This window comes from Onthophagus taurus, chromosome 1 (assembly GCF_036711975.1).
Source record: "Onthophagus taurus isolate NC chromosome 1, IU_Otau_3.0, whole genome shotgun sequence".
NCBI lineage: Eukaryota > Metazoa > Arthropoda > Insecta > Coleoptera > Scarabaeidae > Onthophagus > Onthophagus taurus.
This window is the reverse complement of record NC_091966.1, coordinates 26,043,811-26,095,013: the sequence shown is the minus strand read 5'-3', so window position 1 is coordinate 26,095,013 and position 51,203 is coordinate 26,043,811. Positions and strand designations below refer to the sequence as shown.

The 51,203-nt window shown below is 32.1% G+C and overlaps 6 non-coding genes across 6 annotated transcripts; 3 read left to right on the top strand and 3 right to left on the bottom strand.

Moving 5' to 3' along the window:
• Nucleotides 1-8,088: 8,088 nt before the first annotated feature.
• On the top strand, nucleotides 8,089-8,212 carry LOC111425910 (U5 spliceosomal RNA). Its single transcript, XR_002707747.2, has one exon. It is a non-coding gene; the product is annotated as a U5 spliceosomal RNA (small nuclear RNA).
• A 3,075-nt stretch (nucleotides 8,213-11,287) lies between these two features.
• On the top strand, nucleotides 11,288-11,410 carry LOC111425895 (U5 spliceosomal RNA). Its single transcript, XR_002707745.1, has one exon. It is a non-coding gene; the product is annotated as a U5 spliceosomal RNA (small nuclear RNA).
• A 3,011-nt stretch (nucleotides 11,411-14,421) lies between these two features.
• Nucleotides 14,422-14,544, top strand: LOC111425933 (U5 spliceosomal RNA). The gene has a single exon (XR_002707755.1). It is a non-coding gene; the product is annotated as a U5 spliceosomal RNA (small nuclear RNA).
• Nucleotides 14,545-19,515: 4,971 nt separating this feature from the next.
• Nucleotides 19,516-19,638, bottom strand: LOC111425938 (U5 spliceosomal RNA). The gene has a single exon (XR_002707756.1). It is a non-coding gene; the product is annotated as a U5 spliceosomal RNA (small nuclear RNA).
• Nucleotides 19,639-20,707: 1,069 nt separating this feature from the next.
• LOC111425925 (U5 spliceosomal RNA) lies at nucleotides 20,708-20,830 on the bottom strand. The gene has a single exon (XR_002707751.2). It is a non-coding gene; the product is annotated as a U5 spliceosomal RNA (small nuclear RNA).
• Nucleotides 20,831-37,153: 16,323 nt separating this feature from the next.
• On the bottom strand, nucleotides 37,154-37,276 carry LOC111421961 (U5 spliceosomal RNA). The gene has a single exon (XR_002707264.1). It is a non-coding gene; the product is annotated as a U5 spliceosomal RNA (small nuclear RNA).
• Nucleotides 37,277-51,203: the final 13,927 nt, after the last annotated feature.

Genomic DNA, 51,203 nt, shown 5'->3' with positions numbered 1-51,203 from the left:
AATGAAGAATGTTACATCATTACAAAAGGCTTGCCAATGAGAATGCCATTGTCTGGAATACTAGCCGATATCTTTATAAATCACATTGAAATTTTTTGCGTGTGGGAGGGATGTAAAGAATTGCTTCATGAATTTTTGATCTATTTGATCAACATTCAACAAAATTTACACTTCTCATTGGAAATAGAAGAAGATAAATCTCTAAACTTGTTGGATTTAAAATTGAAATACAATGAAGAAAGAAACCTTGAATATGATCTTTATAGGAAGCCAACAATGATACCCACAATCATACCATACGATTCTGCACTTCCAATAAATCAAAAGCTTTCAAATTTTAGATTTTTAATAAATAGGGCAATAACATATCCTTTATCCGAAGAGAACAAGATAAAAGAGTTTAATTACATTAAAACACTAGCATGTCTAAATTGATTTCCATTCTATATTATTGGTAAGTTGATTAATAGAATGTTAAAAAAGGCAGATCCTTTATATAAAAAACCAGAAAAAGAGACAAAGATTTACAAACCCATTCCATACAACAACATTTCTTATAATGCTAAGCATATTTTTGATAAGTATAACATCCCACTCGCTTTCTCAAATAGAACAAACCTACTTAACATTTTTTCAAATTATCATGGAGAAAATAAAAAAGACATTTTGAAGGAGAATGAAGTTTACCAAACTGGATGTTCCGACTGTGATGGATGTTACATTGGTCAAACAGGGCGAAAACTTGAAACCCCAATTCATGAGCACAAAACTAAAAACAGCTCAAAACTTTTTAATCTTTTTATCCATGGGCTGGAAACAGGACATAGTATTAATTTTGAAGGTGCGACACTCTTACCATTAGTTCCTTTTTGAAGTAATGGGTTTTTAATAATAAGGTTTTTGTATAATGTTTTCTATGTTGTGCATATAGATTTGGCTGAAGATGGACATTTAGCCCGAAACTAGTCCCATATATATTAATAAGGAAGAAGTTTTTGTCGTTTTATTAATAAAAACTTTATTATTCAAATCATTCATTTTATGACATAATTTTTTGGTCCGCATACGAGGACTTCTTTGTGTGTGCATTCACACACACGTGTGCATGTCACTTAATCGCTGTTTTCAATAGCAAACGAGCAATCCGATTTGGAATCGCATTTAATCCTGGGCGAGTTGAACGAAGGCGGGCGTCAAATCGCATTACAACGTTAGGGATTGCACGCGCGAGCACCAAGTATAATTAATAATCTGGCTTAACGGGAGGATACGTCATTCCGTTTGTGCAAAATGACGCGACAGCCCGCGGCGGCGTGACGTGGAAACCCATAATCCCCATTTTATTAACTACAACCCGGTTTGATACCGTATAATTTTATCCATGTCTCAAATATTTATACCTTTTACAATCCAATCAAACCCCCTTTCAACTCAATAAACAAAAATTCTTATAATAGACTAATAAAAAATCTTATTTCACTGGTAATATATCACAAGCTTTATTTTTATTATTTATGCTGTCTGGTGATATTCGTCATCTCGGGGTCACGGTGTGGTTTCAAGAACTGAAGAAGAAAAGTATATATCGTTGGTTATTATTTATAAATGCGCGTGGATTACTACGCTTGCAACGCTGGCGTTGAAAGATTGAAATGAAAATTGATGGCGCAGCGGCGCATTTGCCTCGGCTATTTATTACTTGACGAAAGTGAGCCTGGGTCGCGTTCTATGCTAGCTGTTAGCTCCGGATCTCTAGCAAATCTCCAAGACGTCGGCGTCATGCATTATCTCGTTTTGCTTTCTTATCTACAATGCCAAGGTCAGGATATCCTCTTGATAAATGATACCCCTGTGTTAACAGATTCACTTTGTCATGCTAAAAATAAGTAAATTGAAAAAATTTCTATTGCTTCTTATTTTGTGTTGTATAATTAAGATGCTCTAATCATTTATTACATAATATGTTGTAAATAATTAGCATGATGTTTTCTTATATTGCAATTTATAAATATACAGTGAAATTCCCCTAACTCGAACTTCTGTATCTCGAATTATCCTCTAAGTCGAATAATTTTCGTAAGCTCAAGCGTTTGACTAGGTTTCAAATGTGTTTTTATCTCTCTAACAATAAGTCGAATTTCACTAACTCGAGTTTCTCTGTAACTCGAACTGAACTACTATGGAATTTCTTCAACTCTTACTTCTATAAGTCGAATTTACCAAAGAATCAGATGAGGGTGATGATAATCTTGAAAATGGAATACTTATCGCTGTGCCTACATTTGATGAAGCTTATTCCTCTCTTAGAAAGCTTGAAACCGTTGTATTATCACAGAGAGAATGTTCTAGATAATATTCATAATTCTTTACATTTAATAGAAGATTTTTTCGACAAAGGGCGGTTTGGCACTTTAAGCCAAAAGAAAATTACGGATTACTTTAAAAAACTTGATTAATTTTCTACTCACAATAGTATTAAGGTTTCTGTTTCAAATATACGTATTAGAAAAGTACATTTCTAATTTTTCTTTGGTGCTGAAATTCTACTAATTTTTCTCTGACTCGAATTCTCCATAACTCGAAGTTTTCTTCTGCTCCCTTAATGATTCGAGTTTTAGGGGAATTTCACTGTACATATTATATATATATTTATTATTCATACTATTATTTATATTATATACTCTTATTTATATACATATATATTGTAATGTTAAGACCGTATTCAAAAAAAAATTAAATTAGCCTTAATAAATAAATATAAAAATAATAAAACGGATTTTTTTTTAATCTGATGAAAAATTAAATAAAATTAAAACAGAAAGAAAAATAAATAATAGTGAATTAAGAAGAAAGAAAAAAAATTTTGTTGAACCTGCTCAATCCGAGATATTTCATTGTAAATTGTAAATATTTTTATTATATTTTATTGTAAATAATTCATTGTTAAAAATAAAAGTTAGATAATTAACGATCATCACAATATTTATCAATAATAACTTAATTTATTTAATTATTTGTTTAATAAAATAAACTTTGTAAAGAAATGGGTAAAATATAAAAATAAACAAAAATAAAATGTATTTTTGCCACATTAGTATTGCCTGAGGCTGTAGATTTCGATGACTTCACAAGATGTAAATATAATATAATGAGGTACTCAAGTCTGACCCTACCTCTTCCATCCAGAGGAAACAGAACAAGCTGTGCAAGGAACTACATACTTGATAAAGAATATATCTCCAAGCAAACATATAGGTCTTTGGTGTGTTATAATGGTATAGCTCCGAAATTTTATTGAGACCGATCATTTCCTTTGTCGGGTCTCCTACTTATCGGTTGTCTAGCTACCTTGCTACTATATTGTGATCAGCCCTCTCTAATAGAACCACCTACAACATCAGTGACTCCTTTGCTTTTGCTGACGAGATGAGACATGTGACTCTTTTCACCAACATCCCCTTACAACTGGTGATTGATAGGTTATCGGCGGAGTGGAACTTAATACAACCTCACACGGAGATCTTTCGTGATGTATTCTTTAAGATCATCAAGTTTTTATTCGATTCCTCGGTTTTTTCCTTTTGTTCTAAGTTCTACAAACAAAAGTTTGGCACACCCATGGGTAGTCCACTCAGTTCTATCCTGGCCACCATTGTCATGGACTGGATTTTGGATGGATGCATTCCCAAGCTGCCATTCCAACTACCTTCCATTTATAAATATGTCGATGACATTATCTGCTCTGTTCCGTACGACAGATTATTATTGGTTGTGCAAAGGGAGTTCAACTCTATCAACCCACACATCAAGTTTTTGGACTCACGTATCATTAGAAGGAGTGTTCAACGCGTTGTTTTAGATTGGTATAGAAAGCCCACATATTCTGGTTGCTTCATTAATTTATTCTGCTGCCATCCTATTCAGATAAGGATTAACACCATCAAAGGTATGAAGAATAGGGTTCTACGCATTTCAGAGCAGGTGTTTAGAGATCGCAACCTCAATATCCTGTCGGATATATTCTGTAACAACGGTTTTCCTCGTTCATTAATTAATAGAGTTCTCCATTCTCTGGATAGGCCAACCCATGACAGTCCTAGTCTGAATGCCACATCACAACTTGACTGGTCGATGATACATCCTCCTGATTACGATTTTGCTTCATCCCCGGTCTCACTGACAAATTTGTTAATATCTTCAGTGATTATCCGTTGAAGTTTGCAAAATACACCTGCAAACCTCTAAGAAGGTTGCTTTCGAGGTTAAAAGACCCTACTCCCCTTCTCCTCTAATCGAACTTGGTCCACAAGATCGATTGCAAGGGCTGTGAGATGTGCTATGTTGACACTACGTTGCAATACCTTAAATCAAGGGTGTCACAAGACACTAGAGACTGTGGTGCTCTGAAATCTGGTGATACCGTGCTTGTTGAACATCGTGTCTCTACGAGCCATAAATTTGACTTTATATTGACTCTATAATAGAAGCCTCTTCCTGGAGATGTTTCACATGTCAGCCTTGTCCAACACGGTCAACTTTAGAACTGACTCCCAGGGTCTTAGCGAGATCTACTGCCACCTGATTGAACTGACCAATAGGCCTTCCGTAGATTCCTTTAGATCTGATTCCTCCTTAGGTTCTTTACGGTTTTGATATGACCGCCCCATCCATTTTTTAGTGTTTTCATAATTTTCGGGTGTTGATAGCCTTCGGGCATTATAGTATTTTATAAAAAATTTAAAATTAACTGGTTTACCCAGACCTACAGCCTTTTTTGATCAAAAATTTACACCGGGCATGTTTCGACCATTTGTCTTGCCCTTTTAATTTTGTTTAGTACTTCTCTTTTCCCTGGTTGTGTTCCCTAGAATCAACATTTAACGTTTACATCGGCCTTCAGCCGTATGTTAATTTCGGCCTGGGGGTCTTTTATTCTAATAAATTTTTAATTAAATTTATTATTAGGGCTTAGTGCTACTTGTAGAGTCCGATTTGTAAGTTTCTGGTCCTTGACTTGTTCCTTTCCTTTCTTCCTTGTGTCTTGGATGTTTTCCAACAGCAGCGCCATCATCTCTCTCTGTCTAACGTCAACCTGGTGAGTGGTGACTTTTGATTCCTTAAGTTTTTCCACCAGAGACAGTTGCCGTCCCTTGTTTGATCGGTTTCGCGCCTTTTATTGACGGTTGAACGCGTTGGTGGTTAACCACGTCGTCGTTAAATTAGTTAGTGTTTTTTGGACTTTCCTCTCTATAGATGTCTTTTTGGGGATTTTCTATTCAACATCAATGTACTAATGTAACAGTTTTTACAGTTTTACCTCTAAATGTAAGTCTTGAAATGTTTTTAGAATTACGTGTAACGTTCCCTTTATCACTTTGTAGCGTATCCTGATGAGGATAAGAATATATTTATCGAAAGCTTGATCCAATTAAAGGAGGTTTTTTGATTCCTTCCCCGTTTTGGTTGATTTCCCAATAATTAAATCTAATATAATATTTGTAAAAGATACTTAACAAATGAAATAAGCTTTTTCATAATAAATAAATATATCGCTACCTGCAAGCTCATATTGAATGACCATCAATAAGACTTTTAGAAGTCCTGTTGTCCAACATATCTTTTCGTACCGGTTTAAATCCAAATGTTTGGATTATATTAAACGTCAGGTTAGGAAGATGAATGATGTTGACAAGCATTTTATCCTCATTTTCGACGAAATTCAACTTAGTAGTGGGCTTTATTATGAGGCTCATGAACAAAGAATTTCGGGATTCGAAGATTTGGGTGCACTCGGAACCAATAACAAATTGGCAAATCATGCATTGGTTTTCATGGTCAGAGGGGTTCAAGGCGTTTCTTTCTTTAAGATCATTAAATCAAGATCCACTGGAAAATTTATTTTGTCAATTACGCCAACATGGCTTTTTTAACACAAACCCCATATGTAATCAATTCGTAGCTGCCTTGAAGACTCTTGTAGTTAATAATTTTTCTGTACCCTTAAGTAAGTTACATTTTTTTATTGGCTTATTTGATAGTTTAGCAAAATTGAAGGTTTCTATAATTTTTTATTTTTCAAACTGAGCTTTAGTGTTTCCAAAAAAAAAAATGAAAATTTGAAAAAACTTTGGAGACGTCAGCGTCGTTTCGAACGCGGTTGGTTGAAATAAAAATCAATAAAGGTGCATGCGCGGGATGCCAAGACAATCTTATGCACTAGAAGAAGAGATCCGAACGATGCCACGTTTTATACATCACCAAAGCTTTTGTAGAGGGGATGTTAATATTAATTATTGCAAAAATTATACGTGTATTTGTACATAATTTATCGATTTTTTGAAAGACGGTCTTTCTATTAGATTGAGGGTAGCGGCCCCATTGTCAAGACGACAATTGTGAGTCTTTGGGAAACCTACAAGATTTGTTATTACATTTTCCAGAGGATCTTCATTTTAGTGATAAAATGATTTCACAGATATAACACAAGTATACAAAATAATCAAGCAATGGCCCGATTCCGGATTGTGAATCGTGCCGAGAAAATTTATATTCTGCAGAATGTAACGAGAATCATTTGTTTACTTCTTTCAAGGAGTATAACAATGAGGGACATTTATATTATGCAAGTGACGGGCTTATTAAGATGGTTCATGGAGTCTAAGAAAGAATGTATCAATTTCCTGATATGTATGGTCACTTACGCCCAATTGAGAGCACATTCAAAAATTCTAAAGTGGACTTCTTTAATTCTTATCAATTTTGTCAAATTCATGATATTAAATGTTTGCTTATGGATAGACGTATTCGTTTAAATATATATAAATATTTAGAAGATAAGAATAATAACGAAGTCAACAAGAGAAAATTTAAAAAAAGAAACATTAAGAATATAATTAACAGATTCTTTTTTTTATGTGAGCATTGGTGCAATAACATGGAAGAAGATTGCAAGATTTATTTTTATAAGTAGTATTATTTTACCAAAGATGGTTGTTAAGTTTATTTTATATTTTCTTTAAAGTGATTTTAAAATTTTTGTTGTATAAAAGTATTAGAAGTACTATTTTTTATTGTAAAGTATTTTTCTTTTTTAATTATTTTTTTATTTTGTATTATTATCAAAGATTTAGTTAGGTTATTAAGTTAGTTTATTATTTATTTTTATTGTTTATTTATTCATATATTTTATAGAAATAATATATTATGTTATTTTTGTATTTAAATTTTGTTTTTTAATATAAATTAAAAATTCCCTACATCACGTGTTTTGTTTTCTTATTTCTCAATACATAATAAATGTTGTTAGAAATAAATTGAATTCTTATTTCTAAAGCCAACTAAAAAATGCTAAATAATTTAAAATGGCACTTTTTGGTGGATTTTGAAACAAACAATTCTCTTTAGGAAACTAGAGAAGGGAAAGTAGAGTATATAGAAATCAAATTTCCCGCGTGTGTCCCATACGATTCTGGAGCTGGTAGTGTTGCTCCTATTTTAATACAGAGTGCGCACTTCTCCATTACTACTGTTCAGCTGTATTATTATAGCAGTGATAACTAAACTATTCCAAACAAAATCTTCCAACAACAGTTATTTATAAGCAACATATATAATAAGCTTATTTTGCGAGTGTTAAACCGAAAGTTCGGTTTGTTACTACAAATTATCAGAAACAACATAAGTGATTTGATCTTGATTATACCACGAGATACATGCGTGAATCAGACCTTTTTTGAGTTATTATTTTATTATCGATGATTGTATCGTAGAACTTATGGACTTATGCACTGAGCCGCCCATGTCGATGCAAGAACATAGATTGCCAGGTAATTAAATTGTATCTCTATCACTCAAGTGATAATTATCTGATAAATGATAATGTTTGATATCAGTTTGTAATTAGTAGAGAAGAAGTTGGAGCAAGTTCAAAATGTTGAGCAGGATGTAACAGCGTTTTAGTGCTCAGATAACGTCAAACGATAGCATGATGTGTATATATAAGCAACTCTGGAATAGATGGCGCTTAATACTTCTTGTTGTCGTTATGTTGAAATAGCAGTCTAGGTGGTACTTTCAAAACTGTAAACGGTACTCTGGTTTCATCTCAGTGCGAATAAATCTTTCGCCTTTTACTAAAGATTTCCGTGGGGTGGAACAACACAAATGAGTCTATGAACCAATTTTTGAGAGTCCCAGCTGTATTTTTACGGTAGGGACGATTAAATTTAATCTAAACACAAGTTTTTTCAACCATAGTGTAACATTTGGTAATACGCCTTAATTTGCTAATGTTACATTTATTGTGCTACAACTTTACGACGTCACTGAATATTTTGATCTAACAGATCTTGATTTTGAACATTGTGGTTGTTGATTCAGACACGTTTAGATCTGTTCGGAATCACAGTTTTTTAACAATCCTAATTGAAACTTCATTTGTATTCGAAATTGACTGGTTCTCTCGCATTCTTGTATGGTACTCCATCAGTGGGTAAAACTTATATATAAGTTGTATGGCAGCAGATACCTGAGCTAATAACGTAGTATGTAAAGGTTGTTAAAGACTTTCTGGCTACATCAAATCCCAAGTATTACATATGGTTAAACTCGTATTAAAGGATACATTCCAATGTTGAAATAATATACAGGTGTTACATATAGAAATCTAAAGTGAATCATAGTATCAGATATACAGCAAATTTGGCAACATTGTGAATATCAAGTCTGCAATTTTCGTATTCCAAAATAGTGATATTCCAAATTTTGTACAACTTTACTTTACCTATTATACTCATTATACCTTTCCAAACCGTTGTTCCCCCTATATGTTCCAGAGGCGACATTATTTACAGCCTGGAAACTCCATCTTCGCCTGTCAGTTGTGCAGAAGACGGAGTGCGGCAGTAAATCGTTGAAGTGAAATAGGCGATCAAATGACGTCGACGACCATAGGTATAGTGCCCGCCAAATATGTAGTACATACAAAGCAATATTACAGCGTCACAGAAAAACACAATAACATAAACTTAAGCCGCTTGAAGATTATAAACTTTATTATATTAACTCTATAGAAACTTAAGCTCTGTAGATTGTCTATTTAAATTATGTTTTTATTATGCTGTAAAGGGAATTTTCGTTAAAGATAAACACAGGTAAAGAAGTCATTTTTCTAGGAAATTAAAGTATTTTATTACCTATTAGCAATTTGTGCGGGATTGTTCCTTGGAAGGTGAGTAAAGGACCCTTGTCCATTATGTACCTGCCCGTTAGATGGATTTAAATATATTTTATAAATGAAAATGAAAGGAATAAAATAATGAAATCAAATATGTTTCTTCTTCAATACAAGGTTTATTTACTCAAATCGTCGACGCGTTCATGTGCTCATGTTAAATACTTTAAATAAAAGTTAAATCATAAAATTGGTGCAGTCAGTAGGATCCGGTAAACGCAAGTGGTTAAATCTTGTATTGTGCATAAAATCGGCCCGACTTATGTAACACTTGTGATGAACTCTCAAGTTCTTTGCTACCAGACACGAGAACAGTAGACCCTGCCAAGGAATTTGCATCTTCTAAAATTGCCGATCGATTCCCAAGACTATAAAAAGAATCAATGTCAGCAGTCGTATTTATCATCATGCAATTGTCAGTATATTTATTTTCTACATACCTTCCTTACCCCTTCTAATCGCTTACAACTTAATCGATAACTTAAACGATTTGATAGAAGCCATTAATGAAATTACAGTGGCTCGAAAAATATCTAAGGTGGATCAAGACTTAATCTCTGGCTTCAATGAAGATTGAGTATCGCTAAAAACGACATAAACGTCGGCGAATTCTTGATCGAAGTATATCTGCCGTATAACAGCCCTAGTAGCACCGCATGAGATTCAAATGATCTTTTGATGATTTTTATGGATCAACACAAGTCAACACAGTATTAGAAATAAATCTAGAAGAAAATGACATTGCCATACACAATCTCAAACAAGGACTGTATAATCAAATTGCGTTAAAAACGTATTTACTCAAATTGGACTTAATCAATCTCAATATGGGTCTAGAGGTTAAATTAAGACAACCAGCCAACATAGAGACAGCAGAAGGGTATGTGTTAGAGATTACAAATTATAATATCCAAAAACAATGCTTTTTCTGCCACATTCCGACAGTTTCATCTATCAACGAACCAGCCTCAAAGAGTTCCCAATTTCACTATACTAGACTAGAGACTACGAGAATTCAGAAGCAACCATCTCTTCAGCCTAGGGAGTTCAATGACGTCGCTCATTGTAAAATGACTATAATCATTATAATTATTATTATTTCACTGAGTTATAGAAAAGAGCAGGAGGTCCAGAATGGCAAAAATTCAGCAACCCAAGTTTCGGATAATACGAGCAAACACTTCATTATTATAGAATTGTAATTCCGACTCCACAAAGTACTGAAATTGTCGACGCGCTTATGTGCTCATGTTACATTTCCGTAGTAATCATTTTGTGTAATAAGTAGTAGAATTAGATAAAAGGTTCTTTTAAAAAAAACTTGAAATAAAGGTTAAATAATATAATTATAGGTCTTGAAAATAAATGCTATTTTCTTAATTGTTTATTATGGTATGGGACACTATCTATTACAAATAAGTTGTTACAGTTGTTAATATGTTTCATGCATATAAATAAAAGGCCGTATCGGATGTGTTGTTGTACATGCCTCAAAAGTATACAATGTAAATTTGTAATGCCACTCCTTTCCATCAATACCTTCCCGTTTGTTTTCATCTTCCGTCAGCAACATCCCATATGAAATACTGAAACGAATACTTTTGTTGGGCACTGTATACGATACTCATCTTGTGGAATATAACAAGTGATATGAGCCCCGCAGATATCGTCTTCCGTTTGCATGAACTTGCCTGAACTTCAACGGATAAGATAGACTTGCCAAGTATATCATTGTTTAGGGTGTAAATGTTTTAACAATTATAAACACAAATATTATCTTTTATATACCTAAGTATGAATAAATACAAATGTTATGAGGGTGTCTGGTTTTTGAATGGGTCACATAGCATACTGTATATACTAACAACATGGTACTGACACTTTTTAAGCAATCTTATACCTAACAGTTACTCAACATACCTGGCGGCGGACCGACATACAGACGATATAACAACTAGAATACACCAAGCTACTCGGAAATAGGTGGCGCTTAGTATGTCTTATCATCGATGTATTGCAATAGTAGGCCTAATGGCGTTCCCAAAACTGTTAACGGTACTCTGGTTTCATCTCAATGCGAATAAATCTTTCGCCTTTTACTAAAGATTTCCGTGGGATGGAACAACTCAAATGAGTCTATGACCAATTTTTGAGAGTCCCAGCTATATTTTTATAGCAGGGACAACCAAATTAAGCCAAACATAATTTACCAAGTTTTTCTTGAATCCCCCAACACAACTTGTCCTAAGTTAAGGACAAGGCGGCTGAATATGTCTTTGGCGATAGAAATGTAAGCTATCTTTTATAATTTAACAACAAGCACCCACGATTACATTATATGTATAGATTTCCGGTGGCTGCCTAATGCGTACCTAACCTTAAGGTTAAATCATAAGATTTGCAAACATTTTTTTGTGCAACCGGACGAACAATGAGTATGCGAAAATTTTCTATTGAAAAATCATAAATATTAGTAATGTCTGTTAAAAGTGTTAAAAATAATATAAAAAAAATCTCAATTTATTTTATTTTTATAAATGTCACTAATTTTTTATATTTAACAACTGATTTTTAATTGTACCAACGAAGATAGAAATCGTTCGTTATTTAATCAATTTTACATCCGGTTGCACAAAAAGTGTACACCTCGGTTGCATAGCGTTATTGTTGGCAACCTCGATTGTGTATCTTTTTAATCACGTCATTAGGGATAATGCTCCAGGCGTGATATTTTGTTCTGTCTACTATGAAGTCCATTTCATTGTGTTTCTATACTTTTGTTGTTTCTGTTCAATAACTGCCAACACTCGTATATTAAAGTAGGCTCTATGATTTGGTCCTATAGATTGTCATTTTTTATTTAACCCTGGAAAGTTATGCATATTTTTTATACGTAAAGGCTATGCTTCGTCGAATAGACGACGGCGTTATTCAAGGAGGTCATACAGATGACCTATGCACCAACAACTTTGAAAATCGATTGTATTTAATTAGTTAGTTTATTTAACATGATGAAAGCAAAAATTTATCATTATTTAATAATATTACTTCAAAAAATCAACATACATGGCTTTAGTAATTTGAATTGTTTTACATAACTAAAGTATCTATTAGAAAAAACAACTTAAGGTAGCTATAACCGTTTATATATATTTATATTGCAGAGTAATGTATAAACTTAAAAGTAAACACATTTTCATGAAAACCTAGTTACATTATATGCAAGAGGAACAAAGCTTTATTATGTACTCACCATCTGAGATTTTTATGACATTTTGCACAGGATGATTTCGTCACTTCGAAACGGCGAAAATCTTTCTTTTTTTAGGATTCTTTAGTTGTACATATAGTATTGTCATCATCAATAGTTAATAATCAGAAAATGTTGGTATTTCAAGTCTATATGTAACAATTTTTTCATAAAACAAGAGCGACTGAGCGGTGTTTGTTTTATTTCAAGCATGTTGTGAGTATAAATGACATAGCTGTTTATGAAAACAATATTCAGTATTCTAAAAAATTGGCACAATGACATTTCTGTGCGTTTTGAGTGAATAATTCATAATATTTAAGAGCACAAATTGTACCACAAACAAGAATTAAACGTAAAGGAACATTTAAAGCAAGCAAGTAATTCCTTGGCAAGTCTAACTTCCAAACGGCAATCTCAAACATCGCTAGATGGACCTACGTTATATGGGCAGTTGCTCGAATAAACTAATAATGAAGAACCCGAAGAACGCCAGTCATATTGCAAAACAAAATAGACAACATCGTTTTTGAGGCAGAGATCAGTAAACTTTATTGTTTCGTTGACTAGTCTATATCTCCTGCTCCCCCCAGAACTATTTCTTCTCATAGCCCAATCTATGTAAACTGTAAATTCCCCTGGCATTGCCCATGCAGCTTCCCCAGCGCCTGATAGTAGCAGCAACTCTCAAGGAAATTATGTAAATACTCAATCAAGTGATGCAACAGTATTAACTTATTATAGTAATCCGGATGGGTTTTTTAACAACAAATAAGTCACGTTTAAGTTAAATAAAATAATAAAAATGAAAATCAATAAAGAAAATTAATAGAAAGTTCTTCCTTTGGAACTTCTACAAAAGCCTGACAAACTATGGGAACGTTGCGGCTTATGAACTGATATCATACTATGAATCAAGACTAGTAAAACTATCACCACTAGCCAAAAATTGAAGAGTAACTGCTAAACGGTCTTTCACAGGAATAGCTGCTCTTATATTGGTGTCTTGCTTTTGTATTTTGGATCCAATTTTCATCAAAAAATATTGAAAGTCTTCAGCGTTCTTTTTGTAAATCTAATATCATATTTGAAGCATTGTACCTAAAATAATAGTTTTGTTATAGAAATTTTCCATTTCATATTACAGTAAAACATCAAAAAATCCAATCCAACTTTAGGAGTGCATTCAGATTCAAAAACTCAATGAATTTCAAACTCTTTTATACATGTACATTTATACCAACGTTTGTACCAAACTGTTTTCATCATGTATTTGATCGAAGATTCGATTCACCGTATAGCAGAAACATTCGTCACACCAACTGCCAAACTTACTTGTCTCAAACGTTCGGTCCAACGTTGGAGCGAGTGTAATAACGATTGATCTTTCTAGATTATATCTTTACATTTTATTTCTCCACGTTCTTCTTTGGTTTCTTTTTTATCTAGGCTACTGACCTGTCTATAGTCCACATTTCGCACATTGATATGCTCTCACGCTAATTTTAATTTTCGATTTTTTTTTAAGTATTTGGCTTGTGTTGATTATAATAAAACTTTTAAATTAAGATGTAAGATTATCTAGACCTAATTGATAAATTTTATCGCACAGTATCATTTTCCTCTAAAACCAGTACTCGTGTGATTACACGACCTCTCCACACTCGTACAGTAATTATGTTTCTAGCTCACTTGTAATATAAACAACTATTATCTGCCTGTAAAAATAACAACTATAAACACAAATATTATCTGTTATACTATATCTAAGTATGAAGTGATAACATATACGATAATAAAATGTTGAACAGGATGTAACAGCGTTTTAGTAAGTAGTTTAGTTAGTATGTAAGTAACTCTGTAACAGATGGCGCTTAGTACTTCCTGTTGTCGTTATATTGAAATAGCAGTTTAGGCAGTAATCTCAAAAGTCTAAACAGTACTCTGGTTTCATCTCAATGCGAATAAATCTTTCGCCTTTTACTAAAGATTTCCGTGGGATGGAACAACTCAAATGAGTCTATGACCAATTTTTGAGTGTCCCAGCTGTATTTTTATAGCAGGGACTATTAAAGTAAACTAAACATGAGTTATCAAAGTTTTTCAAATACGCGTTTAATTCACCTAGCGCCAATAGTGCTTTACTTTCTTGAGTTTTTTTTTGTATTTTGAATCATCAGACCTTTATTTCGAGCTTTGTGAATTGTCCTAAATCAATTCCGAATCACCATTATTTGCCAACCCACCACGAAACTTGTTTTGTATTCAAAACCAATCAGTTCTCAAATTTTTGTATGGGCATTCTATCAATGGATAACATTTACATGCAAGTTATATGCAGCAGGTGAGAAATAAAATAATGTACTTTTTAGAAATATAGGGATAGCTATACTATACCTTGAGTTGTACGGGATCTCGAACAAATGAATATGTTAAGTCATAGAACACTTTTTGAAAACAACACCATATTGTTGTTATTCTTAACTAATACACCATGTGCTACAAATGTAACCGTCTATCCAATTCGTAAATGATTGGATATATCATCATAGCTAAAACATGTCGATTTTTATGTTTTATTAGCTTAAATATTTTAGCATAAAAATTGTTTACCACTTTTAGATTTTCTGGAAAATGAGTCAGCTTTATGTTGTTAAATGGAATACAAAACATATCTTAGATTTTTCGAAGAATTATCATTGAATCACGATTCATTTCCAGAAAATCATAAAAGCATGTCCTACACGCATTGTATCATCGATCTCTTACTTATTTTTTATTAATTAAGTATAGGCATTATGTATGTTAGCAATTTAGTTGTTGAAATTAATGGGTTATAATTGAATTGACCTATATATTAAATTATTTCAAAAAAATTTAATGTAAATTTCAACATTAACAAGTCAAAACTTATCATACACAGTGTGTCTGTTTTTAGCTGTCACAGAAGATATCTTAATGACAAAATGTTACAGAAGGAAAGTTGCACCACACTTAATATTCCATTATTTGTACTTAATATCCTAAAAAATAATTGTGCATAAAAATATACATACATACAGAATACTTTCAAAATTTTAAATAAAACGTGCCCAACTTTGTTACCAAACTTGTTGTTTGAGAAAACCTGACACGATAATATTTGAAATGGATAGATCTGGCGATCTTGCTAACCAGTTAATGGGACCGCCACTCCCAAACCACTTTACAGCAAGCTTTTCATTTAAAATGTTCTTTACGTTTCGTACATTGTGCAAAAGTGCTCCATCCTATTGGAACCACATTGCAGCATATTAAAATGGGTACATCATCTAAATAATCTTCGAATGCTGTCAGAAAAAAATTAGCATATCGTATAAGCGATCATTGAAAAAAAGAAGGCCCTACTAGTGTTTTAATCTGCTTTCTCGAAATTCTCTGTATCGCAGAAGTGATCGTTTTCCTCCTTGAAATTAGATTCATCCACACTGAGAGAAATGGATTGTACTATGCACTAAAAATATACTATAAGGTATAATACGTTTACTACAAATAGTGACAGCGAGACAAGATTGTATTCAGACAATAAATATAATGAATATAATACAATGAATTGCTGCATGTATACAATGAATTGCTGCATGTATGATATTTTTTCTATAATACGATTCGTACAATCTATTTCTCTCAGCCACTTCTGGATACACAGTACAAAGTTATATACTATTATTAAAATCTCTTGTATCCATTTTCATCTCGATGTAATTAGTCAATATGTTTTAATTAATGCTATACTGCGCTATATACTATATACTAGCTATAGCAAGAAGTGGATATATATACTAGTATTTACTATACTAGTATAAAGCGCGCTTTTAATCTGTAACCATTCAGTTCACTTATTTTAAGTGTGACTCTAGTTCATTACAGTTTCGTTATAAATGTATGTTTAACTTTTGTAAAGAATTTTTTGACGGTTTCTACTGAATATGGGCATGGCCCGAAACCCGGTTTAGAACAATAAAATAAAATATTTTCATCCCCTCAGTATAGCTTTAATTAAAACATATTGACTAATTATGCACTATTGTCATTACATCTTATGCACACTCTTAGCATATCCATTTTTTCATTGTTATAGTAATAATCACTCATTTAGTATTATTTAAAATGACAATAACATAAAGTACGTAATAATTTACTCAATCAGTTTGGATGTTGTTCAACTGATCTGATCTACGTAAGCGTGTATTTGTTACATAGTTATCAATTTGTGTTTTTAATTGATTACAAACACACTGTATAGTTTGTGCTGAGAATTTATGTTTTAAGAGTTTTCTGAATATATCAAATGTCAAGTATTGCATGTGGTTGAAGTCGTATTCCAATGAAGAAATAATATACACGGTAATGCATTTTAAAAACTAAAGTGACTCATAATATCAGAAAAACGGCAAATTGGTAACATTGCGAATATCTAGTCTGAAATCTTTGTATCCCAAAATAGTGATATTTCAAATTATATACAACTTTGTCTATTATACTCATTCTGCGTTTCCAGACGCTTTCGCTCACTCTGTATATTCCAGTGATAAGTCAATATTATTTACTTTCCAGCCGTCGAATATGTCTTCAACAACTTGGGGCTTATTAAATACAATCAATTTGCCCGGAGAAAAAATTATACCTGTCATGGATTTATTGGATTTCCAGGTAACATAAAATCTCGCTTCCGTTCTACAAAATGTACATTGAAATTTCGTTCACTCTGTATATTCCAGTGATGAGTCAATATTATTTACTTTCTAGCCGTCGAATATGTCTACAATTAAATAAAACAACAACGAAGAATATTAAAATCATAAAAGGGGAGCCGTTTGCAGGTAAAATTGTTAAGAGCTTGTCTTTCAACAACTTGGGACTTATTAAATACAATCAATTTGCCCGGAGAAAAAATTATACCTGTCATGGATTTATTGGATTTTCAGGTAACATAAAATCTCGCTTTCGTTCTACAAAATGTACATTGAAATTTCAATTTTTTTATACATTTATTCAGTACATCTTGCTTACATTTTGTAACCAGATTATAATTAAGCATAAAAAATAATTAGTTAATGTTTTTATTATATGCAATATAATAATAATAAAGTGTAATAATAATTTTATCTGTAATGATCTCATCTTAAAGAATCTTATCGGTAAAAATGACTGAATTTTCAAGTACATATATGTATACAATACATATTGTTTTCGCATCGTCATATATGTGAATGAAAAAATGGGGAGAGTAAGTTAATTAACATAAAGAATGAGTTGTTAAATAAATTACTTCAAAAATAAAGTTGTTTCATATTCCACACTAGTATTACATTTTAGCGCCGATAACAGATAGAAATATTGCGTTAATAAAGGCTACTAAATTTTGGTTCACAAAATTTATACTGTTGCCTAAATTGGAAAAGACATTTTATATTGTTGATTTGTTTTCTTGCTAATTTTTTTACTAGTTACAGTTGAAGGCTTTAATATTCATAACTATTTCCAAGAACCGTTTTCTAGTTTTCCATACAAAAAATCATACATTATAAATCATTTACATTATTAGCACTATTATGAAATACAGTACATAGATATATTATACGACAGTCACTTCGATTTGTTATAACGGTATAAGTTTCGTAGAAATTGTATAACCAATCGTAAAATACACATATTCATTATTAAATCGATTATTTATGATTGTTTGTATTATTTCTTCGTCAAGCGATTTAATATTGAAGGGAGTGAAGTGTATTTATTTTAAAATCAAGTTATAAAGAATTGTAAATTGTATAAAGTATACGATTTGATTTAACAGTGGCGAAATTATGACGGGGAACATAACGTCTAATCAGTTAGATACTTTTCTATGAAGAAATCTAATAGTATAGTTAGTAAATTAACAGATGTATAACTTTGAATTCAATACAGCTGTTCTTCTAAAACATCCGGAAGGTTGTTACAAAAATTAGAAAAACTTCTGTGGTATTATGAATGTATACAAATTTCGTTATGGATTACCAAAACTGTGATTCCGAACAGATCTATATCATCCGTAACGTTCGAAATCAACATTTGTCGAATGAAAACAAATTATTTATAACAGTGAACTCAAAATAATACAACAGGTTTGTTCCTATAGAAGCCAGAAACTGTTGAATTTGTATTAATTTTTTAATTCAATTAAAATAAATTAAATTTTTAATTAAATTACAGTAACTATAGTTTGTTCATCCAACAGATGCAGCAATTTGAAATTACAGCTTCTCCCACAAATACGCGCAAAATTTGAATAGAATTGTTCTATTGGAAAGCGCGGTTTACAAAGGTCAACCAACAACAGCTCTCTTTTTTATTCTTTGCCTTGTTGTTTACGTTTATTTTCTATCTTTGTATGTATGTATTGTATGTGAAACTGGCTATTGTGTAATAATAGGGGAAATAGGTGTGGCTTCGCTCACGTTCATTGCATCTGTTCGATGAACAGACAATAACAAAGAAATCTTTATTTAAGTCTTAATAAATGCACTGGAAGCATCGACATAGACATACTTTATGTCTATGACTGGAAGTATATATGTATATGTAAAGAATCTGGACGAATGAAACGACGACAAAAAGTAACAGTCAGTAAGACGCCACTATGACGTTTGACAGCGAAGCTATGCATAACGGTTAAAAAATTTAATCCTTTCGGTTATACCTTATATTCTTATACCGTGGTTGAACCGATATCAGACTAATTATCATTTGAACAAGGTACAATTTAAATACCTGCTAATCTATGTTCTTGCATTAGGGATGATTTTCAACATGTGGTGGCTCTGGCTCATTCAACTTGTCTGATTGACACAGGAATCCCTTGTGGTACAAGTCACTTATGTTGTTTCTGATTATTTGTACCAACAAACTAAACATTTGGTGTAACACTTGCGAAATAAGAAAATTATGTACATTGCTTATAAATTAATTACTGTTGGGAAGATTATGCTTGGTTTAGTTTAATCGTCCCTGCTATAAAAATACAGCTGGGACACTCAAAAATTGGTCATAGACTCATTTGTGTTGTTCCACCCCACGGAAATCTTTAGTAAAAGGCGAAAGATTTATTCGCACTGAGGTGAAACCAGAGTACCATTTGGAGTTTTGAGATTACTGCCTACACTGTTATTTCAATACAACGACACCAGGAAGCACTAAGCGCCATCTGTTACAGAGTTTCTTACATATATACATCATGCTATCGTTTGACGTTATCTGAGTATTAAAACGCTGTTATATCCTGTTCAACATTTTATTATCATTTATTTTATCACTTCATAGTTAGATATAGTATCAAAGATAATATTTGTGTTTATAGTTGTTATTTTTACACGGAGATAAATTGTTTTTAGTGGTATATTTCATATATTTTATTTGTTGATCCAATTTTCCAGGTAAAGAAGTAGTAGATTAAAAAACTAGTTTCGTAAGACACCCTTGAAATGTACGAATTCAAGTTTAAAAACGAGTGGCAAAGCCACGAGTTTTTTAATAAATGAGTGCATTGAAACATGCAATGAAACCTCATTATGCCTTTGTTGTTTGAATCCATTTTCAACTAGTTCTATAATTTTGACATTTCCACAGAAGGAAACAGGTAATAAGATTTTAGTAACATTTTATGGAACCAGCTCAAGTTGGTGACATTGGGTCATTAATTTTTCTAGTTGTCAATGTGACAACTTATGTCTGTGATATTTTAAAAGAATTTTTATGCAACAAAACACAATTTCTTTATTAAGTTCAGTTACTTGTGCTTGCCCTAATTTTTCTAAAATAATACTTATAAAAGCAACCTAATTCACGTATAAAACGTAGTCTCATGCTATATTTTCAGGGGTAGGTAATGATTCATATTCATTAAAAACTATCATGGTGAAATTAAAAATAAATAGAGAAGGGAGTACAATACGAAGGTTTTAAAAGAAAATTATACTGTGTGATAAAATTTATCAATTAGGTCTAGATAATCTTACATCTTAAGGTACCGTAATAGGAACGTGTCAAGCACGTAAGAAAACGTTCCGAACACTACTATGCCCACTGCAACGGACCAACAGCGTTCTATATTCTCTTATGCAAACTGTAGATACCCCGTTCGCTATTAGTCTATTTTACAAAGGTTGAAAAAAACTTATGTTTAGATTAAACTTAATCGCCCCTACCGTAAAAATACAGCTGGGACTCTCAAAAATTGGTCATAGACTCATTTGAGTTGTTCCACCCCACGGAAATCTTTAGTAAAAGGCGAAAGATTTATTCGCATTGAGGTGAAACCAGAGTACCTTTTACAATTTTGGGACTACCATCTAGATTCCTATTTCAATATAACGATTACAAGAAGTACCAAGCGCCATCTGTTTCAGATAAGCATAGAATGTTCTACCGGTTGTAACGTCTAAATATGTGTCTTTTGCAAAGTACGTTGGGTAAATGTTAATTATATACTAGCAGACTAGCGTATACTTACAACATACTAATACATAATAGCGGTTATGAAACGCTATTCTATTTTGTTTAATGTTTTATTATGACTTATTTTATAAGTTTGCAGTCAGTCATTGAAATGTAATATTTGTGCTTATAGTTGTTGTTCTTAAACGTAAGTGAAGGGTTATTGCCCTATAATACTTCAAAGCAATATTATTAATTATGCATACCTATTACTTAATGAATTCATTGTTATTAAAGATAATTCTATACAATTTCGGTTTCAGTTCACCTTAATTCCTTAAATTCATTCAATGTTCGTATTTACTCACAATCAGTGGATTTTTGAAGTATAGGATATATATATTTTTTAATTTTATAATCATTAATATCTCTGAAATATTATTTTTAGTAAAATGTAATACAATATTAACTTATTTACCTATCGGAATTATTGCTCCAATTATAATATTTTTGCAGTAACTGGATTTAATAACTTAAAGAATATACTCTTTTCAATCCTTATGTAAGAATGCGAACAATTTTGTCGAACAAATGTGATTCATAACGCACGACAAAGAAGGAAGCAACATGTGAATATGCAATTTCTATTAATCAGAATATGTACAATTCTCTTTCCGGTATCCGGAAAAGACGGGTACAACGGAAGACTTTAAGTAGCATGTCCAAAAATATGATGATTTAACTCAACTTATCTATATGTAGGTATACAAAGTTGCTTAGTTTAGCCGCTAGAGGGCTTTAGAAATAAGATATTTTTTTAAATAAGTCGGAAAATCCTCAATGGATTTTATTCATTTTTTCGAAAATTACAGGATGTTTAAAAAGATTGTCACAATAAATTATGCATCCATATTTTTTTAACCCCCTGTATAAACACTACCATTTTTTTCTAAATGGTTACTCTAATTTAGAAACTATTACAAACTCTTACAAAATTTCAGTTGGGTGAAATCCCCACAAGCGCGAATCAGTGATGTAAGCTAACACCAATAACAGTTTTTTTCAACAGTTGGCTAGGTATGATTAATTTTAAAAACAAAAACAGTTTGTCACTTAAACTTGATAGCGGTATTCCACGGTATTCATATTTTTTGTTTTGCGTTTTATCTTTGATTCATCATGAATTTTTAAAGCCATTTAGCGGCTAAACTAAGCAATTTTGTATATTGATAAGTTGTGTGAAATCATCATATTTTTGGTCAATGCACTTGTGGTCTTCCATTGTATACGACATTTTTGGATACCTGATGTATATTCGAGAAATTATCAAAATATTGTTTCTGACAGAAATAATGTCAGAATGCTGGCCATCTTGCTGATACAACAACCTTGCACTAATAAATTTCAAACCGATGATGTGTATACAGAGCATGTAATAATAGTTGTTAATTATTACTATATGCACCTGAAATTCAACTGAGCAAAGCAGAAGAAGCTCATTTAAAGCGGTTAGTATAACCGTCATATCCTCCGAAATTAATTTCAATATTCTACATAATAAAACATTTGTTCCACACTAGTTATAATCATCCATTGAATGGCTTCAGATATAGCGGATTAAGTGAAAATGTCAACACTTAAAAATTTAAGATAGGAAGAAAGATAAAATAACACGTCCAAACATAAAATTATAAGCGATCAGATGGCATCTCGATACGATTTTTCGTAATTTTAGAGAGTTGATTAGACATCTAACGCATCAATAGATCATATATAATAGAAGATTAATAGACATAAGATTTTTCTTTATAACTAATATGTTCATAAAAATAAAAGAACGTTTCGACCATCAAGGTTTTACTGATCTTGTATTTGTGAAATCATTTAAACCACAGGCACGAGTATAAATACTAGATCAGTTTATTCAAGACCGAAAAATTGGCAACTACTGAAAAATATAGAACCTGTTTAAGATCTGGGTATGAAAAATAAAATGAACCATTTAACGTTGAAAGCTTATACTAAGTACAGATTTTTTTTAGAATAAACTACATAAACAATAAATATGAAAATTAATCCTGTGCAGAAAGCTGTTTAATAATAAAGTTATAATGATTTTGTTATAATTTAATTTAATTTAACATTTCAATGTGACAGATAAAGAGATAAGAGACAGTAATTACAACCTATCTTGATTGCAAATTTAATTAAAGCATGGTATAATAAGATAATGAACTTTTTATGAAATAATAAATCATGTTTAAATGAGATTTCATTAAAAATGCTTATTAATAACGTTATCTAACATACTGTCTTAATTATCACTGTTTTTGCAGTTTCCTGTTCATCTAAAATTATCATCAACTGATAGGACAGGTCGACTCTTTTAAGGAAAACTGTATTAACTTATTTTTAAAGATTTACATAAAGCAGGATAAAGTGTTAATTAATTCTGAAGATCAGGATTTCTTGGATTATTGTTGTTCTAGTCATCGATTGTGTTTACTGTATTGTTTCATCTACTCTTAAAGATCTAAAAAAAAGAAGAAATCTACTTTTAAGAATTTCGTAGTAAATTGAATCTTTCCAGCGACAATTTTCCGAACTATACAGGTGAGTTTTTTCCATGTTTTGTATGGAAATCTCGAAAACTAGCGCAGATAGAGAGACGATTAAAATGGGAAAGAATTGCAGTTTCATGAACTCAATTTAATGAGCTTTTTGTTTTTTGGATGAAATGCATGGTTCTTAAGTGGTGGTGCTCCATCGTGTTGAAACCATTTAAGCAAATGACTTGTCTGCAGGAGCAATCCGTTTAACGTATCATAAAAAATGTACGGACCAAGAATTCTTGAACAAATGACACCGCACCAAACATTAAATCCAAACTTAACTTCAGGTCTCCTCTCTTGAACATGGTGCGGGGTTTCCTGCATCCATAAATGTTGATTATGTCTATTAAACATGCCATAGTTTGTAAATCGTGTTTCATCTGTCCACAAAACTATAATCTAAGCTACGATCTAAGCTTCGCACATGTTAATAAACCATGTACAATATTCTACACGCTTAGTGTAGTCATCTGCGGGTAGAGTTTGTGAAATTGCCATTTCATATGAATGAAATCTATGCTTTTTTAGTTCTCTTACGACAGTACGTTGTGACGTGCCTGCTTCAGATGCAACTTGTGCTGAAACCGATGCATCTCGATGGATTCGTGCTAATACATTTACTTTTGTCTTGCATCTTTAGTTGGTTTACAGAAAGAACAATACTCGCCCAAATTATCAGCCTCTTCAATGTAGGTAGAGAAGGCTGGCGACGATCAAAATTCTGTTCTGCAGCTTGTATTGCATTTTTATAGCATAAAACGTAACACTCAATGATATCACGCTTTTATTGATTAGAAAAATTCATATTGATTATAATTTACAAAACCACAATCAACGTTAATTAGAAACTAAACGAACCATACGTTTGCCTTAAGCTGTCAACCAAACGTATCTATCAATTGTTTCCATAGCATACTACCTGAACAGTTTGCCAATTAAAACAGTAAATGGCTATAATTTATTTATTAATAAAAATATCTATGTCAAGTGGTATAATTACAATCATTGAGAAAAGGCCTTTTTTATAAAGTTATGGCCAACTATGATTTCCATTAGAAAAATTACAAAATCAGTTATAGTGCTTTATTAAACATGTAATACCCTACAAATTTTTCCTTTACACATTTTTCCTAAAATTAATAATAGCGGATCCATAGGTATCGAACGATATAACAAAAAAAAAGGTTTTTTCGAGATATCTAGTTAGCCATGCATTTCACTCAAAAAATAAGAAGGTCATTAAATTTAGTTCATGAAACTGCAATTCGTTCCCTATTTAATCGTCTCTATATCTGCGCTAATTTTCAAGATCTCTATACTATACATGGAAAAAAAACTCACCTGTACAAGTCCAAATATTGTAAAACATTTATAATATTTATGATTTACTATGCGCGGTGTTTACCTTTTTTGATTAAATGATCCAGCTGATCATATCGAGACTTTGCATAGAGATTTATTAACTGTCGGCTATGACCTCATGTAGTTGTTATCTTATATGTTTATAGCAGTCCAAGTGCTAGCGACTGCCTAAACCGTAAATATTTTTTTTACCATCTCCAAGTCTATATAGTTACCAACCATTTTAACCTATCATATCAAAGTAGCAACAAATTAATGGAAAACGCCCTTTTTTTAACTCTTATTGATATGTGGTAGAGAGTAATATTTTGGTCTGTCCGAATAAGTAATCTTCCACTTACGGATTCACTCCTCTCCTTGCTTAAAAACAAGGTATAACTATTTACATCAATATAGCGATGTGAGACTCGAGGTTCATTGTGTGATTATACTGACTATTTCATTCATATCGTTAACAGCCAATAAGAATTCGCGGTTTTCCGTCAATTGCGAGTATTTCAGCGGTTATTTGGCCGTAACCATGGAGAACGATAATACGAACCTTTGTATTATCGCTGTAATACGAACCTTTGTATTATCGCTTGTTTGACATTTAATTAATTTCGAGACATCCATGCATGTTTCCATAACAATCAATGTAATTTATTAAAAAAAATATTAAAATTCTAAAAATATGTATATTTTTTATTCATGAAATAGTCTAGCCATATACAACACGACAATCGAAAATACACGAATCTCGACGTATTGCCTTAAAAAACACCACTCGACCTTCGGTCTCGTGGTGTTTCAGGCAATACGTCTCGTATTATCGAGTATTTTCGATCGTCTTGTTGTATAATATATGATTATAATCAGGAATGAAAATCTTGTGAAGATTGTCCTTTGTTCATCAATGTCTAGAAAGTTGTCTATTGTAAGCGAAAAACATTGGGTGTTGCTGGTGGCGTTTTAAAAAAATCGATAATTTTTTCTATGTATTTCATTAGTAACATTTATTAAGAGTCTGCTCTGAAAATTTCTAATCGAAATTCCAACTATTTACAAAATTATAGCATATAGAAGAGAGTGCTATTGCTGATTTTAAAGGGGTATTGCTGTGATGGTTTAAAAAATCGATTTCTTTTCTTTCACATTTTGAAAGTAAGATCCACACCGATGCATTAACCTAACTATTACTCACTTCCTATCGAGCTGTAATTTTAACACATTATTCTATACATCAGTTATTTTCGTTAGGACAAAACATGTGAACTTATTGGGGAAAAAAATCATAAAAGAAGGTTCAAATTTTGAACGTCACACAGCAATAACTCCTTAAGTTCCCAACCTAACATGTCAACTTTACAGACATGGATAGTGGTTACATTTTTCCAGATACTACAAAAATTGTTGTTCAAAATACTCCAAAATTTAGTGTTAATTTGATGAAAAAAGGGTTGTTCAACACAGAGTAATAGAGCAGAAAGTTAACTAACCGGGAAAATGATAAGCCATTCTCTATCTCTTATTATCACATACATATTTCCTCATTGTCACACTTGATATAAAATATAAAGCGTAAGTAGATGACGTACATGTTGTTAGATATATTACAGAATCTTGCTGACATGTTCACATTTGTAATAGACATTTTTCGCAAAAGTGTTTATTATAAAAACGATCTAAGTCCGAAATAACGAAAATTGAGATACATGGAGTATACATGAAGTAGTAGTGACTTGAATTACTTAAATACAGAATATCCCGAAAGATGGATTTGACACCCTGGTTTGATTACGTCGCCTCCTCGTTATCCGGACCTAAATCCCCTTAATTTTTGTATTACATAAAAGAAAAGGTTCATTCAAAACCGATTGAAAATCTGGCCGAACTGCGCCACAAGGAGATTTGCACGACTAGTAAAAAGATCTTTTCTCCGGCGATGCAGAGTTTATATTAGTGTCGACACCGACGCCAAAAAATTTGAACATTTGCTTTAGTTTTAAGAAAATAATGCAATAAAATTAATAATAAACAAGTGTTACTAACATCTCTATTAATCACAATTAATACATAATACAACATAATACAATTCTAAATAATTTTTATTTGAAAAATAACATAAATTTTTTTTCAAAATGATGTTAGTAACAACTTCCGGTTACACCGAACAAACATGACACTACCACTAAAAGGTAGTGTCATGTGCCTCTTCACCTTATATCAAGGTGCCAAATATTAAATGCACTGCATGTATAGTTTCCCTATAAAATCTTAAGTCTCGCAGTCGTGAAAAACCTGAATAAAAAAAACGTGACGTGTTACAAACAAATGGAAGGCATATTTGAAATCAGCAACCCAAAATTAACTAGAAACACTCAACTGATCTACTGTACACAAACAAAAGTTTAAAGTTTTAAAGTTTATAATAATATGCCGTGTAGGCATTAATATGGTTTCCTTTTGGACCTATTAGTGAGCGGTTCTTCCTGTGTTATTATTATTTTTTTTTATAATGTTAAATATACTGTTTATTGTTGTTGTATGAGATAGATTGCAGTAATAAATGGGAAATTAAAAAAACAAAATTTAAACAAAACATGATAAACTAGTACAACTAAACATGGTTATAAGCATGGTATAAGAGTGTAAGGTAGAACCGAAAGAATTCGATTTTGTAACCGTTCTGTGCATATTGTCTTCTAAATGTCATAGTTTAATGGCGCCATACTGAACCTATGCGCAGTTAGCCACCATTTTTCTAGCCCCCCATTAGATAGGATTTTACATGTATAGTATTTTGATTGTAACATGAAAACCGCTCAACCGATTTCGATAATCAATGTCTCATTCGAAAGCTTAATCCTTGGCCAATACGAATGTGGAAATGCCCGATTCGAAATCTCTTTCGAATTCCGCTAAAATGCCAAAATATTGCGAAGGTACACGAAAATAACACAAAAATGGCTTTCTTTAAGTGGTCATAACATAACTCGTAAACGATGTACTCGATTATCGAGATATATACGTCATTCGATTCGTCATAGTTTCTTCTATCAAAATCACAATCTGAATCCTCTCCCGTTAACTATGTACAGCCCTCGGAATGACACCGTGTTAGGTTCGTTGTTTATGCAAGTATGGACGACCGAAAGTCTAGCCGAATAAGAAAAAATCAATTTGTATTGAACTAATTATAACTAGAGAACAGTTTGACGGATTTTAATGTTTTATATCTCAAACGATAGCTTGCGTCTGGCTGAATGCGTACGTTGAAATGCCCGATTTGATCCCAAAATCCCGTTAAGGGTACGGAGCGGCTGTATCATAACAACAATGTTTATAGAAAATAAGAAATTATATACATATAGTGCATTAAATCTTCATTAAATTTGCTTTAAAATGTTCTTTATTTCATAATGATATCTCAATCCGTTCTTGAGATACGATTTTTTTAAAATTTATATTTCATGACACAAAAAATAAGGGATGATGCATAAATTCGATTAGTGCGTTTTATTTTAGTAAAATGACGTATGTAAGTTTTATTTGAAATGTTTCGAGAAAACGAGTAATTTTTTTATTGAAAGGTTGAAAAACAAAAAAAAAACGATTTAAAACCGCTTCGCCCCGTCGTCTTTACATTTTTTGTTTATTCACCTCCAGTATTCTTTCTTCACACAATAAATTAAGGAGGGGATGTTTGAAAGTTGATTCGCTAGTAACGCATTTTAGTTGATGTGCGGGCATTTAAGGGTGATAGAGTAGTTTTGAAAAATAAAACTTATTACTTGAATTAAGTGATAAATACGTGCTATATTTATGCTAAGTGTTAGGTGATATTAGTGATGTGATATAGTTGAGATCATCGGATTGCTATTTTATGGATGTTAAAAGGTATCGTATTAATTCATTTTTTTTGTCACAATAAACTAATTTATCTTTTCTTTCCAGCTGAGCTTCGAAGTAAAATCCAAGGGAAACAACATCCATTCGGTGAGTCGTTTTCAATTTTATTTATTTACCAAAACATATCGGGATAATTCGGTTTGAACGGTGTAATATTGCCAGATAAAACCGTTTGAACGCTAATCATTGGATTTGTGCTTGAAAACGGTACCATTCAATAAATTTTTACATTTTATGCTTGAAAAATTATAAAGCTTTAATTATTAACATTGTCCAAACATGAAATAATTTAAAATTGAGTACAAACCACTCCAAATAATACTAGCATAATCTAATTCAAGCTTTTTAAGGCGGAATTTTTGGCTGCCAAATTATGTGGTATTTCAATTTAATCTTTTGCATATGTTTTCGTGATATACATATTTACTTATTTGAAAAGAATTGTTTATAGAAAATAATCTTTACATCGTCCCTCAACCAAGTTGGTGCGTGGATTGTCTAAGTTTCTGGTTGACACAATATCTATCCTTGAAATGATCTGAAACTCAAAAATCAAATGAATATTCTTTCTATATACTTGCGATTATCGTTTGAACTAGAACTAAGCAAAAAAGAAGCATTATTGCCAAAATGGTGCCTAGTCAAATTAAGATAATCGATTTTGTTCTTGAAATCGATAAATTTATTGCAAAAAAAACATATGTATACATCGTATCAGTTTTTCTGTAGGTCATACGATAGAAAGATGCTATTTGAAAGTGCAGTTTAAATTTTAAGTCAATCGAATGAGTAGTTTTTTAGGAACCGTGTTAACCAGATGTAAAAAGGATGTTTCGAGAAAAATGCACTTACAGTTTCATGTACTATAATGTTATGCGTGTATACGCCTTGTTAATTTAACGTTTATAACTTCTACATTCAGCCAGACGCAAGCTTTCATTTGAAATATATAACATTAAAATTGGTCAAATCGTTCTTTAGTTATAGCGGATTTAATCAAAATTATTTTTTTCTTATTGGAAGCTAGACTTCCAGTCGGTAGATACGTGGAGGCATTTAAATAACCATACGTAGGTAATTAGTAAATTTTGAGATCGGGTATTTCCGCCTTCGCATTCATTGTGGATGATACTTTCGATCGAGACGTTGATGACTAACATTGATCAATTAATTAAGGAGATAATTGATGTGTTTAATTAGTGAGTTTTTGTGTTTTAATCAAAATCCTTAAATATGTCGAATTGGGCATTTCATCAACTCCATTTAGCCAAGCGCAAGCTTTGGATTGAGATATAAAACATTAAAACCCGTCAAACCGTTCTCTAGTTATAATCGATTTAATACAAATTAATTTTTTCTTATTGGGGGCTAGGTTTTCGGGCGTCCATACGTGCATAAACAACGAGCCGAACACGGTGTCGTTCCGAGGTCTGTATAAGGTTAACGGGAAAGAATTGAAATCGGGCTTTTTATGATTTCAATAGAAGAAACTATGACGAATCGAATGACGTATAGATCTTGATAATCGAATACATCCTTTACGAGTTATGACTACTTAAAGAAGGTCGGTTTTGTGTTATGTTCGTGTATCTTCGCAATATTTTGGCGTTTTAGCGGAATTCGAAAGAGATTTCGAATCGGGCATTTCCACTTTCGTATTGGTTAAGGATTCAGCTTTCGAATGAGACATTGTTTATCAAAATCGGTTCAGTGGTTCTCTTGTTATAATCAAAATACTATACATGTAAAATCCTATCTAATTGGGGGCTAGGAAAATGGGGGCTAATTTCGCATAGGTCCATACTAAATTGACTGTTAGTTTTGTCGTTAGCGTTTAGTTTATGTAATTTAGAATCTGTAATAAAGATTATTATTATTGCTGTTATTGTTATTATTATTTCTTAATAAACACTTTCAGTGCGTTAAAATTTTTTTTGTAAAATTAATTGTATATAGTCTTACAGATTTTTTTAAAGAAAAACTATTTGATATAGGATTTATCTATTATATTACATAGTATTACGAAGTATGATTATTGAAGAGTGCGAAAATTAAAAAAAATCACTTATAATATTTGATATACAATACATATACCTGGTTTTCTGCAAATTGCTCGATTGATTAATCTAAATCCAAAAAGCCAAGAAAGAATTAATGGCAAACATAAATGCCTATAACTGTACATAGCGATATTCAAAAATTTTTAAAAATAATGAAATTATTAACAAATTAAATACTTATTGTATGAAATTTGACAAGTTTCTACAATAAATAATAATCTCTACAAATTTATATGAGGATAAGGAAGTAATCTGCAACACACAACAATATTCGTGGATATATTCCCTGTCATAGGGACAATTATTATATCCAAAGGAAGATTTGATTAATCTTGCCAAAATAGTCAATATCAAAAAAGAAATTTATTTTTTAAAAACTAACCCAAAAAGTCCAAAATTAAAGTAAACCCTTCCAAAAGAGGTAGTTTTACGAATGGCAGTCTTTATGTATATTCGGCTACGAAAGCTCAATTACGTAATAATAATGTAAAAACAAAAAATAAAATAAAAAACAATAATAACAGTCATTATCTAAATTTCCAATTTCTCCAAAAATTCTTTAAAATAGTATATTGTTTTATATGGAAGAGAAGCAGTGCTTTTTATGGCGTGGTCTGTCGCTTAGCGACGAACGCAGTGAGTCGCTAATGACAGATGAGCCGTTAAAATTGTGGCGTGTCCGACAGTTTGCCGGACGAACGAAGTGAGTCCGGCAATGACGGACCAGCCACAAACGAATCTGCTTCTCTTCCGAATAAAACATAGTATTTTTTCTTCAAACGTTGCAAATAATACGGCGCTAAAGTGAAATGTTCTTCAGCGCTTAAATTAAAGAACAAAACAAATAATTTTCCGAATAGTCTTTTATATTTTTTTTATTACACCATGTAAGAAATTTATTGTACGCACCATTATATATTTTAGTAGATTTCGAAGGTAATAAACTATTTTCTATTACCTTCTTCGCGATATCGTTAATTTCGGACGACATTTTGTACAAAATAAATTTAACTAACAGTTAAAAGTTAAAATTCGCGCAAAACTGTTTACTTTTTTTTATTGATTGTCAAATTTACGTCGTCGTTGCTAACGTTATTTTGTCATGACGTCCTTCGATTTCTCATTAATACATAATAAGTTAATTGTCATTTTATTAAATTTATTAAAATTTACATTGCAATTATTTGCAACGTTTGAAGAAAAAATACTATGTTTTATTCGGAAGAGAAGCAGATTCGTTTGTGGCTGGTCCGTCATTGCCGGACTCACTTCGTTCGTCCGGCAAACTGTCGGACACGCCACAATTTTAACGGCTCATCTGTCATTAGCGACAGACCACGCCATAAAAAGCACTACTTCTCTTCCATATAAAACAATATACTATTCCCATTACTTATTTCTCTGCTTTATAATAAATTAAAAACAAAAACCATGTTTTTATTATAACACGACGATAGCAAGTTGTTTTTACATATACATATATTCAGTGTATTTAGATCGCGTAATTTGAATTTTACTAAAATTTAAAATTTACGCGCCAGCTATTGTCGTCTAAACGTTATTGCAATCTGCGTATTCTTATAACATGGTTATAAGTATGTCTTTGTAATTCGCGACGGTAATGAAAGCTATTACAGTACTCAAACGGGTGCTGTAATGAGACTCTTCACAGCATCCGATACTGTAATGAGATTTTAGTAACATTTTATGGAATCAGTTCAAGTTGGTTTCACATTGGGTCATTAATTTCTCTAGTTGTCAATGTGACAATTTAAATTGGAATTTATACCTAGTAAAATTGATTTAGTTGGTTTAAACCGCGAAATATATACATATAAGAAGGAGCACACAAAAAAATAATATCCGGCAATAATCAATAATATTTTAATTAAAGGACAAGTTTAGGGAAAAAATGATAGCAAGAAAAAAATAAAGATTTAAATTTAAAAGTTGTAATAATTTTGAACACATTGGTGATGACGTATCGAGTTGTTGCACAACTTCTTGAGGTGATGTGGTCACGTTTACATGAATTGTGTTTAGAATGCTGTTTACGAATGTATAAGTTAAATTTAAGGTTATAATAAAATTGGAAATTGCTGAACAAATTCATATATTGAACACAAAATACAACAAAAACAAATAAAAAACAATCTTACTAACTGCTCGATGCAAATGAACAATTATTGTAAACTTTAATGTTTACCGTTGAACTGTCTTTAGCCTCAATAACAATACCATGTGCGGTGTATACATTTTGTTCAATATTTTCACTACCTTTGATAGTGATATTATCATTTGTTGCTGGGTGTGTGTTTAAGATATTTGCAACATCAATTTTATTTTTTAAAGAAGAATCAACAAATCCTTCCGCAACTGCTGAACTTTTCCAACCACCTAAACGTTGTATGGTCAAAAAGTCACCACCACTGTTTGCTATGTGTGTAGCAGTAGATCTTCTAAAACAATGTCCAGTATAAAGGTGAGAATCGGGCAATTGAAGAAATTTGGCAATTTCTCTAGGAATATTGTAGGATTCTTCGGTCGAAGTTTGCTATAGTCTTTTCAACATTTCAACATTCTAGGGACATCATTTTTTGTTTCAGGTATATTTACTGTTATACAGTCTGATTTATAATGAAGATCATCCACACATATATTTAATAATTCTTCTCTTCGACATACCTCATTGTACCCCATTGTTAAAATTACCTAAAATAACTTAGTAAATTATCTACAAAATCAATAGAAAGAAAGATGTACATACTTTCATAGCTAAATACACTTTATTATTAGCTTCCTTTATAAATTTAATGATATGGTCATATTCTAAAATTTTAGATTCTTTGGGTACGTAACTTTTTAACAATTTTTTTAAGAGGACTTGAAGTTTTTTATATTTTGTTATATCCACATCTTTATGGATGTTTAAACACGTTTTTAACATCGAATATAAGGTCCACAATGATGAGGACTTATATTTTTTCCTTGATTTTCAAAATATACAATCAGTACATTTTCTGATATTTGTTTAATCCTCTTCTCTTCGCACCACGAATTAAATTTAGCATACTGTTGCTCGTATCTTTCGTGGGATTTCTCTGGAAGTAATGTTTTAACAGTACTCTCAGCAATTTCTTTTATTTCGGGAGGTGTATATGAAAGATTTTTATCGAGTGAATACATTTTGTTTGTATTATTGTCAATTCAAATTTCTATTTTCAAGTGTTACCAACTGCTACATACCTATTTCCCTACATTGTCAAAGTTTATTTTATTTTTGTTAAAAAAAAGGGATAAAAACGCGAATTACAAAAAATAGTATAAAAAACACGTTTCGTAAGACTTAAAGCACTCATTCATTAAAAAAACTCGTGGCTTCGGCACTCGTTTTTAACTTGAATTCGTACATTTCAAGCGTGTCTTACAAAACTTATTTTTTAATACCGGGTTTTCCAAAACTCCTGGGACGGAGCTATAAGTTTTGAACGAGTGAAGAAAAAAATTTGAAAATTTGGGAATCACTAAAGAGTCATAACTACATTCTTAGATAGTTTAAAATTTTCATGCAATGTGGAGTTTCTTTCATCACCCCTACATTTTTAAATAGCATTTTTATATATTCAAACCACAAAATAACCAGAATGGACAAAACCGGCGGTGTCTTTGATGTTTCACCAGCTATTTTATTTGACCTTCAGCACATACCGGGTGATTTTTTGAAAACGATCCGCCTAACATATTTCTGAAACCAAAAGGAAATTGAAAATTTCCGAAAAAAGGTCCACTTATATTTCAAGGGGGAAACGGTTTGACCTATCAATCACATTTTTGACGTTTCCCCCTAGGCCCCCACGAATACCTCCCCAAAAATTTTAAATGGAATGACCCATCGCGTGGTATCTCAAATGAAAGCTTATCTTATAAGGATTATGGTGATGTGTCACTTGCCCACGTTTCCTATTTTCTCATACATTTTATGACAAAGTTTATCATTGTCAGTTCAGGCGAACGATAAGTGCTATCGCAACCTAATTTTCATCAGTTAGGCGTGGAAACAAAAGAAAACAAGCCGATGACGTTTTGTCTAACAAACTGTCAAATTAGTTGTTACCGTTTAGTCAACTTAACTTACATTGGTTTCCGTAAAACTCTATTGCTGAAAGGGTGGAAGTTATCTACATTTATGGTGCCGAGCAATGTGCTCGTGCAACAGCAAGGGTTTTTAATCAATGACATCCAAATAAGCATATGGAGCATAAATACGTTCGCGAACTTGTGCAAAAATTTTAAGTAACTGGATCGGTAGAGAACAAGAAAAGGCACACTAATAAGGTAGTAGATGAACTGGCGAAGATGGAAGTAATTGGATATTTTACCATGGAGCCAACCAGTTCTTTGCGTCAGGTTGCAGCATCCACCGGACTTTCTTACTCGTCGGTACGCAAAATGACAAAGTTGCATAAATTTCGGAATAATTCAAGATTAGGAGTTAGTCTTAAAAATCGATGATTTTTTTTAATCGATAGGAAATGAGTCAAAAGAGGCGTTAATGATTAAAAAAAAGTGCGGAAAAGTGTAGTACTTACCGAAAAATCACTTTAAAGTTGCGATTTGACGTTTCTTTTTGGAAGTTCAAAGCAATGTTAAATATGCATTTTCGTATTAAATCATGGATGAGTGCACTTTTTACATTAAATGGAACAAGCATAATGTACGATGATATTGGAGCGACGAAAATCCCCATGTTACAAGAGAGGAACATACCCAGAGACCTCAAAAGATTAATGTTTGGGCTGGAATACTGGAATAGTTTGACCCATATTCATTAATGAAACGCTAAACAGTGACGTGTACTTGAATATGTTGGAAAACATCATCGATCCTCTAATAACTAAGAAATGGAAAACCAGCTTGATGAAGAAGGTAATGAAGTACTCGACGAACATCAATTGTTCTTCCAGCAGGATGGTGCTCCACCGCATTATGCTGCGAATGTTCGTAATTGGTTTAACTGGAAATTTCCAAATCACTGGATTGGTAGATAAGGAACAATCGAATGCGTCCACGATGACCGGACCTCACAAGTCTTGACTTCTTCCTTTGGGATCATTTCAAGTCAATAGTTTATAAGACTAAACCCATAGATTTAAATGACTTGCGTCAACGAATTAGCAACGAGTGCCGAAACATTCCACGAGAAAGTTTTCAGAAAGTAAGGCAAGAATTTGAAAACCGGCTTTACTACTGCATGGAGACTAATGGTGCTCATTTTGAGCAGTTCTTGTGAATGTTCTTTTTTTAGTTTTGTTAAAATGTTATTTTTGACGCCTACTTAGATGTTTAAATTCTTATTCTAATGTAAAATGAATTGATCATTTCTCAACGCTAAATTAAAAAAAAATGCTCAAGTGACACATCACCATAATCCTTATAAGATAAGCTTTCATTTGAGATACCACGCGATGGGTCATTCTATTTAAAATATTTGAGAAGGTATTCGTGGGGGCGTAGGGGTAAACGTCAAAAGTGTGAATCATAGGTCAAACCGTTTCCCCCTTGAAATATAAATGAATCTGTTTTCGAAAATTTGTAATTTCCTTTTAGATTCTGAAAAATCTCAGAAAGTGTAGGCGCCAATTTTAAAAGTAAAGTACTCTGTTTTAGGAAAGTGTCCACTAAAATGATTTTGAAATTTAATTTTACTAAATTTCTATTGAAGATATAATTACGGTTATTGTTATAAAAATTTAATACAATATATAAAATTCATTTAATACAGTATATCGTTAATTAAAGAAAATATGTAGATCATTTAAAAATTTAATTTTATAAATTATTTACGATTTAAAATTTTACACTGGGTCCGGTCTACATTGGAAATCTAAAAATTAGCAATTATAGTAGAAGGAAATTTTGTATGCTGTATAATACACTAAAAAACTGTTATTAAAAAAATAGAAGAAAAACTAAAAAGAGAAGAAAAAACTTATACTACTTTAAAATGTAAGAAAAAATAGAATAAAACACTAAATAACTATAACTCAAAGAAAAACTTTCGCAATCAAAACAATTTCAACAAACGAACGTGGTAAGACAGATGTAAATAAACGCCAACCATACGGCGTAGCCGCACATGTGCATAAAAATGAGTTTCGGTGGGAAGGTCTGTTTGTCTTTTCTGGCTATTTTGTGCTCGAACTGCAAAAATATCAGATTTTACGGTAGTTGTTTTGGAACAACTAAATCTAAGTACTACCTTATTTATGTTTAAATTAATATTGTTGTCCCTGCTAAAAATATAGCTGGGACTCTCAAAAATTGGTTATAGACTCATTTGAGTTGTTCCACCCCACGGAAATCTTTAGTAAAAGGCGAAAGATTTATTCGCATTGAGGTGAAACCAGAGTGACGCTTGCTGGGCTGGGTTCGTTTTTTAGACTACTATTTCAATATCATCGTAACCAGACATGTTAAGCGCCATCTGTTTCGAAGTAGCGTACTATGGGTATATCTAACGGATTTACGCGTATATATTTCTACACAATAGTAAATCAAAAGTAATCGTAAATTTTATGTGCATTGAGATCGTTACTATCGCATTGGTATAAGATTAATTAATCATGAATCATCGGAGACAGTTTCATGTATTTACCAATTTTATCAGTTTTATCGCCATTTTATACAAATACTTTTTATGGTTCTTTTTAATTCCACGCTTCAATTTATTATTTTTGTTGTGAAATCGTTATAAAAGCTTTTTATAATTTTCTAAATTTAAATTATTAATTGATTTTTTTAAAGTTACTTTAATGATTTAAGAATTAACTTATACAGGGTCATCCCCGACGACAGTCCATTAGAACTATACGAGGTTCTGGCCAAAATAAAAATTTGAAATTTTAGATTTAAGTATTATCAATTGCGTTCTCTTCGGCTAAAATATTTTCAGATTTCTACCATTTCCGGTTATAGCAGAAGTCGCCACCTACTTAATTTTTTTAAATGGAACACCTTTTATATTTTTACATATTTGGATTTGTCTCTTTTCTAGGTCTATGAATAACTTTACGTTATGCAATTTTATTCGGCCGTTCTTGAGTTATTCGAATTTTTCTAGAAAAATCTGCTCTAGCAGACATTTGTTCAAAAAATCAGAGATCACTCGATTTTTGGGATATTAATTTCGGATTGAGAACATGCTTAAGCAACATGATGGAGTATGTTTTGGTGCCGAGTACGGCTGTCTAGAACGTTTGGTCACTTTACTATGACACGTTAACTTTTCGAAATTTGGAAGTACCATAACTTCTTTCTTTTAAATAGCACCCCCGATATTTTATTACTTAGTCGCCTTCGGTGTCTCATTTTACATCTTTTATATCCGATATGTCCTATACCTAACATTTATAGCTTGGGAGATAATTAGGGTTCTTTGAAAAATGCACACACATTATATCGATATGTACCTGTATTGGATTTTCTACTTCCTCTTATATTTTTTTTCTGACCATATTATTAGGATTTTCTTTTCTTAATTAAGAATTTTATCCATGTTGCAAGTTGGGAATATATTAAAAAAATATGTATACTAAAAAAATATACTAGAAAAAACTTCTTTAACTTGCTTTTATTTAAATATATATCGAGACTAGTTTCGAGGTTACACCCTCATCTTCAGTCGAAACTAGCAAAAATGAAAAACAAATTAAAATATTAAAATAAAACAGTTTTAAAAACTTACAGTCAACATTTTGAAAGCAATGTATATATGAAAAGCGAAAAACTCATACGAAAAAATTATCTCAAAGAAACACGTTAAAATTTAAAAATAAATAATCACAACAAAAACATTCACAATATAACTCAAAGTATAAAATTAACGTACGACATCAAAATATATTAAAAATTTTGTCAAAAACGAAAAATAATATAAAAATAAAAATAATATAACGATAATTCCACCCAATTCATAGAAATGACTAAAGATTTGAAAATAAAAGACAAAATTCTTATTTCCTTCGACGTAACTAACCTTTACTCAAATCTTCCAATTGACCAAACATTGGAAATATCAGCAAAAATGTTTAACTCATTTTTAAATAATAAAACTATCGTCGACCATTTAAATTACATTTTAAAACACATAGTCACTCAAAATTATTGTACATTTAATAACGAATACTACTTTATTTCGAAAGGTTTACCTATGGGCATGCCTTCATCAGGTCTCCTAGCAGATATCTTTTTAGACTACATTGAACAAAACTATATTATAAATAATATTAATCCTCACAAGAAAAATATTAGTAAATGGGTGAGATATGTCGACGAAATTTTTTGCATCTGGAAAGGGAACAGAGATAATTTGATGAGTTTTTTGAATTATTTGAATAATGTTAATAAGAAGAACCTTAAATTTACTATAGAAATTGAAGAAAATAATCAACTTAATTTTCTAGACTTAAATTTAACAAGAACAAACAAAGATAAATCTCAACAACTATTCCTTATTATTCGGAGCATCCTATGTCACAAAAACTTGCCAATTTTAGGTTTTTAATAAATAGAATATTTAACTATCCCCTCTCCGAACAGAATAGGATAAAAGAAATTGACTATGTGTTTGAGCTTGCATATAATAATAAATTCCCAAAACATCATTAATAGACTATTTCACAAAATACACAAACAAAGAGAAATATAAGCCTATTCCTTTCAATAATGTCACTTTTCAGGCAAAACACATTTTTTCTAAATATAATCTTTCCTTCGCATTTTCGAATAATAACACGATTCTTCGACCTTTATCCAACTACCATATTAAGAACAAAGATATTTTGAAAGAATGTGACATACAGGGTGTATCTGAATGACTGCAACAAACTTCAAGGGGTGATTCTTTAGTGAATTTTAAGGGTACTTTGATATATGAACCATGGGCGACTTCGGCTCCCCTAAGGAGCTACACCCCTCCAAAAATGGCGGAAAATTTTGGTTTAATTTTTTTTTCTCAATAACCATAAACGCTAGGAAAATGAAATTTGGGGAATATGTTTAACTCATAATAGGGCACGTTTTGACCCTATTTGTACTTTCAACCTACCCTTCTAAAAAAACTTAATAATTGCAGTAATACAGTGTAACTAAAATTTGCTATTCTTCTCTTAATAGAATAAATACTCCTTTAACAATAATTACACATAACAGTAATTTTTATATATTTCTTTTGCCTTTATTATTTAAGGTTGGTTCAATTATTACTGATTTTTCACCCGTGATTGAGTAACAACTAAATTACTACTTTTAACTTCATAAGATCATTACTTTATTAGTGCTACAGTAGTACAGTGTAACTTAAATTTGGAATTCTTCTTTAAATAGAATAAATACTCCTTTAACAATAATTACAGATAACAGTAATTGTTATATATTTCATTTGCCTTTATTATTTAAGGTTGGTTCCATTATTACTGATTTTATACCCCTGATTGAGTAACAACTAAATTATTACTTTTAGCTTCATAAGATCATTACTAATAACTTTTATTAACCTTCCGGCAGGTGCGCCTATTTTTATTACACGAGCAGGCAATATTTTCAACCATATCCCTCAAAAGACATATTAACACTAAAGGAATACCTGCTAAAGAAAAGTTTATTGATCTAGAAATTACGTCATTCTACGCCTAAAACACAATTGTGTGTACTTTGTACATAAGCGCGCCTGCCGGAAGCTTAACTGGTTAAAATGTTATTAGATTATTTTTTAACTAATATTTTTAACTATTCTAGAAATATTATTGGAGTATATGTATAATTGTAATATATTGGTAAACTGATATGCATTATAATAATTTTGAGACCGCATAATCTGTAAATGAGACAGGTTGTTGTACCATAAACAGATATAACGGTTTGTATTCCTTCTTGTTGTAGAAGAAATAATTTTTAACTTTTTATTATGATGTCAACAGTTATGTTTCGTATTATAAAAGATATTTCAATAAATTTTAAGTACTCTGATGTTTACTACACTGTACTGCAGTCTGCAATATATATAGGGATACTCCAATGTTTTCTAATTTCTTTCCGTTGAATCAATTTTGAATCAATTGTGGTGGTATAACCTGATGAAATTTTCAGTTTTGAAGGGAATCTGTCCTTCGAAATTATCTAAATCTAAATGATGATAAAACAAGTGTATTTTTAATGACATTCACAGCTTACGATTATTAAAGGCGACATGTTCGAAATTAGATCTAGGATCAATTTGTAGATCGATGTATGTCAGCATCTTTGATTAATCTACAAATATCCTTGGATTAGTTTTACAATTAAAAATAATCTATATAAAATTTGTTGTTTAACGCCATGATATGTAAATGAGAATTGAAATGTTGTACATATTGATGTAAATGTATAATAAATTGTATTATAATAAAGTGTGTTATGGCTCTAAATTTGTATTAATTTTAAAGTCGAATCCTTATAAGTTTTGCTATGTATTGTATTTAACATATGTGACGACTTCTCAAGATAATGATTAGCCGTGTTAACCGAAGCAAACAAATTACACCAATAAAACGGTGTAAAAAAATAAATTGGTTAAAATGTGCTTCATTATTCATTCATCATCATGCTTGAAAAAGTAAAGATGGTGGCAAATTTTGAGTTACTCACTACGCTTGTAACATAAACTTAACCGTAGTGAATAATTATATAATCTCTCATTAGCCCTCATTATATGGTCGTATAATAATATACTAACGTAAACATTTATAGAGCGTTATTGTTACAAAAAGTATAAGTTTTTCACAAGTTTTGTGTTAATAACACCGACTATTTCTTCTACATGTGTGGTAAATTTTGCCAAGAAAAGCAACGAAGGTACATAAATGATTTTATAGAACAAAGTTATAGGGCATATTTTGGAAAACAACTTGGATAACAAGACAAATGTTGGGCCCCACACAAAGCTTGTAAAACTTGCGTGGAGTCACTGCGAAACGCGCTCCCGTTTGGAATACCGGTGATATGGACAGAGCTAAGAAACCACCTTGATGATTTATTATTTATTTTTCTACTTTTGTACTGTAAATGTAAAAGGTATTAACCGATACAAAAAGCATTCTTGATTTTACGCAAACGTACAATCCGCTAAGTAACCAACACTGCATAGTGAAGATTTGCCAATACAGGTATTTACTTCTTTATTAGATGATTGCTGTGATGATGTTGAAATGTTAAATAGTCAGAGTAAAAACAATAGCGAAAGTAATTGCGAATGATGAAATCCTACAGTTTGAAGGTTTTTTTCAGGGCGAAATAAAGGACATGATTCGAGATTTAAATTTATCTAAGAAATCAGCTGAGCTTCTTACGACAAGACTAAAAGAAAAACATTGCCTTCACCCTGGCTTAACACTGGCATATTATCGAACTGGAGAGCGCGTCGTTCTTCCATATTTTAAAGACCAAAAAGAGTATACCAAAGAAAATTGGTAGAAGTTGTAAAAGAAAGTTTACAATGTGTGTTACTGCATAACGGAAATAAATTAGCTTCAATATCGATAGCTCATTCAACTACTCTTAAGGAAGAATATTAAACTTGTTTTACAAAAACATCATTTCATCATCATCAGTGATCAGTGTGTGTAGATTTAAAAATGTTTTCTTTGTCTGTGGGACAGTCGTGCGTAAAGTAAACACTGGAGCAGGAAAGACTAATCATACAGAATGAACATGACTATAGGAAAACCTAGTATTATTCATGAACCGTTGATCAGCCGAGAAAAAATCATTTTGCCGCCACTACATATAAAGCTTGTGCTAATAAAACAGTTTGTTAAAACTTTAGATAGGAATGGCGATCGCTTCAAATATATTTGTCATTTATTTCCTGGTCTCAGTATAGAAAAGTAAAAGAGGAATTTTTGATGGGCCGCAAATCCGTATTCTTATAAACAACGATGATTTCATACCACATGACTTAAGTTGAATTGGAAGGATGGAGAAGCTTTGTATCAGTTGTCAAAAATTCTTTGGGGAATCACAAAGATGAAGAATATTCCGAAGTAGTAGACAAAATGTTCCAGAATTTCCAAAAATTAAGAGCTAATATAAGTGTCAAACAGGACATCAAGGTTATGGAGGAAAGATAGAAAGGTTGTTGGGATCGCCATATGATGGCAGACTAATCCTGGAAGTTGCAAGGAGATTGTCCGGACCAAAAACACTATAGAAAACCCCATACAAAACGTTTTTCTTAACTCATATTGACATGTTTTCATTTTTTATGATTAATTTAATTATTTTTTGTATCATTTATAGCACTTTGTTTATTTGAAATCATTTAATAATAATAAAACAATCGTATTAAAAATATTCTTCTCTTTTTAAAATTTAATTTCCAGTACAAATGGATTGTTTTTATCTTAAAAAGAAGAATTGACTCTAATTCAACAAAAATGTTATTATTTTCGTATTCAGGAGACTAAAATTACCTAAAATTGAGTAATAAACCCCATGCTCAGAATCAGTGTTGCCCTGTGGTATTTATTGCTAAATAAGTTACATTTTAGTTGGAGGAAATATTAGTTGTCTGTTGTTATTCAGCTCAATAAATTGATTTAAAAATGTTCTTAGTTGTTGTTTTAATAAATCGTACAATTAGTGGTGAGTCTTTTTATATTTTAACATTCTACATTTTCATAATTAGTTGTTTGAGAAATTTATTTAGTTCTGCTAAGTTAAAGATATAATCAAGTTATGTTTCGTATCTTGTTTTATGAGAAACTATAGAAAAGCTTTATTAAAGAAAAATGTAAAACCAGCTACTTTGTAAGCATAGAGATGGAACGACTGCAAAAAGTTATGATGAAAATTTTGATAGGTTTTCTGTAAATTTGTTATTTGAAAAAGAAGAATCTAGAACATGTTTTAAAACACTTTTATTTTTTTCTACTACGTTCCTAATATTGTTATAGAATTCTTTAACTTGTTTATATTAAGTTTTCAGAATAGGAAACGGTTATTAGCGTATGTTTATTGTCAAGATTTTTCTATATAGTGACTTGATAGATAATAATAATCTCTTAAATTCAATTTAACATTTGAAACATTGGATTCCTCATGCTGTAGAAATGATTTGATCATTAGTCTTTGTTAACAAATAGTATTTAAAGAAACAATTTTATTTTCTTATGTAAAACAAATAATTTGAGTTTGTGGGATGATCTTACCTAAGTAATTTGTTTTTATACGTTTATGTCTCCTATACATCATCATTAATCATATTGTAGACCTTATAGGAGTAATGTCTGGAACATGTTGTAATTAAATTTTCCTAATGGGCAAGTTGGATTATGAGACCATCAATTACATGGAATCTGCTGCAGCTAGTTATTGAATTACCCCATTGGCAGTGGTTGCAATTAACATACTAATCCTAAAATTATCGCAGATTAGATGCCGATGGCTCATCCTCCGGGGTTTCTACTAAGCATTAGTAAGAATAATCACCGAGAGTCGGCTACGGTAAATAAGCAGTCTGTACCGAGAAGGAATGAAGCTCATAAATTTACGGCCTATAATTGGAAATAGCCTGCTGAGGATCTCCTATCGCGTGCGAGCCACACCTGAGGGTGTGCATAAATTTCTCGCTACATTCCGCGTTCTGGGCTTTATTTTCTATATGCTGGAAGATGTATTGCTGTGCTCCTAGTACTCAGAATTTTTAGTTTCATCTTCAAACTTAATTTACAAAAATGATGAACGATAATTTTAAATCTCTTTCTTTGTGGTGGATAATTGACGATGAGAAACTACTTTAAAAGTACTTATACTAAACCTAAAGTGATTATTTATTTGCGAAAATTTGTCTGGTAAGTTGGTTTCTACGAGGAGTCGGATTCGTAGCCGTAGGGTCAATCAATTAGTCAAGTTTCCAACAAAAATAAAAACCACTCCGTAGCTTTATCTTTGGTTTATCTTCAGCGGAGATAAATTTCACGGAATACCGCAGATGTTCCATGGGGGACAAACTTTAACGGGATCAACTTAAATTGAAATTTTAATAATGCACGTAATACTCCATTGAAAAGAAAAAAATGCGAGCAGCAGTAACGAATGTATCAGTGAATTTTAAATCCGGTAAATCGGTACGGTTTAAACTCCCTAATACCATAACCCACAAAGTGACGGTTTCAATGGATTTAATTTAAATTTTACCTCGGGGGGTACGTTGGCGAAAGCTTCGGGACGAAAGTCCTACCTGGCACTCGCAGTCACATATTTCCTCGTTCGCAAGCTATCTCTAAAAACAAATGACCCGCGTTGTTCGCGGAAATTGAACTGTATTTCTCAATTATTATCCTCAGTGGCAAACGAAAATCTACCGCCTCCGTTCGTGCTTAATTTATTTCACTACACCAACCCAACGAAATCTTATTACAATATCTTTCAACTAACTTAATCTATTACAACAGAAAAATTACAAGGATTTATTATTTTCTTTGATAAATCAAACTCTAATAACTACAGACATATTGCAATCTTTATGAAAAATAATAGTTAGGCCGGTATCACTACCATGGTTATATGTCATAGATCTATTATAATATATATGTTATAGTTAAAGCATTCATTCCGTGAATGTACACATTGTCTAGTCAGTGCATACATTAACTAATTTATCTAGTTAATGTGTATATAAAATACGAAATGTAAACTTTTACTAGTTGATGTATATAATTACGAATGACGCCCAGTTAAAGCTTAAAGTACGTTTACTAGTATATTACATAACGAAACCCAACCCAACCCAATTGGCTTACGAAATAATTAACATTTCCTCATTTTCTTGTTAACCAAGATTCAATGTTTGGCAGTATTTTCTTTGTCCATGCGCCCTTCCCAGTGTCCTTCTTCCGTCTGTCATTCCATGTCTCCATGTTCAGTTTTTTAATTTCTTTTTTATCTTGCGTTTCATCACCAGCCGACGCCCGTTTCTACGCCCATGGGCATAGAATCTCCCAGAACCTGCAGTACTTCTGTTGAGACGGTGCTATATGCACTTGTTGTTCTAATAAGTATTCCTCTCTGTATTTTTGTCAATTGCATTAGATTCCTTTTAAGCTAAACCGCGTCCTTCCACGCTCTACAGGCATATAATAATTGCGAATATATCTACTAAATATATAATGCTCCTATTATTTTTCTTTTTTTCTTTTTTCATTATTCTATGCAGTGCTCTTACCGTGTTTTGCGTAACATAACGCATATGCTGGTGCCATCGTAAGTCTTTTCCGATAATCACCCCCAAATGTTTCAACTCTTTTTCAGTTTTGATCTTACATCCCTTAATCACCAGCTCGGCTTCTTTTTTTGACTTTCTATTCTTTAATAGAACCGTCTCCGTTTTTTTTTTCAGGAGCGACCTCCAAGCCCATTTCTTCCATCTTCTCAGCTATCACCCGGACTGTTGTCTGTGCCGTTCGTTCAACTTCTTCAATATTCCAGCCTGTGATGATCTGTGCTTCTTCTGACTTTCTGACAGATTGCAACGGTTCGTCAAAAAAGATGTTGAACAATAGTGGAACATCTAATTTCATATATGTTTCCTTCATACTTCACAAATGTTTTTCTCAGATAGTCCTTTATTAAGTTAACCGTACCGATATTCCTATCCTTCCCATAGCTTCCACGATTTTGCTCCATGGCGCGGATCCAAAGGCGTAACGGACGTCCAACGTGGTCAACATACAGAGTTTTCTCTTTCTTCTTCTAAACTTGCCTATACATTTAACTTCATGCAAAACCCTCTTAATTGCCTGTACCATAGATCTGATCGTGAGATCAGAGAAGCCATATTGGTTCTCTGAGATTCCGCCCTTTTCCTCGATTTCCATTCAAATTCGGTTTTTTATTATAGCTTCAAACAATTTTCTATAGTTATTTAGGAGGCACAGAGGTCTGTACTTCCTCTCGTTCTCATTGCCTGGTTTACTAATCAGCACAAGTCTTCCAATCTTCCATTCTTCCGGGAAGCAGCCTTCCTTGATAAGTCTATTGTACATAGCAACCATCTGTTTTGCACCCAACGTCGTAACATCTTTAACAATCTCAGTTGTTATCCTATCCAGACCGGGAGCTTTTCCGTTACTCATGTTACTTGACAGTACATACAGTTCTTCAACAGTGAGTTCAGCACACATCTGCGTCTCATTTACTTGTTCCATTACCCACGCTTCTCTACTTCCACTTGGGAATAGCTCTTCAATCAGTTTGTCCATCTCTCCCTTTTCCAAAAGGACTCTCGGTAGATTTTTTGTCCTTTTCATAGCGATCTTATACGCGTTTCCAAATACATCTTCCTCAAGCTCATTGCACAGCTCCAATTCATTTTAGCAATTCGCTATTGCATAGCGTAATGTCAACCCAACCCAACTCAATTCAAAAAATGGTTACTACTATACTTACTTACTTACTACTTGCATCGCATGCATATCTTCCATTAAAAAAATTATACTGTAAATTTTCTTTGTTATAACTTTTTCTAACATCTGTTAGCAAATGCATACACTGCCTAGTTTATGTACACATTCACTAATAAACGTATACACTCTATGACTGATAAATACTTTCACTAACACGTTACGTTATTGACGTCATTGACTGGCTAATGTGTACATTAACTGAAATGTGACATATACAACAAATATTATAATAGTTTAAATATGATCATATGTCTATGTCTGTCGTCAACAGAACATATTATAATAGTTGGAAACAAAATGGCGTCAGACAAGTTTCATTAGATAGTAGCTGCCACTAAATTATTAATTTCCGAATATAAAGGAAATGAAATTTAAAAACATCACGTACTTCTCGACCATGTCGCATATGACCAACATTTATTTGTTGTTGTATAGGTGCCATTAGCTGATACTCTGCAGTACTACACTGTAATTTGGAATAAGATTCACCAGTTGCTAAAAATTAGTGGTGGAACGGATATTCAGCAACTAACCGGTATCCGGCCTATCCGGCTATTTTTTAAAATCCGGCCGGATACCGGATAGTTACCAAATATCTGGCTTTGGCCGGACTAGTAATCCACCATTCACAGGAATTAGTATCTCTTTTAGGTGTTGGATACTACAGATAATAATAAAATTCAACCCCAATAGGACTGTTTTCATTGGATACAACTTTATTTATATTTAGATTATTAATTAAAGTATCCTTTTTTTAATGCAAAAAACCGTTTTGAAAAATCACTTTCAGTTCTAGAGAAACGAATTTTTGAAATGATCGACAATCTTTTTGAATTTTGCAATTTTCGCCGATTAAGTTTTAAAAATTCGTATAAAATCCAGTTCTTGGAATATTAGTATGAAAATTTCCCAAAGTGTTAATAAAAGTGTCTTCTTTCCAATGAACCAACCCGTTTTAAAAAATAGCTTTTAGTTTTTGAGAAAACAATATTTGAAGTTTTGATAAAATTTTAGATGTTGCAGTTTTCATCGATAACTTTCAAAATTCGCTATAAAATTCATTTCTTCAAAGATCGTTGTGGAAATATCACCAATTATTAATTATAGTATCCTCTTTTTAATGAATCAAGTCGTTTTGAAAAATCGATTATAGTTTTTGAGAAATAAATTTTTGAAGTGATCGACAATTTTTTCAAATTTTGCAATTTCCGCCGATTAAGTTTTAAAAATTCGTATAAAATCCATTTTTTGAAATATGAGTATAAAAATTTTCCAAAATGTTAATAAGAGTGTTCTTTTTCCAATGAACCAACACGTTTGAAAAATAACTTTTAGGTTTTGAGAGAACAATATTTGAGGTTTTGATAAAATTTTCGATGTTGCAATTTTCATCGATAATTTTCCAAATTCGCTATAAAATTAATTTCTTGAAGGATCCTTGTGGAAATATCACCAATTATTAACTAAAGTATCCTCTTTTTAGAGTTATTTCGTAAGTTAAATCAGCATCAAAAAATTTCATTTTGTATCTTGGATCCAAATAAGTTGACATAATATCTTATCAGCTTTCTTATTAATTTCATTTTTATTCTAATATCGCAACAATGTGGTAATGTAGGGTATCACTTCAGAATTGCACCAGAAGTTATAACCATAATGACCGGATAGATATGCCGGATATCCGGCTTTTCGCAAAATCACTATCCGTTCCATCACTACTAAAAATCTAAGTGTTACAATAAGACGGTCTTCAACGCTTAAGATGTTTCTCAGATGAGTATTTTTCCTTGAAATCAGTTTAGACGCCACGGAACAAAAGCTCTTCTCATCCATTCTTAAATAATGTTTGACATATGTTGGGTCATCACGATTTGCTACCCAAGACCTAACTCACACTCGTTTCTTCTTTTTACGTTGTTTTTTCAACAATTATCATATTGTAATTATTGTACACAAAGAGGCACCACAAACAAAATACTGTTGTCAAATAAAATCGACATAATATTTTACATAATATTTTCCCATCAAACTTATATTACATATATTTGATAATAGATCTATGACATAGAACTTTTTAAATCATAAATGATGAAATGAATAATGGAATTTTTTTAGATTTCATGCTGTGAACTATATAGCACTAAAATTGAAAATTTTATATACCTCTATATATCTAACGATGTATAACAATATTTTTGGTTTTCTAAACATCTCTAAAGCATAAAATATACATTCATATCCTTTCCTTTCAATATACGTCCGCCGTAGGAATTGAAATCTGTCTTCGGTCGGCCGAACATCTCCCATTTCTCTCACTGCGATATTCGTTCATTTATTTTATTCACTCGATGTCCTGTTTTGCTCGAAGGATCGCCGACGGCAGCACTAAGGCAGGCTACATCAATCTCACTCTAATGTTAATTTCAGACATTCGTCCCTCGCCTTTACGCGAACGCGGATTTCTTTATACCGGCCATGTATCAATATTATGTTCACTTCACGATCTCCGCGGGTGTCCCAGCTTTATATCAGAAGGGGGCATTACACGGAAGATGCGTCTTCATTGCACAGATCGTAAATAACGCAGCACTATACTTACAAGGAAATAAAAATAAAAACGTCAAAGTGGCAAAGATGATTGATATGAGAAACGTATGTGGAATTTTCTTTGGCAATTAAAGAATAAAGTCGAACAAATTAATTCAATAAGTGTTTGATTTTTTTGTCGAGGTCCATTAGTGGAAAAAGAGAAAGTTTCTTTCACCGACGAGAATGGCAGAAGAAAGATAATAAAAACAAGAGACATTTCTTGATTGTATGTGTCTCCCAAAAACGAAGCTTTGGCGTAACCGGAGCCTTTCGTTTAATGGAGTTTCAGGGGGTTTTGCGGGGATGGGGGCCCCACAGACGGAGTCTCGGTCGGTGCGAGACCGCAACCTCCACATTTGCATCTGCCGGACGGATGCCGCCGGCACTAGATTTATTACTGTTGTATATATTCGAGGTACGAAACGCTACTGCAACTCTCTCTCTGGTCGACCATTCAGAAGGGTGATGAAATTTAATTTCACGTGGGCATTGATTATTTCTAAATTACAGTTTCATTCAACTTTAAAACATCATTAAAATTAGTGAGACGCGTATTACAATTTGCTTAGTCGTTACTCTTGTTAACCACATGTGATTTACCGTATAATACGAACGTCGCCATAAGCCATTTCAAGTAAGTGAATATAAATTCGATCGTAATCCTGGTCGAAGAGCGGTACTGCAATTCTCAAGACGACCCACCCGTCTTTTGCGATATTTAACGCAGTAACCGTTGCCATGCAGCCTGTATACAAAGTAGGGGTTATAATACGACAGTAAAGAATACTTAACGTCACATTCGTTAGGGATGGTAAAAAAGGGAACTGTCGTGAGCCATGCGTAGGTATGCGCGTTTCCGCGACCTTGGTATTTATTAAAAAAAAAATGGATAATGCAAACGGAGGGCATATTGCGAGGTGGAATGTTGGTATATCCTAAGACGTAAATGGGAAGGAACGAGGCTGCATTCTTGAAAATCGTGTTTTGAATAATATATGCCTCTTATCTTAAATTAGAATATGAAATTGTGGCTCTAGTGGAAACTCGTTTTCAAAAAGAGTAAATCTAGCATCGTCCATTCGTGTTAGGAAAGAGGATCTTTAGATAGTGCACATCTCTAAAGCTTAGACGGTCGAACACCTGTACAGTTGACGGAATTTCTCAGACCCGGGTTAAACCGATTAAAATGTTTTTCCGTTTCGCCTGGATGTTCATTAAATAATCCATTCGACAACGTTACGCAATTACTGA